Source organism: Centruroides vittatus, unplaced genomic scaffold, assembly GCF_030686945.1.
Source record: "Centruroides vittatus isolate TY-2023 unplaced genomic scaffold, ASM3068694v2 contig_13, whole genome shotgun sequence".
Classification (NCBI taxonomy): domain Eukaryota; kingdom Metazoa; phylum Arthropoda; class Arachnida; order Scorpiones; family Buthidae; genus Centruroides; species Centruroides vittatus.
The window spans coordinates 729,060-779,574 of record NW_027120828.1 but is presented as its reverse complement, the minus strand read 5'-3'; the positions used below and the strand labels follow the sequence as shown (position 1 = coordinate 779,574).

Here is a 50,515-nt window from a genome sequence, read left to right as displayed (position 1 = left end):
ATATGACGTTATATAGATTTGCAAAGAAGTTGAAATCTGGAGTAGAAAACGCTGCGATTGGCTACAAAAAAGTAAAATTGGTCTTTATTGAAGAACAGGAAAACAAGTTAGCGGAGTATTTGTTAAATGTAAGCTTTACTGACGAAAGACAAATCTTGGATCAGTCAGGGTCATCAGAAGTTGTAAATTTGCCTGCAACTTCTGGTGTTATACAAGAACTTGGAAAGGATGTTCTTTTCTCCCCTTTTCTTTAAGTAAAAGTTATAAATGTTGAAACGTAAAAATGTTTTATTTATAATAAATTTAAGAAAAACAACTAATTATTGATAAGATGTTATTGATTAGTCTTTAAATACATACTTAGTTAAATAAATTATTGTTTTTTTACATATTACACCTTCCATAGATCTTGTAACAACTTGCCCCACCCTGTTAACAACTAGCCCCGAACCGGGATAAGTTGTTACTTTCCGACTTTAGGTATTGTATTATTAATTATAGAAAAAACTTACAAAAATCAACCCCAAAAACTGTATTTATAGCAAAGTTAGATATATTACTAAATTTTAATCTCTTAATACTTATGCTAGAATTATATTTCCTTAACAAAATATAAGGTTGATTAAAAAACGGAACTTGTAGCCCCGCTCTCCCCTACTAAAGGAGTTATGTCGTCACACATTCTTCTTTACGTAGATTAACATGTGATGTTTTGTCTTTCGAAATAACGTATTTAGGTCTAAGTCGAAAAATTTCTGAAAGTGTAAGACGACGAAAATGGACGTTTCGTCACATTGAGAAATATGTAGGCTACTGTATACACCAAACAGAGTGTTATTTATCTTAGTTTTTTCTTGCGGTAGAAAGTTACAGCGAATATAAATTGATGAAAATCTCTTTAAATATATTAAACATTAATTATTCAAGTTACAGTTTGGATGTTATTACCGGATTTAATTAATTGTATGTTTTCTTTATAATGTGTAGATTAGGCTAATAGTCATTTCTCCGTAAAGTAAGGAATATTCTCTAAGAAATGCGCATTTAATTTGTGTTACGCATAATCGTAACATTTAAAATCATTTAAATGAAACTTTCGATATAGGCTATTCTTTTTAAAATTCTTAAGTGGCGAATACGAAATTGTTTCATAAAAATAGTAAAAGATTTTTTTCTTCCGAATATCTGCGAAATAATTAAGTTTTATTAAGTAAGAATTATAAAATGTATCTAGGAGTGACGTTGAAGAGAGGCAGTAAAGAGGCGGCTCATCAATCCCTGTTCGGAAATAACATCAAAGTGCGTCAATTGGGCAGGGACGGTTTGATAAACGTAGAAGCTTCTCTTCACCTAATGAAAAAGTAAGGAAAAGAAAACATTTTCTAGAATAATCTTTTTGTAAATTTTCATTAGAATTTTAATTGAAGATATTATTATTTTAATGGTAATTATTATACAAATTTAAATCTCTTCACTTCTCGTCTAATTGGCGAACTTTGACGAACGAAAAACGTATTACAGTCGATATTAGATATTCTAAACAGCATATAAACATATGCAATTTCGAATATTAACGAAAATTATTTTATTTTATCAAATTTTTAACGATGTCACAAAAAGACGTATGCACGTAACGTTATGCAAGTCATTTTTTCCTAAGGGCATAAATTAAAGGAAAAAATAAATTACAAACGAACGAACGGACTATGCTAGACGATTAAAACAAATGCATAGGCATTAGAAATAGTTCTTTCATATATTTCAGGTAATAAATGCAGATTAAATACTTCGCACCATAAGGAAACAGATAGGTCAATTAATAGTTTGATATTTGTATATTAAAATTTAATGTGTAACGGGTACGCAGGTCTCGTTAATCTTCGTTTCATCATATTGAATTGTAACCGAACATATGGAAATTAATTCTGCCATATTAAAGTATAAATTAGGGTACATAAATCTGTGGAATTATCAGGATTTTCAGAGAAATCACTTAATAATCATTAATTATTTTGGTCTTTCTGACGATTCCGAATGTCCAAAATAGTTAATCATTTCTCAAAAACGGATTTTCTCTAAAACTTATGAACGAATGTATAGCTTATTCTTAAATTCCACTTATTCTATGTCTTCGTTCACTAATGTTCGTTTATAATCGTTTACAATTCCCACTATTATAAACTGACGTTTGAAATTTTTACTCTGTACGTTATGTATTTAAATTAATTTCACAATACTTATTATTTATGTTAGGTTTCATCTGAACGAAATTCAAGCCAGAGATGGATTATCTCAATTTAGCGTTAAAGATACGATTATTAACGACAGTTGTCCCGACGCAAATATCTTTTGTAGAAATACTCATTACAGAAGCATGGACGGTTCTTGCAACAATCTGAAAAACCGACTTTGGGGGAAGTCCTTTACTGCCTTCGAAAGGTTATTGCCTCCGGATTATGCCGACGGTAGTTGACGGTGTCTTTATTTTTCTTTTAATTAACATTTCGCGTGTTAATTGTTTTATTTATTTATTTTCTAGGCATAAATAAACCACGCGTAGCGAAAGACGGAAGCGAATTGCCGAGTGCTCGTCTCGTGTCTTCTCGACTTTCTTCCGATCATAATGCCGCACACGGTTACTTGACCACCCTTTTCGTATACTGGGGCCAATTTCTAGACCACGATTTGACGTTGACGGCTCTCAGCAGAGGTAATTTTTTTAAATCCAATCGTTGCTTCGAATTCAACTCTGCGTTATTAAAATAATCTTTAAACGATGTATGACTAAAGGAAACAACGGAAGACGTATCGAATGTTGTGGAAGACAAAGCCGAATACATCCTTCCTGTTTTCCTATTTATCTTCCGAAGAATGACACGTTTTATTCTAAATTCGACGAAACGTGCATGGAATTCGTTAGATCGTTTGCATCGCCCAGACCTAAATGCAATTTCGGTAAGTGTAGATGATTGTTTTCATTTTATTAAATAATCATCACAATAAACATTTTTATTGAAAATGCGTCAAACTAGTTATAATTTATTCGGAATCAATCATAAACAATTGCCTTTTTTATACTGGTAGCTTTAGTAATGATTTTAGTAAGCTTTTTCTATAGGCTATAGGTCTATACAGTGAAGTCTCGAAACACTTTTCAATGGTAACTTCGTCGTTTTTGATCTAAAATTTATTCAGAATTGGTGATATTTTAATTTTGAAATTATAATCAGTGTTAATTTTTGTTTAAATATAGTAATTCTGAAAAATTATACGTATTTTGAATTTTTCTAAGAGTATTTCTTTATTCCTTGTGAAATACTGGCTTCAACTTAGAACGTCTAAACTTGATTTACAGTGTATTTGGAGTTTATAGTTCTTAAAATGCTAATTTACAAGAAAATATTTGAAAATCCGAATGGGGTCCGACCCCAATTAGTCCAGATTTTTCATGCTTCACTGTAAATATATATAATTAACACTATAAAAAGTTTATTTTAATTTGTAATTTGAGAATATTCTGTGCTAAGGCGAATTGAATATGCTGTAGACAAAAGATTTTAGAATTATAACAATTGCTACCCTTATGCTAGAATTTCATTCTAAAGCCATTAATAAAGGGACTTGTAAGCTCTATTCCCCTCTGAATCCTTTTCAGTTATCTTATACATTACGTAACACTCTAATTCGTACTCCTTTCAATTTACAAATCTCGAAAGACATTATTCAATCGATAAAAAATATTATTTAAGATAAAAATTTATTCTACATTACAATAGGAATAGTGAAAATTCTTATATTACGTCAGTGGTTTTTTAAATTTTTTCTGGTGTTCGCACCTCCTTGAATTTTTCAAAATACATTCTTCCCTTAAGAACAATTTGTTATTTATTTAAAGAACGTATGTAGGATTATCATAATCCTAATCTAATGTATTCTTGTAAACAATTCGAATAAGATGCTCTTTCCATTATTTTTCGTGGAAAACTTTCTGTGTAAACAGAACAACAACGAAATAAACAAACGAGATAGTGAATCTGCAATAATGAATTATTAGGATTAGTTTCCATTTTTATTACATCGTTTTTCACAAATGCGTTTCGAAAAAATTCGTAATATCGGGGTAAAATTTGTTGTAGGAGTAAATCTATATAGAGAATTCAGATTTAAGCTGGTTCGAAACTCAATAATTACATTTATTTCCAATCAAATTATTTCATCGTTATTTGCGAGACGTGGGGAGAAATTATTAAACTTAATTAATTTAATAATAAATTAATATCATTCATATTAGGTTTACAGAGAATTAATTATTGTAAATCGCTGATAAATTTTTCTTTTATTCTTTTCAGAAGCAGAGACGTTTTACAATAGGTAACGTCTTAAGATTATCTGCTTAGGAATAAAATTCTCTCATTTTTACACAATTAAAATATATCTTTAAATAAGTTTTACGATAGTTTATAAGATATACACAATTAATAATTTGTGTTTTTCAGACATACATTTAATATAGCTAACGTCATCTTTGATCTAAAACAGCGATTCCCAACCGGGGGTACGTGCTTTGTGGTTTACAGGTGCTGCACACGAAAAAATTAATAATGGCTGATGTACTATAAGAATAATCGGATTCTGCGCCGAAACCTTTGGCGACGTCACAGCACTCGATACTTAATTTTAAATTCCGTGTCCTTCCTCCAACGCTTTTCGATTTAAAATTTAAAAAAAAAACAACTTTTTTTACGTGTAATTATACAGCGCTGTATAATTAATTGACTAAGGCGCCATTGTTTGAATAAAACGCGAAATAAAACTTAGTAGAGATTGGAAATAAACTTAGAAAAATGGGTTGACAAAGGGGAGGCAAGTTAAAAAAGGTTGGGAACCGCTGCTCTAAACAACCTGAATTAACATTGTTCTCGTAATAAGTTTACATTTATATCAAGAATTAATTTCTATTTAATTTTCTAGGAGCGAGAGAACAACTGAATCAGTTAACAGCTTACATCGATGGGTCGAATATATACGGTTCGACTAAAGAAGTGGCGGACGAGTTGCGAAGTTTCAGCGGTGGTACGTTGCATTTATGTTAGTAATAATAGAAACACATGTAAAAAAGACATCTTTATAATCTTTTTCTCTGTAATGTTTTAGATCTAAATTTCGACTAAAGCTAATCAAACATAATATTTTACTGACGTAACATACTTATCTTTCAGTGTGAGGCTTGTAAATTGCCAGACTTCACAAATAATTTATCAACAATAAAGACTATACTTTATTGCAGATAAATTTGTATTTCTGTAATCATAAGATATTTGTTGTTATTAATATATTTAATTAATTAATTATAAAGCCATGCTACCTAATATCGCATTTAAGTACAATATATAAAATTTTATAACGACAGGTAAATTGAAAATCAATTATCAAAATGGAGCGGTGATGTTACCGAGAGTGAATAAAAGAAACGAACAATGCGAAAGAAAACAAACAGAACGCTTTTGTTTCATGTCCGGTAAGAGTTGGATTTAATCGATTATATTATTTAAATGTTAAGGAAAATTAAAGAAACATTCTTATAGTTATAAGTTCGATAAACTTTATATTGTTAGGTGATATAAGAGTAAATGAAAACATCAATTTGGCCATTATGCATACAATCTGGTTAAGAGAACACAACAGAATCGCAGGAAAACTCCAGGAGATTAATCCTTCGTGGGACGATGAGAAATTGTATCAGGAATCGCGTCGAGTCGTTGCTGCTCAAATCCAGCACATCACTTACAAAGAATTCCTTCCGTTGTTACTAGGTAACATTTACTCTAACTTCAATTAACATAATTAACCAACGTACGTAAGTTTTTGTTAAGCGTATGGGCTCGTTTTCATTCGTTTCAGGACACACGGTGTTTAATATTTTCAAACTGAATTTAAAATCGGGGGGATATAGTTACGAATACAATCCGTCTATTAAACCGTCGATATTGAACAGTTTCGCTACGGCAGCTTATAGATTTGGACACACTTTAGTACAAGTAAGCACTTTGTTATTTAATTATTTTCTGTTTTTAATCCATTCTTACAATACTTCGACCAACGATGAACGAGTGAATTAATTTTTCCATGCAGGGCCTAGTCGATTTGAAGAACGAAAAAGTCGTCACTCGTCAGTTTTCTCTTTCCGATAACTTATTTAATCCGGCTTTGTTATACAGAAAGAATCACATAGAAATGTTACTGAGAGGAATGATCGATCAGCCGTCTCAAACGTTTGACAGATTTGTTACTTCTCAGGTCAGTAATTTTTTTCAGAAAATATTAATTATATTCGGAACAAGCGTTTTGTTCGTAACAAAACAAATTCTTTGAAATTTCCATATTTTCTAGCTGACCAACCACCTTTTCGAGAGACCGGGAGAAAAATTTGGACTAGATTTGATATCGATGAACATCCAACGAGGAAGGGATCACGGTCTTCCCGGCTACAATCAATGGAGGAAAATCTGCAAATTAACTCCCATTACAACTTTTTCGAAGTTGGAAGAAGTCGTTGGAAAACAAACGGCTGATATATTCCGTCGGTTGTACAAGTCAGTTTTCCATCGATATTTTTATTTCTATTACATTATATTTTATTATATTTTTAGTATTTTTTTTCTACAAATAGGCTTAGAATATTAATTCATTTGTTATACACCTAATACCTATGTATGATTAGTCTAGTATTTAAATTTATTTTTGTATTATTTCTGAAATGTTTTATCTACATAAATTAATTTCAATTATTATTGTGAATAGTATAATTTTACTTGTCATTGCATATGAAAGGCGAAGGTTTTCCTCGCCGGCGGTGTGTGCTTGTGATAGAATGTTCCATGACAAGAGCACTCTGCCTGCTACCCATAAATATGATCATGCTTAATCTACAGTAAATACTACGTATTGAACAAGCCTAAATAACGATTTCTTAACATTTTATGAAGAACCAAGAAAAAAAAGAATGTTTAATGCTCGAATGATTAGCAACGTTTATATCTTTTAACATTTGTATCATATATCTTTTACTCTTTTTAATTTAATGCATATATAAATTTCGTTTCAGATCAGTCGACGATATAGATTTATTTGCGGCAGGAATTGCGGAATATCCTATGTCGGACGGCATCGTGGGACCGACGTTTGCTTGTATAATTGCCGAACAGTTTCGGAGACTTAAATACGGAGACAGATTTTGGTACGAGAATGGCAAACAAGAAACGTCTTTTACTCCGGGTAATTAATTTTAAATACAACTACTTTAGCCAAAAGACAGTCATTTCTTTTCAATTACTTGTTACAAATTTAACAACGAGAAAACAAAAACATATCTAATATAAAGCTAAAAGTAGCAATATTTGCCGGATACAGTAAGCGTCAAAATCCTCCCAAAGTTCGTACAGTACAGTACATACTATAGAAAAATAGCAAAAACTATTCGATATGCGAAAGTAAAACGAAATAAATCAGATGTAAGATTATTACAATATTCACACAATAGCAAAGAATTAAAGTAAATTTCTTATTTTTAAAATATCTATGGTATATAAATTCTATTTGTTGCATTGGGGGGATTTTGACGCATAAATTAATTTGTTATAACATCAACGTTAAACATATACAGTCAAACCTGTTTTTATGCTGGGGATAGGGACCGCATTAAAGAAAATGCATTAAAAGAATCGCGCGAAACTTCACGAGTGGCTATAAAAAATAGTTTTCGCAACACAATTAAAAAAATATTTTTTATGCGGTGAATAGGGACAGCATAAAAAAAGTCTCACGTAGAAAATAACTCGAAACCGTACGAAATAACTAGGAATTGCTTTTTTAACTCCTTGGGCCTTTTTCTGCAACACCTAATGTGGAAAAAAATCCTCTAAGAATTTTAATTTTTACATTAATTAATTATTTTCACTTAAATACGAATCTAACATTAAAAAGTTAAAAATAATCGTTAAATAATAATTTTATTTGATAAATATAGCCGCAGGAAGTGTTATTTCATTTAACAAGGAAATTTCACACCTGCAGTCTAAAGCTGGAGGGGAGCTAACTTACCGCATCTGTTCAAATATAACATAATATTTATGGTTTTAATGCTATTAAAATAAGAGGGGACCGAAATAAACGTGAGAAAAAAATTTTACTGAATAAAAAATGAAAAAACCTGCTGATGTCATAGAAAACAACCAATAGAGTTTTTAAAAATTTTACAGGAGTCAATTATGTTCCAATTTGATTGAAATTTTCATATACCCGCACAAAACAAATCGCACAAATAAAAATCGCACAAATAAAAATCGCACAGAAAAAGACCGCACAAAAACAGGTTTGACTGTAATTTCGTGCATATTAACGAGATATTAGCATATAAATATGCAAATAAGCTGCTGCTTGATATGCATCATCGCGAAGAAGCTTTCCAGTGAGAAGAAACTCCGTATTGTGGATCTGCTGAAGAAAAGGTTTTCTGTTGAGAACAGCATTAGAAGTTGGTGTTGGGCATTCGAGTATATCCGGAATAAACGATAGTGAGCTACCATATCACGAAAATTTAAGAACTGGCAGGAAGAAACGTTGAGCGCCAAAACAGAAACTTTCGAGTGGACATTGTAACAATTTGAAAGCCCAATCCGACTGAACACATCCGGTCCTTCTTAAACGTCGCTTGTCTGACTATGCAGCTTCGCCTGAAAGCATCCACCAATTGTCCTAATCCGAAATTCACCAGAGGTCAAGATCCATTCAGAAGACAATTTTAATTCACAGATCTTTTATTTATATTCAAAAAATATTGTATGTTTATAAATAATGCATATTATTATGAATGAAAAAAAACATAGTTTAAATTTATAATGGAAAGCATTCAAAATGTGTAAGAACGGTTAATCAAAACAAAGCGACCGAAATCGAACTGCAGTATTGTTTGCGTTTACTTAACACCAGTGGCCGAGTGGATAAAACCGCTAAACACTAGTAGTTGGTCGTATGTTCGTGCCTCACCAACGGGATGTCCACGTAAAATTTTGCGGGTTTTCTTCATGTTTATAACATTTAAAAAGGGGCCAGTTTCTTTTTGATAAGTCCTCCTGGGGAGCATTCTTTCGGCAGACTGCCCACTTGTCACATTGCCGTATACAAACATTGTTCCTCAAGAAAAACGTCTTTAGGAAGAGGATAGAGGATTTTCATGCTTCGACTACAGAAAATTAATTTATTTATTTTTTCATTATAACTACGACGCACTACAAATAATTTTTGATTAAATTTTAGAGCAACTAAAACAGATAAGAAAAGCCAGCTTAGCCAGAATCCTCTGCGACAACGTTGATAACTTGCATCAAGTTCAGAAAGATGTGTTGATTAGGCACGCCGATTGGTAAGGTTCAAATTTCATATTTAAAATATTAATATATTCAACGGTATTTTTATCTTGAAAAGACAAAAGATTGATTAAACTTAATTTTAATAGGAATCCCAAGACATCGTGTTCAGATGAAAATATCCCACGTCTTCATTTGGATCCTTGGTATGAAGAAACTCGAGATCCAACAACGAAATAAAGAGAGAACACCCGTTAGAAGACTGTTTAAAGTTGTCAAATATTTGACCGCGCAGTATTTAATTTTTTTTTTTTTTTTTTAATTTTACGCTGGCCTATCTATTATTACTATTTAATTACTATTTAAATTAAATTATTGTCGAAATTGAAATTAGAAGCTTTCGTTTATTGTTACCATGAAATGAGTTTTGTGGAAACGGTTTTCAGAATTCAAAAATAGCCGGTTTTCTGGTAATTCCGGATTTCTGGAAGCCTGATATTTGGTCTGGTACTCTATAGACACCGGACAGAATAAGCTAACGAAACCGCTCTCTGTGCTGCACGCCATTATGAAAATCTGCCGAAAACGAAGGACACTCAGGGTCACGTGTTCATATGATAGTATTGTGTTAGTACAGTGGTTCCCAAACTATCAGTCCGCGGCGCATTTACATGTTTAGTATTTTGTCCCGGCGCCCTTGTGAAAATATGTGTACAATGACATAAATCAGGCACAGAAATGAAAACAACTCTCAAGATAAGCCTCACAATGTGAACCTCACATTTATTAAAATTGAATCACAAGAACCATCAAACTAAAATATGAAAATACAAAAAAAATATGAAATAGATGGTGGAAACCATCAATGACAAGTAAGTTAATGTGACGGGTCAGCTTGCTAATCGCCAAACATTTTTTTCAAAACGCGGAGTAAGGTTTCACACTGCCACTCTCATTTCTCGCTCCACATCGATTTTTGAGCTATATTAGCTTTTTATAACAGCTAGAGCTGAAAATACGGCTTCGCATAAATACATTGTTGCAAAGGGAATGAGCGTACTTACAGATTTTGAACTCAGAGTTGGATATTCATTTTTGATTAATACCCAAAACTCCACTAATCGGAAAAAACAAATTTTGTTTTCAGGCTGTTGTCGCAAGAGAGTTCAATTAGACTCTCTCTTCTTCCTGTGAAGCGAGTTCTGCTGGAGCTTGAGCACGGAAAGGATCTTGGATCTACGCAAATTTCTCGACATTGGTTGGCAAAATACTCTAAGACAGTCACTGAGCTTTGAGAGGTGTTTCTTGAAAAGGGACAGCAAGTCTTGTGAAACAACGACTTTATTACAGGCCACGTATATGTGCGATTCAGGGAAACAATGTTGACCGCCATCCTCATTGATTTTCCTTATCCACAACGGCAGCTCTTCCCTAAACTCCGCAACCTTCTCCAAAAGTTTCAAAATGTGCATGCTATTGCCTTGCAGAGACAGATTGAAGGCATTCAGCTTGTCAAATATGTCGCACAAATACTCTAGTTCAGCAAAAAGTCCGATTAGGCAAAGTACCTGGAGTTTTCGTGACCTTCCTCTTGTTAAAAAAGTGTGAATTTCTTGACGTAGCTCGAATCTGCAGGATAAGACGTTGCCACTTGAAAGCCATCGTGAACTGCAGTAGTATAGCAGTGACGTGTGTTCCCATGCATAACTCCCATGTCCATGCATAGCTTTTTGAAAAATCTGGCTTTCGGTAGCCTAGTTTTTATGTATTCTCTACGTCTACGAGACGTTCTAATACCAAATTCAATTGAGAGTTCATCGACTTTGATGCAAGTGCTTCTCTATGAAAGATGCAATGGGTGCACATAGCATACAGTGCTTTGCTGAGAATAAGCGCCTGCATGCTCTACTGTAATTGGTCATTGAGATCCAGAACTATATGATGGATTCTTCGACTAATAGTGTTGTTTGACAAAGGTACCTTTGAAATTAATTTTCCCGCCGATTCTCCTAGTATGATATTAACCATGTCAAGAGCAGCCGGTATAATAAGCTCTTCTGCGATGGTGTGAGGTTTTTGCACTTCGTCACTCTGTATGCGACCTTAAAAGATGATAGCAGTACGTTGCTTGGTGCTGAGGCTTGTTTAGTAAACACACTTCTCCTTTTATAAACCTTGCAACTTCCTATTAAAGAATTCGCAAGATTTTTCAACCATGTTAGAATGATTGACCTCGAGATGTCGCTTTAGCTTACTTGGGAGCATATACTCGGGCGCTAGAACTTTTAAACAGAGCGCACACTGCGGTCTCTCATTGTTTACTTCTACTAAAGTAAAGCCAAAATTCAAATAGTTATAATCGTATTTACGATTTTTCCGTTTCTTTGATACCCTACTACTTGTCGATGCTTAATCACTCTCACTTGAACTGTCGACTTGCTTATTTAATAAAAATCTTTCCATTTTCCTGCGACTATACGAAAATACGAAGAGACACACTGAAACAAAGGTCGCTCCTCTGATAGAGGGCGTCTTAAAACCGTTTACTTTTCTTCTCGGATGTTCGCTCTTCGATTGTTATTTAGGAACTGAACTGGTTCGCCCAAGTGGTGTCGTATTTATACTAGCCGTGCCACCTACTTAGAACTTTCGCGAAACTTCGACCATGTCCGATAGTATGCTATATAAGTCTTCTAGAAAGTTCACAAGCAACGGGAACGATCTAGTGTAGATAGAATGTTCCATTAGCTTCGAAGCCCTCGCGGTGCCCCGGGCTTACCCTGTGTGTGCGCGCGATGACCCTGCGGCGCACACTTAGGGAATCCCTGTGTTAGTATATCGTAGAGAAGAGTACGGTACTTTTGCACACTCTTCAAGACAGTGCGCATCCACGAGCTGGTCGCCGAGTTTAGGAACTTCGGAGCTAATCGATTAATTTATGGAAAATTTCCTCGATTCTAAATTCTTGTACTGTGTTTATCATCTTGACCTACAGTCACTTATCGATCTGAAAGCGAATGTTAAATGGAAAGTAGCCAAAATCTACATACTACACTAGACTGTAACCTTCGTTTTCGGCTTGTCATCTCCAACGATGTACATCAGCTCCTGTGAAAATACGTTCGTGAAATCAGTAAATATGAAATCCTTATCCGTGTCTTCCTATCTTGTGTTTATAGTGACATTTTTTCTTAGTGGGCGGAAACTTTAAATAATTTTCCTCGTTAAATCTCTACGTATTCTAGATAAGCTCATTTGTAGGTACAATATATGTATATTGGATATTTTACATGTATATATGTCAAACATATAGGCCTACATATCGATATATATTAAAACGTTAGCATTGTACCTTTGCTGAGACATGTACAGTACTTATTCACTATTTAATAAATCGTCTCTATATTTCAAAATAAAGCAAAGCAATATACTAGAATATCTAAATCAAAAATTTATAGCGTAATTCTAAGGGAGATTGCACTATAAATTATAATGCCAGTAAATAAAAATATATTTATTGTCTTAATTATAATTTTAAAATCGAATTATTAAACGAATTTGTAAATAAAAAAATAAACAAAGATATTTGAAATCGAAATTTTAATCGAGTTTGATTAATTAAAAAGAGGAAACGTTTATTGATATTATTATATAATAAGTGGCCTTCAAAAGGAAAGTAAGTTCGCAAGATTTTTTACCGTTCGGTTACTTTTGGCGCCATCTGTTGTATATATTACAAAATAAAAACAGAACGAATTTCATCTTCGCGTACTTAAAACGATTTATCGAAGTCGTCACCAATAAAGAGTTTATAGGAGAAGACGCAGTCGGTAAGCGTTTTAGCTGGCAAAAGGGCCAAGAAATGAGAAATACATTTATAAAAATGATCGGTACTAAAAAAGCGGAAGAAGAAATGCGGAAAGTCGGAATAATTTTGTGACTTTCTGCTGCTAAAATTCGATTACCCCAACCTATTTACGTAAAATGGTAGGAATTAATACTAAATTCTATCCGTTAAACTTTGATAGATAATTCTGCATTGTTATTTAGAATTACGATTTTAAAAAATTCAAAATAGGCGGAGAACGTTCTTTGGACGCTTGTGTAACTTACGATTGCGTGATAACGAGATGCGTTAAGACAGAACAAATGTAATTTTTTTTCTTGTGACGTCAGATATCTTGTTTTGTTGCCAGAAGCGTAATGTGTAGGAAACAAGTTTAATTTTACGAAAGATCGTACGTAATTTGAGAGCAGAAACTGGCAACAAAAAGCGTTGCTAAATAAAAGCAATCTTCGATATCGTATTATAATCTAACGTTTATCAAAATAGATCTTTTTATATCTTCGAGACTTATTTGAACTTATTTCGGAAAATACACATTATTATAATTATGTACGTAAAGTAAATTTTAAACGTTTCTCTTTCTGTTTTTCATTATGCTAAATCGGAAATTTTTAACCTATTCTAGAAAATAATATTATAAAGTTCTGGTGATAAACATTTTCTAAGGGAAATCCTTTGTTGTGAATCCGGAAAAAGTGTATGTGCAATCGATTTATTGCTTTCAGAATTGTCTATTCACGCGTTGAATTACGTCGTAGATACTAATAGCAAATAAATAATTATATAACTGTGTTCGCCCAGTAACAGTATTAAAGGAAAATTATTTTATTTTTACAATAAAATAAAATGTAGTAGTAATTAACATTGAAAAAATTTAAATTTTTAAAAATTCTTATTTTTGTTAAACTTTAATTTCGAAATAAGCCGGTGTTCACGGATTTCTCAAGTTCATCCACAGATTTCCGAGTGATGATGGATGGATCCCGAGCTGGAGACTTCATACATTTTGATTCTATATGCAATTCGTAATGTAATTAAGTAGAAAATGCCTATGACAAACCGATTTATTTAAGACTGATCGACTAATTTATTTAGAAATATTTCTGAAACTTTCCCCCGAAATTATTCTATAACAGAGATTTTAAATGTAATTAAATATAAAAATATAAATGTAATGGCGATGGAATAATGTAACGTGTAAATGACACACGAACGTCTATAATTATAATTAGAAATGAGTACGATTACACACCAACTATTATAATAAAACTATAAATATAGGGAAGTTGCCAAACAATTCTTAATTAATTAGTCATTATAGAGCTTTGTATATTTTTAACATAATGATACGCGTAACAAAATGGCAATTTTAATTTCCTTCTCCCCTCAAATGTGACGTAAAATGGAAATAATAAAAATGTTTTTTTGAATTTTTTCTTTTCTTGGAAAGTTTGTTTTTGAATGTTTATGGTTGCATTTACATAAATCAATAAGAATCATCATCACGAAGGTAGCCTACTAGTGGCATAACAGCCTTCGTATACGCTTTTATATCTTTCGTTTGGCGTTAAAATTTATTTATTTCATTTTCTCTTCCATAGCTCTTTTATTAATTGATAAAAATTGATACATGTTATGTAGAGTGGCAACAAAACAGATGACTACCGTCTTGATCGATGACGACATTCCGGTTTTAACAATTGTAGGATTTTCGTAGTGCCTTTCAAAGAATATCAAATAAGCTCTTCACGACAAAACAGGTTTCCTGTTTTTTCCCGAGAATTTACTGGTGGCGCAGGTCAAGTACGTTTATGACGTTTGAAAGGACAGACATCGCTTAAGAGCAAACCCAAGTAATTTTGCAACGAATGACTGATAAATATAATTAGGTAAATTCTTCATTGTTTGAAAGACAGCTCGCTTTATCCGAATTTCCGAAATGTCAAGGCGATAATGAATGTTAATTCGTTTCAGAATATCCGAAAAATGTACGGCCTGACAGTATTTTTCTTGCTTATATTTGCATCTTGTTTATTTCGTGAAACTCTGGTGAAAGCGAAGAAACAAGGTGGGTTGTTAAGAGTTTTATTTTATTATCTACATTTTTTACTTTATAATGATATCTAGAAAATTTCGAGTTAAATATTATTATTTTTTTTAAATATTCGAGTATTACGGAAATTTTCTGTAGAGGAAGCGTCCGAATATAGGAACATTTTCTTTATTGATGACCTTGAACACAATAAACTTAACGTAATCGTACTACTCGCGAGTATTGTTAAAAACAATGCATTGTTACTCTACTTGTGTGATTTCTGTCCATCTTTGATAAATAGTTACCCGTCTTAAAGAAGCAAAATAAATAAATAAATAAATAAATTAGATTAGCGAAAAAGGATGTGGATAGGACATTTCTATAAAATGTCTTGCACGAATAAACAGAAAAAAATTTGTTATAAAAATGTGTAAACAGAGAAATAATGCAGATTAATTAAAAAAACTAATCTATTTACTCCATTATTGCTAAAGCTAATTCTTTAATTTAACATATTTAAAAATAAATTTTAAAATTAATTAAATAGTTATTAAGGACGAGAGAATAAAATACAAATCTAAAAAAATTGGTAGCATTTGAACCGAGAATCTGGATACGATAATAGTCAACTATGTTATGTTACTGGTGGCCGAGTGGATAATACCACTAAACTCTAATTGGTTCTGAATTTGGGTCTGACGAAAGAGCCGACACACGGAGTTTTCCGGGTTTTCTTCACTTAACACCTAAGTTGGGCGTTTCTCATAGAAAGCCCAACCGGGAGGATCCCTCTTGTCAGGATGATTTCGTGTTACATTACCTTATCAAAGAAACATTACGAAGTATTTTCCTCAAAGAAAGGAAGAAAGACTTCTCAGAAAGCTATCAATATCTCAGTTAATTAGCATAAAATTCGGCATAAGTGAAGTCTGTCAAATATATTGACTTTAACCTTAGGGAACTCAGTGGAAGACCACATCCGCATTCAATGTCTACACTCAGAAGGTATTACATAAACTGTCTATTTTTATAATAATTTTTGGCACAAGTTCAATACGTTTTTATCCAATATTTCTATTTGTTTCGTGGGACGGCACCGAATTCGGAATAGACACTTACAAATTTCATTTTCAAATTTGGTAACATTTTCAAATTAGTAAATATTAGTAATTTAATAGTAACCTGAATTTTTTTATTTCTCGCAGATTTTGAATCTTTTAAAAATGTATTTCAGTCGGTAAGCGCTAATATTTGAAAATCTTACGAACTTGATAGATTTAACGCTTGTCTTCAAGCGTTCAAAGATTCAAAGATAACAGAACGAAAAATTCAAAGAGTCATTTTATGTAGGCCTATCATACAATATAACCTATTTCGTAAATTATGTAAATCAGAGTAGTCAGAATACAAGTTTTTGCAGAACGTTGGCATATAACTGCAGAAAGAATTTATTTTAAAACGGTCTTTTAACCCATTCCGCCCCTAACTCTTGCATTCTCTGCACTTCGTCGCAACCTTCTTTAGAAGTGAGAAACCTGATGCATTACGATGAAATTTCCGGCAGTAAACTCATCAACACAGGAGGATTAAATTTAACGTATTAGAGAAAGTCCGAACCGCGGTTTTCCAGACTGACGGGAAGAGATGTCAGAAAGAGGATCTGGGCTCCTATCCAAACTGTCTGCTAAAAATCAGAAGTTCAAGATCGGATTAGAACCCGGATCCTTCTGATAGGGAATAACTTCTCGCTCGGCCGACTAATAAAAAAGTGATGGCACTATTCCGGTATTTCTGACAAAATAACTGTTTTCAGCCGCGAAACAATTGTTTTGAAGAGTAGCCAGAGGAAAATAAGCCAGGGATACTACGTTTGTAGTAGAGCTTTGGTGTTTTTTCTCTACTTTAGTCCAATTTTATTAAAGGATCACATGCATATCTGATTATTTTAGACGCCACTTGATTAATAGAACTGCCTACAACAGATTGAATATTGTCACTATGTAAAGTTTGTTTTAATACGAATAAAAAAAAGTATCCGTTAGAACAGTGGTGCCCAAATCCGGTCCGCAGCACACGTTAATTCAGCTTGAGAAAATATTTGAAGCATCACTTATAAATAATAGGAATAGTCTACTTTCAGTATAGCCTACAATGTATGGAATAAAATAAACAAAATATGTTTGGAACGCCTGCCGGCGACTTATGAGCAATTTGGTCCCCCGATCGAACAGTTTGGCACTATTGCATTGGAATGATGTCTGCTCTCTTAGTAGCTATATCTTTATATACAGGGTGGGCCAACGAAAACGAAACGGCAGAGTGTTCATGTTCGTCCAAGCAAATCGCTCGGACAGGTCAATTTTATTCTCGAGGGGACATCTTTTGCAATAAAGTTTTTGCGATTCTGAATACAACAGACAACAAAAAATTTTAAAAACTCATCTATTTTGTATTAACTAAACAAACATTTATTTCGAAAAAAATGTTTGTTTAGTTAATATTCAGAATCGCAAAAACTTTATTGCATAAGATGGTCCCTCGAGAATAAAATCGACCTGTCCGAGCGATTTGCTTGGACGAACACGAACACTACCGTTTCGTTTTCGTTGGCCCACCCTGTATACAATCGGCGAGCTTCGATTAAATTAAAAATCACTTCTTCTGATAATAAACAATATACAATAAGTTTAAAAACTGTAATATCATCGATGGATAGATGAAATATCGATATATTCGGTTGAATGCTTATTCTCATTATTTGCCACCAGCTGTTCTTACGCCATCTTGAAATGGTAAATGACGACAGATTTTAACGACAATTTCGTTCTTTAATAATCGAGCTTATTTTGTCGTATGCAATGTTCCGGTTCTTTTTGGAATAACTCCATAAAGAACAGAAGCGTTGGAATGTTAAATCTTTGTTATTTAAGCCTATGAATTATCGTTTACAAGGGAATCAAAATTGGAAGTTAGGAAATCAATTTATCTCTAAATGCTCATATCTAATTCTTTCTGATAATTGTGAAAGAAAACAATTGGAGTTGTTATAGAGTTGAAATGTTAAGAAAAATCTACGGTTTTAATAATACTCTGCAATAAAACTCTTTCGTTAAAAAAAATCTTTAACGAAAAATAATTGCTTGAGCAATAATTAGATGAATATGATATGTGTTCTTTTCTTTCCCGACAGCATTTCGTTTCACTGGGACACAACCTTATTTTACATACAACAACAACAATAATAATAATACATGATTCGTTGCATATAATAGGCCTACATGATGAAAAGTTTAATAAATTTTGGGGCTTAGAAACTTTTTTAAAAGTCTCATTTTTGGAAAAACGGATTTAAAATTGACCGAAAAAGTAAGCTAAAAGTAACAAATGTATTGTTACGGTGATGTCTCGGGTTTTAGATTTTCGTCATAGAATTATTTTGTTTTCTTTATTTATTAAATATTGAAATAACGAATTTATAAACCCAGAAAAGTAACTTGTGCAAATAAATGAATTCATTTTATTCTCGTATTACGTTATACAATTATCGTCAGATACTTTTTCTTTTACGATAACTTTCCTAATATTTTATTAATATAACATGTTTATTAAAAATTTCGTGGAAGAAATGTTTCAAACAAGTTAGGAATTTATATATAGTAGATCTATATAACTATGACGACTTTCCTTATGCAACCTAAATCTCGCTTACTGCATAAATATGACCTACTTATTTGTAATTTTTCGATTTAACTACGTTTCCGTTGAATAACAATAATAATAATATATATATTAGTTTTTAATGGAGCCATATGTAATGTAATGTATATGTATTTCTTCTACTTCGTTTTTGGCAGCTATTTAGGTTTGTGATCACAGATTATGTACAGTACCATAATGTGTGGTGTGGATCGCCTTGATCATCTGTAGAGGTGAAAGCCTCGATTGCTTCACTCGAAATGAGACTTTTCTAAGAAATCTAACTTTTTCAACGTTATTACGAAAAAGATTGCATAAATCATAAATTTTATTCTATTTACAGTCTGAAAATACCCTAATGTTCGTTAAAAATTAGCATCTTCTAGGAATATTATTATAGGCCTAATTATTATTATTCTGTGCTTTCATTCTCCTCTGTCATTAAATGTTAGTTTTTTTACAGTCGGCATAATGTTTATCTATAACAATTTCAATTAGCATTCTGTAATCTGGCAAGATCGAAAATTATCTATTTAAGATTTATCTACGCATCACGTAAGAAACCGTCCATTAATTACGTGTAGAGTTTTTGAGCCATTTTTGACTTTTTCTCTCCCTATCGTGCACAATGATATACTTTTGGCAAACCTCCTCCCGCTTAATTACGTGTACATTAGTTCATAAACCTTCCTAAGAATCAAGAAATGACTTTAAAAAATGTTTTCGATAGTTTATTTATATGACAAGTAATTAGGCTTGTAAGAACAAATCTGCATGATTCTAATACCATTAAAAAGGTTTAGGTAGACAATGACCGTCTCCCTCCCCATCGCGAACATCTATGTACTCTTCCTGACCCCCTCCTCTCTTAATCTGTGAGCATAGTTAATGATTATGCGCTAACTCAATCAGGAAAACGTTGGATCGGGTTTGAATGAAATACAAAACAAATTGAATTTATAAGAGTTGTTTCAAAACTTCGCATTTTTAAATTGTTGTGTAGCGATACTTAAATTATCTCAACAAATACGATCGAAATTTTTATTACTCGATTATAAACAATATTCAAAACAAGTACTTTTGACGTTGACGGTAAAGATGTGTAAGTTCCGTCTGACGCCCAAAATGTTCTTAACCTGACAAACCTGCTATCACAAGAAAACTGCATCAAATTTTCCTCCACCAGTTCTCCGGGTAATGCCAACTTGTTATCTGTACATTAAGAGTTTCGGAATTCTTTTTAAATAATTTGAAAGAACTGAGACATTGCTGTTAATTATGTACCGTCGTTTATATTGAATTTTTAGAGAGAAACTGTTTAAGGCATCGGTAAAACAAGTAGAAATTTTGGCACTTTTTCGAGCTCGAAAGATGTTTGTCTTTTAAAAATATTGTATCTGGAATATTTCTCAGTCGTATTGCGTTATATTGTAATATAATGCAATTCATAGACCAGCTCGCAAGGTCGCAAGGTGGCCAGACGTCTTATTTTGAATAAGACAGTTCTATTTTATAGCATTACACAGTGTACGTCCGGATGTCACAGTGAATGCTTTCGTGATAGGTCCCGGTGCCGTTTTTGAATATAGCAAATTTCTATGAAATTTATTTTTTTTAAATACAAAAATATTTATTAAACAATTTTTTAGGTGTAATAACAGTCGCGCGTTATAGCTTCGTGGAGACCAGGCAAGTTGAAGATGAAATCTTAAGTAAATGATACAGATCGTTGAATATAAGTTATGTCAGTTAAGAGTTGTTTTGCTCATTACGAGAATATGAGTTCCAGAGAAAACAGTTATCAATAGCAATTTTAAGGTCATTGGTACTCCAATCGGGTCATTGGTACTTAAAATTGTGTATTAATTTTTAGTACATCCATCAAAATAAATTATTCAGAATTTTATAATTTTCTTAAAACTCAACTATTAAAAAAATTAACAAACGAAAAATATATGTGAATTGTGTCATTAAGTGATTATTCTCGAAGAGAGATTTTTAGTTCTTTCTATGTTAATTATTTTATTAACAACCAATAAGTTTCTTGATTTTTGGCCTAAAAATAACTTTGTTAATGTAATTTGCTGTTTACTTACTTGATACAATAATATATATTTTAATAATAACATAGTAAAATGTAATAGTAAAGTGAAGTTGCTTTGGAACATAGGAAACATTTACCGATAACAGAAAAAATACCACCTTTGCAATGAAAAAACTATGAATTTAAGTTTTTTTTATTTTTATTTTTGCACATGGATTTTGTTCTCTTGATAGTGTCTCGTTTTGTATACAAATGTATTTTATTTTTTTAAATGGTCACCTTATATTACATAGAATTTAGAAAAGTGTTATATGTAAAAAATTTTCAACGCTTTGTATTTGTGTCTGAAAGATTTACAAATACAAAGCAGAATGCTGAGAAAAACGTAAGGTTATTGCCAAATATTAGGAATTCTCTTAAAATATTAGCTTTGTGGCAGAGGCGATGCGAAGGGTCGAATCGATATCTTTAAAGAAGAAAGGATTTCGCAGCCATTGCGTATTAGTCAAATCTTTCCGTTTTTATAACAGGTTCTTTTAGTTTATCCCAAAATTACCAGGGTATTTCTTTATTGAAGATTCCTTCATTATAATAATGTAGTCTTTGCTATTATCATAACACTGCAGTAAGTTACCATGAATGGCTTCTTGAATTTTCTCGTGAATCAATGCCAAATTCGTCGTAGAAATTTATGAATAATAAAAATAATTTCTAAAATTAAATTACTGAATTTTTTGCTAGAATTTACTGAAACATTAAATTATTTAGTTTAAAAAAATCGGATATAAACACATTGTAAATTCGTTTTAAAAGAATAAAGTTGGAACGTAGTTTCAAGTAAAGTACTGTACTTGCAAAATAAATTAAACGAAACGTGATTGTGATTTATGTTAGTTGCGTACCCCGAGAGCGAATCCGCAAATCAAAGCCTATTAACTATAGAACTATATCAAAAGGGCGATGATTAAAATCCAGGAAATTTTTGACGGGTAAATCGTACATCTCTAAGTGCTATTCACAATTTATACATTTTATTATTTTGTCACAAAACAGAATAGGTACTCATAAGGATTATAATGGAAATATATGTTTCTTTTAGGAGGAAATGGTAAAGGAGGCCAGGGTCTGCCTCCCGGTCTGAGAAAGCAGATCGAAAGGGGAGGAGCTCTACCACCGGGTTTGCAAAAACAGGCAGAGAGAGGGCGTCTACCTCCCGGACAGAGGAAGAAATTGCCACCCGACGAACAACCACCTGAAGAATCACCCGAATGGGATCCCTACGAACCCGCTAGACCGGTCAACCAACCGGTAAACCTGTTCGGAGAACGCGGAGGACCGCCTATCAACGATTCCAAGGCCCTTAAAGAACTGTCCGATCTCATTTCTGAGTCGGAAGGGCGATTCGGATTACCCGCCATAAAATTATACGTTTACGTACCAGATGCTCAACCGTACCACAAGTTCGAAAGTTGTAAGACTTCGAATGACGAAGAAGGACACTGTCGATTTCTACAGTTTTGTGTTTTGCCCGATTTTTTTTACGACACCAGCTACTTCTTTAACCAAGTATGTATAATTCGCAGAAGATTAGTGGGAGTTTGTTGTCCCGATAAATACTTTGATCTATGGAAAGACTACAATTACGTCTACCCTCAAGTACCTCCGAGACCAACGACGGAACTTCAGCCACCAGTAACCGTACCTTCGGTACCTAAACCCACCCCACCGCAGGTCTACAAAGGTAATCTTTCTGTCTTTTTAAATAAAAAGTTCTTGTAGACGGTACAATAATAATGAGAATTTTCTATTTTTAGATTGCGGATATAATTATAGAACGAAAATTGTCGGTGGAATCATTTCGGACCCCAAAGATTGGCGATGGATGGTGCGTTTCTATGAATGGAGATGATTTCATGTGGAAGCGAATTCGCTTATTTTTCACGATTTATTTTTGTATATATAATCTTACTACGCGAAATATTGATAGTGAGTTTTTTAGGCAGCGTTGATGAAGAACAAGAAACATTATTGCGGAGGAGCTTTAGTTTCCGAAAGTTTTGTTTTGACGGCCGCACATTGTTTGGAAGGGTAAGTTTATTTTGATATCATTCAAAGTTATATTCTAGTTTTTATATAAATCGTCCTACAGCAAACTTACGATACTGGATGAAGATTTTTTTGTAAATATTGCAGTAAAATGCTGTGTTATGTAGTTACAGCTATAAGTTACAGCATCACAGACGAAACTGTCGCTCTCTGCAAATATGAAGTACGTTTTCTTGAAGCTGAGGAATTTTTGATCAAAATAGATTTAAAAAATGTGTCCACTGTCGCGAGTGCTTATGCGTGCATCATTTATGGATTGAAAACCACTATTATTTCTGCACAGTTTCTCCTTTTCTTGAGTAAAGGTTATTAATATTAATGCTTTTGGTGACGTTTGAATTCCAAATATTTTGTATTTCTAGTTACAAAGAGTCGGATGTGGAAGTTCGTTTGGGAGAATTCGATTTTAGGAGCGACGACGATGGTCTACCCGAAGATTATGCGGTGGTGTCCTTCATTCGTCACACCCAGTTTGATCCTTTCACGTATAGAAACGACATCGCATTGTTGAAGTTAGATCGATCGGCTACCACAAACGAATACACTCATCCTATCTGCCTGCCTAATCCAATCTTGATTATACCGGTCTGGTTGGAATCGTAGCCGGTTGGGGTACCATGTCATATGGTAAGGATTTTCGCTTGATTCAAAATTTATTACCAATAACTTAAGAGTAAAACAATTAATTTGTCAATTTACATTTAGCATAATGGTTTCAGCTTCCAAACTGGCTTCTGAAAACTTGTAGGGCAAGATAGTGAGTTCTTGTTTGAATATTGATCTAACAATACTCCAATGAAGTCTAATTGTTAATGAGACGATAATCTTGAAATTTTGGTAGACAGGTGTATTCCGAATTAGCTGTACGTAAGCAATATACATTTTAAGGGACATTTAAACGGCATCGGTTTTGTCCGTTAGTGTGTACCTAACGCAGTGATGTCGTCAGCAGAAAACTAGAAAGGATGAGAATTGAATACTTTCTTACACATAAAGATCGGAAAACAGATGTAAATTTAAAATGCGAGGATCGAAAGCACAACCTTTCCTGGAGAAACTTCGTTTGATTGTTAAAATGGATATACGAGGTCTGTTCAAAAAATACGCGGACTGTTTGAATTGCGCGGTTCCAGTTGGTTCCAGGGGAATCCGATTGGTGTTGCTAGGTTTGTACAGATCTCCTGGTGATAAAGCCGTTTCCCGATTACAAATAACTTTATTTGTTGATTAGCTACGCGGTTTTTAGTGAAGTGCGATTTTTTCGTTTGTCGAATTTCAGAATGAAGGAGGAACGACTTGCTGTGAAATTTGTTTTAAACTTGGAAACGAAGGTCTAATCGTCCCAGTGACATTGAAACGAAGGTCCAATCGTCCCAGTGGGTGGGTGAAACGTCCCCCAGACTCAAAAAAGCTCGCCAAGTTTGATCCAATGTCAAGGTGATGCTGACAGTTTTCTTTGATGTTAAGGGTGTTGTTCATCACGAGTACCTCCCCAAGGCTCCACAGTGAACCAGACTTACTACATTAATGTTCTGAACCCTGACGTCTGAGAGACGCCATCCGTCGCAAAAGGCCAGAAATGTGAAGGAGTGGCAACTGGTTTCTGCATCACAACAATGCTCCAGCCCATTCAGCCCTCAGAACTCGTGAGTTTTTGGCCAAACACTCGATCACTGTTCTTCCCCCCATCCCCACTCACTTGATCTTGCTCCTTGTGACTTTTTCTTGTTCCCAAACTCAAAAGGCCCTTGAAAGGAAGAAGATTTGAGAGGATTCCCGAGATTAAGGCAAATGCGACGAAGGCGTTGAAGGAAGCGTACAGGAAGCATACAAAAGAAGCGTACCAGGACTGTTTTAACAAGTGGAAACACCGCTGGGATAAGTGTGTGCGTTGGGAAGGAGAGTACTTTGAAGGGAACCCAGACATGTAACTTTTACATAAAGTATGTACTGTACATTTAGTTTTATGACGTAAGTCCGCGTATTTTTTAAACAGACCTCGTACGCTAAATAACTGAAATTTCGACGTTTAAAATTTCCGTTTGACGTAGCGTTAAACGCGATAACAAGAATCATAGTGAGCTCATTATTCACGTTCATCTCGAAATAGCGTAAACCTTTAATATGAGTAAATTTTAATGAAATTTTTGTATCGAATTTATTAAATCTAGCAGGTATTAAAATCTATTTTAAATAGAAAAACATAACGGATAATACGCAATATATTGTGTTATTTTAGGAGGTAACTCGAGTGACGTACTTCGTCAAGTTTCTCTCCCTATATGGAATAACAGCGAATGCGACGGTAAATATTCTCAAGCCATTACTCGCCATTATCTTTGCGCAGGGGTAAGACAAGGAAAAGAAGATTCGTGTCAAGTTAGTATATTAATTAAATACCTTAATTTCAATTTTATCAAAATAATAAGATGCACATTACTAAAGAAGAATTATTACGGAGAGAACTTCATTTAATTCGTTATTCAAACAAATGAATTTATCTTTAGGGAGATTCCGGAGGTCCTCTGATGGTCGAAGCACGCAATAATAGATGGATGATAGTAGGAATTGTGTCGTGGGGAGTCAGATGCGCCGATCCCGGATTTCCAGGCGTCTATACAAGAGTTACCGAATATTTAGAATGGATTAGATTCCATATGGTATAAGAATCTTTCGCCAAACAAACCCGAAATTCATTGACAATCGCATCGCAAATAATAATGTTTACATACAATTGTATATTTAAAAAAAAAAAAAGGAATTAATTGATGCAAATCTTGTTTGTACGTTCAGCAAAACATATTTAATAAAAAAAAAACCACGTTGGACTTGTTAATAATTTATAATAGTACTATTTCAAATGAAAAAATGATCGTCATCATTTTATTTTATATAAATACCCAAACATGTTATTTCATCATCTCTTTTTACAAATAAAATACTTTTATAAAAAAACATTAAAATTCTTTACAAATGTCTTTTAGAAATTATATTCTTCTCGTTATTCGTTGTAACATATATTTATAGAGAAACAATTTTTAAACAATAAACTTTTGTAGTAATTTTCAGAATTTTTCTTTATTTTCAAATACGGACTTACAGACTAGACGTGTGTTTCATCACAGCTTTCATTTCTTCTATGCAGAGCACTGTTCATATCGTATAGTATGTGTGTTTTGGGCGTTCATGATTATTTGTTAATTACGTCTTGTAAAAAATCAAAATAAACAGATACAACTTACGAATATTTATTTATCAGAAAGAGAAAAATAAGGCAGTTTTATTGTTAGTGAAACACTTATTGATGTAAAACATTCAATTTTTATGGCTTCGTTATCATACGTGAAGATGAATAAATAAGAATGGAAAGTTTGTTCACATTTAAAGACAGTAGTCAATTGCAAAGAAAATATAACTTATTAATCTAGAAGCAATATGAACTGTAAAATTAGCAAATGCAAACATATATTAACAGCACTTATTGTTTTAAAATAAAAGAATTACTACACCTTCGATTCATTTTTATATTTTATTCAGAATTTGTATTATTTTAAATGTTTTGAATTTGCTAAAAATAGATCGTTCAAATTAATTATATAAAGTAATATATGTAAGTGGATATTTGCAACATTCAAAATTATGGAAATATAATCTAATACTATGCATGAAAATAATATAATTGTATGTTGCTCTTTATCGGAAGACAACAAACAAAAACTATACTCTATCAAGTTAATTGTGACGTAGAAATAACGTCACAAAAATTACTGTGCTAAGTGAACTGCCGAAATACACTAATATACTTACATACAATATATATAGTTCCATCAAAAATTCATTTACAACACGATAATTCTTTGTTTACTTTAAGGCTATTAACTTATGAAAACTAAAAACTAGAACAATAGATGCTACCATTCAAGTGTACTGCGTATTGTCCGTGAATACTAATTGTATCTAAGCTATTTACAGCGAGTGTAAGCACTTGTGTCACGCTATTTTTCTCTAAGAGTTCAATTTTGTCAATGATGTATGCGAAGGCCTGTCAATCCTGGTTTTCTATGTTTTTCACAGATGAAGCGATATTCACTCAATGTTGTGAAAATTCAATTGTGAATTTTCACAACTATTACTGCTATACGATATTAGCTGTTCGGATAGTTCAAAGCACAAAAAATAAACATCATCAGGAAAATCCTTATGCTATCTTCAAGTCTCAATATCAGCAACAGTTTAGATGAAACTAGTTTAGATTAATATTTGATTGGCTCATTTTTTCTCCTTTAACATTCACAGACCAAACTTACAGATATTTCTTGAATGAAGAACTGGTAATCTGTGGGAGGATATTTCTTTGGATTTAACTAAAAAACGAGTTTACTAAAGAAATATGATTACTAATATATTACATAGTTAGACTTAAAAACGGAAATGACGTCACTACACTTCGATGTTTCATAACTGGTAATTAAGATTCAGATCAAAACACCACCGTCAACATTTTTAATTCAGGTTTCCTCACTTTATAAGCCTGTAAAGTTTGGCCAAAATTTTCTACAACACATGTATAAAAAATTATACTTTGATGTTCAATTATTAATTTTATTAAGTCTTAGTTAGGTTTATCCTATTTATAAAAAGTCCTAATTACATTTGTTAAAGGAATCTGGAATTCTGTAATAATAAATGCAGCAGTATTACATTAGTTAAACTTCTGTATACAGCTAGTCACAATAAATTACTGTAATGTAGTCTATATAAATCATTTCCTTTTCCTCGGAGAAGACACCCGCTGGCTGGATTTAAATTCTTGCGTTAGGCGTCTAGCATGCAGCAAAACGACGTTTATTTAATGTCATATCAACGCTATGCAAAGCTTTCGGTAGCATGGATATAATATCGAGTCATTTTGCTGCACGCAAGATGCTACAGGGAAGCACTTAAAGCCAGCTTAACTCGGACTTTCGTAAACTCAGACAACCGTCATATTTATTTGACACTAAGCATTCATACTGTATAAATTTTTATATTCGTTAACTGCAATCGTTTCGATTGCAGTTACTGGTAGTTCTCTCTTTTTGCTGCAAGAAAAGAGGGCGTTAAAAAACCTTTGATCGAATTTTGCTGCTTACAGAAAATTTTTTATTTGCTAAAGGTTACTGTTACATTGCATCATCAAGCTTGTACTAAACTTATTTTACTAAACTTATTTTTAAACAGCAAAACCCCGTTAAATTGAAATTTAAGAAAGTACAAAAAAAAAAAAAAAAAAAAAAAATCCCGACTTCGAATTAGAGTTTCAAGTTAACGAGTTTAATACCCGATTTTCTCAAATTTTTCTGTGCCCATAAATCTCCCATTTTTCAAGAATCTGTTCATAGAATTATTACAAAATTTTACACAGTTCATGGCGCATTTGAAGGTGGCTCTTTTGTTACAATGAGAACATCAGCAACAAACTATATCAGTGAAAGGATGTCGACTCGAGGTTGTAATGGCGTGGTGTTGTGCTAGCTTGATTCAGACGAACGGAATATCTGCGGAACATTGGCCGCACCAATTGTCACGGCATACTAATTTAAATGTAATAATTCATATTCGAAGAAAAGTCTGTGGCCGCGGAACGTAGCCAGCAGCATCCCTCATGGTGGAATGGATGTCGCGTGGAAGCCGCAGATCGCCTATCTGCTATTGCATCTTTCCAAATAATTCACACGAGCGGAAGCGACAGTTATGCGGAGAGTGCTTAGTCAAAGTATCGCACGCCTACTGCGGCTATTTTTATGACTTTATTACAGATTAGTGGTCCTATATAGTAAGAGGTCAGCATTCTCTCTAACCGATTTCTATTGGCTAATGAACTCAAGTGATACAAGGGTGCCATATTTCGTCTGCAATCTCCTATTACTGCTACACGATATTAGCTGTTCAGATAGTTCAAAGCACAAAAAGTAAACAATAATACAACATCGCGTAGCTTTACGATGGATTTGCATAGAAAAAAATTGGCTGCCAATCTGTTTTTCTTTTTGGTTAACGGAAAAGATTCTCAGTTAACACTGACAACTGGCAACTCACTAGTAATTCATATTTGTATGAGGAAAAATAAGTGTAGTATACTTTTTAAGATTTGAATGTACAAAACAAACATTTTAGACTGACTTTACACGTAAATTGTGATTACTGTGGGAAAACAGCTAATATAAGATTTTTCCGCTTACTAATACCTGGAAAGAATGACAGCTTTGTCAAAAATGGCGTCCCACATTGACAAATGCAACGTCTTACTACATAGGGCCACTATTCCTATGTGAGCTACTTCTTATGTCTTAACGAGAAAGCTTGCCGAAACGGTTGCAATTAACAGAATATGCATAAATTTCATTGTAAAGTTTGAACGTAACGGTATATTAACATTTTCATGGCTAATAATGGCCAGTTAATCAATGCATTGATCATTTTCATTTCGAAGTAGAAATGACAAACAAGAGCAAATAAAAGATTTTTTCGCTAGCATCAGTCTTAAAGATCGAGGAGGAAAGCAAATGATAAAATTCAGAAATTACGAAAGAATTTGCTATTCCATTGAGTAATCAATATTTTATAATTTTCGAAGTTGATCTCTGTCTCTAGTTATCTGAGAAAGGATTTTAGAAAGCTTCAATAAACAACAGTATCGGGCAGAATAGAAAAAAAAAGACGATTTCTCGGAAATTAATACAGCAGTATTGCTATTGTTAACTGTCCCCCAAAAAATATTTTGCAGGGACTTCAAAATTATGGAATTACTCCATTGAGGAATCGCTAAATGTTCTTCCAACGTTTTTAATGCTGTGTTTAGAGTTCGCCTATAGTAACAGTTTTGGAATTTGTTTTTATTGATAACATTAAGCGAGTTCAATAAATCAGACAATTAGCGGAAATTCTGATATTATTAACTCTGATGCTGAAGGGAGACACTAAATCCACATAAAAAGTGCATAACTCGAATGTTTAATAATTATTATTATTATTAGTTAATAGTAATTCATTCAGCGTTGATTGCCTGCTAGTTTTGCAGTACAATCTTAAATAAGTTAGCGTGAAGTAAGAAATGCCATCTATTTAAACTAATGTACAGTACTGCTATCAAATAACCATTAAAAATGCTAACGATTGACATTTTAAGTCCTAGTTAAAACAGATTATGATAATTGGTAACAAGGACCGCAAATAAGACATCTTAAAAATACCCAATTTAACTGCAGAAAAGTATAACAGTAACCGAAATGCCAATTACAACAAGCGAAGTTTTATAAGTGTATTTTAAAAAACACGTTTTGAGCTATATTAATACTGATACATTAACATTAAACGACTGATGACAAAAGCCTCAATTACGAGGTTCAGTACAATAACGGATTCTTTGTGCGTATAATTTTCTTCCGTTTTTACGGGAGCTACAACAGAAATCATTCATTAAGTTGACATTAATATAAAATTATATGCGAAATAGTAAATTATAGAATGAAATAAACTTATAGAACTTCATATTCTATCTAACGAAAACGTACTGTAATAGCTCAAAAATTAGATCTAGGTAAAATATCTAATTTGTTCACTAAAGGTTTCTATCCTTTAGTGAGGTTATATAAGTTATATAATGATTATATAATGATCTATACCTAAGGTACAAACCTTGGGTATAGATCATTACATCAGTTATACTCTTATAAAGTCTTTAAAGCAAGCTTATAAAGTCAAACTGTACTGTAATTTAAATGTAAGATAAGATTAGTTTATCTTGGATAGAAATAAAAATTTAAATACAATTGCTGATTTTATTCCGTATTTACGTATAATACAGAACAATATACATAATATTAAAAAGACTATTGAAAAAAATACGATTTTCATATTAGATTGGTGGACGCGCGAGAAGTGTTAGATCCGTGTTCACTTAGAAGAACAATATTTACTTTAAAAAATAAATTCCGGTCGTTTAAGACAGAAACGTAAATGTTTAGTCTAGTTAATCCGTCAGTTTACACTCTATTTACCGTAAATTTCACGATAAAGAGGGGGAAATTCGATTGTATTGGCTACACGAAACGAAGCGCATCGAACAAATATAGTATATATAAATTTATATTGGAAGAGGTTAACGTCACTTAGTTTTAAAATTTATGGATCGCCGACTACAAAAGTATATTTTTATCGCTATTTAATTTGTTCGGATGACCGTTTTTATAAAGAGGTGGTTTTCTAGTCTAAATTAAAGTATACTTTCAATGCAAACGGAAGCAGTAGTTTCATTTCTTTTTAAGATACGTTCTATTTGCCACCATCGGACATTATAAGTTTAATGCCTTCTTCGCGGGTAAAATGCACGCCATCGTTTTTAACGAAATTATACAAATGGATGTAAAGGAACACGTGGAAATGTCGATCGTAGCGTGAGTCGACGTCATACAACGAAGTTTTATGGCTCGCCTGTCAGAAACATCGCTCGACGCTCGAGGGACGTCGAGAGGTCACGCCACTGGCGGTCGATCCCACCGAAAAGCGTGAACTCGGCTCGCGCGCCCTACATTCGTCGCGCCGTGACCGATGCTCCGACGTCGATTAACGATAAGTAACGAGAAGACGTTACGTCTGTTGGGAAGTCCATCCTATAATTCGAGCGTGCTATCGCTTCTGTTTGATGTATAATACTAAAAACGAACACTTTTCCCATTGGTACAAAATGATTTTCTTCGCTGCATTTCCTGCCGTTTTCGTTTCTATTTCTCATTAAATTATTAATAAAACGAAGTTTATTTTTAGAAGATTTATCCGTGAGCGGTAACAATTTGAGAAAATCGCTTTCCCGGTGACCGTGCCTCTAGTTATCTTCGATTCATTTGTCCATTTTCTCTTGTAAGCACGCAGTGGCGCGTTATAGCTTTGTGGGACCCAGACAAATTTGAATTAGAGGGCTCTATGTACTGTGTTGACTTCAGACATTTCTCTTGGGGGAAATATTTTCTTATAAATGAATAGTTTGGGGCCGCCTGTTGGTGGGGCCCCAAACAATTGGCTTTTTCACCTATAGGATAACGCGTCACTGTAAAAAGCACGTTCAGTTTTCTTCAAAATTTTCATATTTTTTATTTTTTCACTTTTAATTAAAGGAATAAAAGAATGTACGACTTGTTAAAATATTTCCTCGAATTATTTTCCGAATTCCAATTAATATTGTTATCGTTCTCGATTTTCGATGATGAGAACCATTCAATACGATTATTAAATTATTTGCAAATTATTTAACTAGCATTTAATTTATTTAAACATTGAGAAGTTGAAAATGAGTTTTATGCGTTTAAAAATCTATGGGAAAATGGTTTTAATTTAACTAATATTTTATAAAAGAAACGAAAGGTCGGATATCAATCCGTAACCTACAACAAAAATGCGTGTCATATGGTGATAGGCTTTTGTTATGGACTATAGTGATGGGAACGACAGCGGAAGTGCGAACATTATGCGATTTTCAATAAAGGTTTATAGAAATTCGGCTTTTTTTTCATTCCGTGTTGCATCGAACGGGTAAATTCTGTCCGGTTCCGAAAGTTAGAAATTTTGAAGCCATTTTATAAATATATAAAATCTACTTCTGGCGGAGAAATTATCAATTTTACTAATTTTCGAATGGTTATTAAATCGATTTGCTGTTGACTACTTTGGGCTAATGAAGGGGGGCGATATCGCCAAGAAAAATAAAACAAAAACCTGAAACGAGACTTTCGCGCCCGTTTAAAAGTGAAAATCATCTCGGATGGGTCGACGACCAATAACGGAAAGCGGCTCGTTTTGGCCAAGGACGAATTTAGAGGATGACGTCGAAGCCAATTTTCGGGCATCTTTTATAAAAGTGAGGAATGACGGGGAACCGCCATATCCGGCAAAAACGGATTATATATCGAACAATTATTATAAAAAACGAATATTTGAATGTTATTAAGCCGTCGTCGTTTCGTTCGTTTTATTTATTCCTCGTCAAGCTTTCTCTTTCTTTCCTTGTCAGAGACCTTATTGTCTCGAATGCACTTCTCTATCTTTTTTAATTGCGTTTATGCATCCCGACCGCTTTTCCTCGCTATGTTCCTTGCGAAATGGCTTTTTTGTTATTGGTTGACGACCCGTCAGTCACGTCCTCGGGATGTGACGGCAAAAATCTTCACTGCTCTTTCTATATACCGGAGTAAAAATTAATTAAGTAAAATGAAACCCGAAAAATTGACTTTCATCTGGCTTTCTGGTCTGATATTTACACTCTTTGGGTCGTATTGAATCTTGTAATTAATTTAATATGTAGTAACACAACGTCTCTTTGAAATGGTGTGCTCAGTAATTAAATTTGATGGGCCCGGTTTCGCATTGTTCGTGACAATTTTGCTTGCTCAAGCAGTATATTTTGACACTTAAAAATATGTTTAAGAGAATTCCGAAATATATTTTTAATATTTACACCCTTGTTTAATAAATATTTAAGATAACAGCGTCATAATAAACGTTCGTATTAATATATTAATTAAAATAATTTGTTCTTCATCGATATAAAGACTCTTTACATTCAAAAACTAATATTACTTTGCATGATACGGACGAGAATAAACAATACATTATACTATAAACATGATTTATTAATGCTATCGTTGCGTGTAGAAATATTAAATTTTATTATTTATAAGGAATCTCGAAAACATTGAAAAATGAAAAACTTCGATTTTATTTATTATTTTTTATATTTTTAATTAGAATTAATTCGGAACGTTACGTCAAATATAGTTTCGAGACCCTCAGGAAAGTACTCTCTTTCCATCCTATTTTTGGTAAGATAAAAATATTTGTAATTTCTTTCCTTTTTATAATTTGTAAATCGAATTTTTCCTCCGTTGTTCGCTCGACTATTTCCACTTTTTTCGAAGCACGTACGAAATCTTTGTACGAAAGCGTAAAGCAATTATCCTTATTTAGTAATCGATTCTTTTCTGCAAATCTACACTATGAACAATATGAGTGACAGGTTTTTCTTTCAAAAGACATCGCGCTGATAAACTAGAATTATTTGGATGACGTATTCTATAATAAATGGCGATTAAATTTTGATTTAAAAATAATCCCCGATAACGAAGGAGAAATTACATCTAATAAAAATTCAAAATATTATTTATTAGTAAGAATATATAAATAAAAATTTATTAACAATTAGGGAATAACGACCCTGTAGAAAGGAGGAATACAAAACATCTCTAAATTCATACAAAGTTAAATATCTTCATGTTTGAACGTAAATCATGTTGCTTAATTAAATAAAAAATAAAGCTGAGAGAAACGTGGAAAACGTGATGACAAATGTCGAAAGTAAAAAATAAACAAGATTGCAATCACATGATGAGATTAAAAAATTAAATTCGATCCGATGGCCGAGACAATAAAAGCTCTGGGACATTCGGGTCAAAACCTCGGAAAATTTCGTGACATGCGTCGGGCCGTCTCCATTGTGGACTCGACCGAACCCGTCGTGGATTTGGAAAAAACGACCTCCAGTAGCTGGAGGCTGAAAAGGTCAAAAATAAAATATAAAGAAGAGGTAAAATTTAGATCGAAATGGATATTTTTTTTACTTGAATATAACAGTGATGAAACTGAACTCGTCACGAATGTTTAATCATTCTTTAATTTGAATACGGAAATTGATAATATTGCAAATATTGGCAAATGTTAGACTGTCAAATAGGATGAAATTTATCTCTAGAATAAATGAATACAGATACAAAGTTGAATTCTATGGGAAGAAAAAAATGTTTACAGTACAACATTCCATAGATGAGCAACACCAAATTGTCCTTCTATACAATAGGAACATGATTGATGGTCTTTCCTAATAAGTGTATTTATTTGATATTTAAAACATTGAAACCATTTAAACAAATTCCAATAATTCTTCTATAATTAAATTTTGATGTTTCCAGTCCTCTGCATAATCCGAAAACGTAGAAAGACATAATACTATCTAAAAAATTATCAGTTGTTGTGAAAACAGCAATTAGATTTTTCTTGTCACGTTTTGTAAATTAATATTCGTTGAACAATTAATAGCTAATTAGCTATTGATTATTTATCTAATTATTGATGACACGTATTGTCTAGCCTACAATGCATGTCATCAATATAAAGAATAAATAAATGTCTACTTAAACACCTCTCTTGACAATATAAGAGTTGCAACATTAGTTTTCTAGGAGAATTTCAACGAAAGTTTAGAAAAGATATTGATACTGGAGAATTTTGAGCTACTCGAATTATTTTGAAATCTAAAAACAATTTAGAAAGGGTTGCTGAGTCAAAGGCATAATTTAATTACTAAAACAGAGAAAAAATTTTTGATTATTGAATATTTAATTTTGAATCGACATAACGAATGAGCTGTGCTTCATTCTAGAAGATAAGCAAATTTATAATAATAAAAAAATGAAATAAGAATTTAGTAACTTCTTTCTTTATTTTGTTGCAACAAATTCAAAAATTATTAGAATATAGTACATTAGCATTTAAAATATTATAAATAAAAAGCATACATTTTAAGAAATTTGTTTTCTTCGATTACTAGCAGATAAATCGATAATAAACCAGATGTTACAGCGAAAGATAAGATGACCTCTTCTGTGAATTTGTTAATTAACATATAAAATTACTGTATGTATAACAGAAAACACTTTATAAAAATAAAGCGATAGAAATTCACAATCTTCTGCTAATTTGAAGACAACATTTATTCGTTTTCGTCCACAAAAGAGTTATAGCTTTTTCATGTTAACCGGCAAGTATAAGAGTATAACGAGGCAATTTGAAAAACGCAAAAACAAAAATAGGAAAGAGACAATTATTTCACACGAATAAATTCTTAGTAATGAATACGAAGATGTATTATACTTTAAAAGTTTCTCCGAAATAGTGAATCTGAGCGAACGACACGTAACAAGAAGAATTCGTTTACTGCGTTCGCGACCAAGCATATAGAACAAAAAACAAATTACCATTGACCCTTCGAATCTTGCGCTTTGTTTCTCAACATCAAGAAGCAGTAGAGATTCAGCCAGAGCCGTTTCTAAGCAGGCCAATTTTTAAGATTACCAAAGAAAAATCTTTTAAAGACCATTGTTGTATTTAAAAACATCTTTCGGGTGCTGGATTTAACATTGTAAAAGATGCACGAAAATTTGAAATAAAATATTCGAAGTTGAACCAGTTTATCTTGGATCAGTTTTGAATACTCTATTATAAATTTCAGTATTTTAAACGTATGAATCCATTAACAAAATGCTGAGAATGACCATTGAAGAAATTTCTTGTAAGCGCTTTTGGGTGGAGTGCAGGCATCTTTAAAAGAAAGCTTCTGGCTAATAGAATAAAAACCTCCTGTCTAAAAGCTTTCTCACTAATTCACAAAACAGGAAGCAAATAGATAAAGAACGGTGTTAAAAATATGCTGTTAATTGAAAGACAAAGTGGCAAATGAAGACCCAAATTTATCGAGATATTGATGAGTGCCATCTCACTAAACGGAAGTTTAGTGAGATGGCACTCATCAATATCTGCATCATCAAGAAAAATTGATGGCAAAAAAGATACTATACAGATTAAGAAAATTTCATGCATGCAAACGAATTTTCTGACGTTTATCTCAACTTATTTATTTATGACATTAACAATTTTTACATATCTCTCCAGTTTCCGTCGCGCTTTCAGAAAATATTTTCTCCAACTAAATTTTGTAAAAAAATTTTTATGATCTACTACGTCAAGTACAAAAGTTTCTGGCCTTTTAATATACATCAATAAAACAGAAAATAGTTGAGATTATAATTTGTAAAACAGTTTTTAAGTATTAAAAATTATCAGCAAAATTTAATAGGTTTTAGCTCCTCAGACAATAATTCTTCTGAATTATTGCATCTGAGAAGCTGAAAACTATTGAGTAACTGAATGTCTAAATCTGATTTAGATCTAGCTCAAATTTCGACCAAACAACGAGATTTCGGATATTCAAAACAATCTGACAATTCGTCCAAATCAATCTCTGGAAGACAGGCCACGAGCATATGCAACCGATGTTTTCATAAGGTCAGAATTTGTAAAATCAATTTTTATTCTAAAGGTTTGTTCCATTTGTAAGCTTCCAGCGGAAAGATATAATACTATATTCCATTGAGAGTAGTGGCTATGCTAAAGAGCAAATTAGAATTGCTAATGCATCATCCAATTACCATTACACTCGAGCGTATGTTAGATTCTGTTACGTCTGGTAATGACAGCATTCGTTTTACACCAATCACATCGAATGAAAACAAATAAACTACTAAACAATTCGCGAAATGCTGAAATTTGCCGTAGTATAACATACTATTGTCTTTGTTTTCGCTAGCGATTCTGTATCAGTATGTAATAACTTATAACGAAAGATTTTTTTGTCATTCAATAACTGACTTAAGGCTTGGTTCCACTCGCAAGTTTCTTGCGGCAGCGGCAACCGATTGCGATATAATATTATATATATATATATATATTATATCAATGGTGCCAAAATTAGCGGATCAAACTGTGCTTAACTCGTAGATAGGCGGGGTACAAATATTTTATATATTCCAAAAGTAAGCCTACTTCTATCCTTTATAAGTTGATGTGTTAAATATGTTCACGGGACAAATTAATACGTGAATCGGTGCGAATTTAGCCCGGGAGCTATAGTTTGGGCAATACTCGTCTACATATTTGATCAATTAATCTAGTTTACATATTTTATCGAAAGCGATTTTAGCGAAACGGTACATTATTTTTGAGGCCCTAAAAGAGCGATTGAAGTAGAAGGTAAATTTATTTAGGTATACAATAATATATACATTTTTAAGTCAGTAAAAACACAATAAAGTAAAAATGTGTACAATAGTTTTACAATGAATTGGAAAAATTCAACAGGTTTACAGAAATTATCTATAAAACTGCTCTCCTGCTAAGTGCTGGATTAATCAATTACCGAAAATGTCCAATTCTGCAGCAATATCTCTTTCAATGGACAAAATTAAAAGTGAAGAAAGTCTCTCTTGACGCATTCTTGATAAATTCTTAAACTTTAAAAATAATCGTTCTGCAAATCTGATACGATTGTATTTTCAATAACTACTAATTTAATTATTTAAATAATATTATATACTACGAAATTTATGAAGGCCCTAAAAGCATGAACGTCGTCTTTTGCCCTAGACGTCGTCTTTTGCTCTAGTAATATTAATTTGATATAGATATTAAATTAATATTACTATACTAATATAGTATTGACATACGATTTTTATATAGCATAAGTTAATACAATTAACCAAGTTTTAAGAACAAGACAAAACTTATCCAAGTTAATTATTACCCTATAGAGAGTATTGCATTTGAATTTCGAGAAGATATAAATATTTGATCAATTATTGAATTGATTTCTATTTTTTAATTTAGTGATAGAAAAACAAAGTAACTTCCATATTAAAAATTGAAAATAAGATATTATGATAGTAATAGATTAAACTCAACTAGCAATTATTTATTGTGACATCGTCACAAAGTTGGTCTGCAATTTTTAATCATACTTTTTAAAATTTATTTAATTTAAAATTCATGCCCTCCATCTCAAATTAACACCATAATGTCTTGCTCCTGTACATGATACTTTTCTGTTAGCTTACAGAGTCGTGCCAGTCATCTATTAACAACTTTCAGAGGGAAGATTTGAATTGATTTAACATGACTTCCGCTTTGTATCGGAAGTTCTTATATAATTTATCGGGATCTCCTGCCCTAAGCTTTCCATATTTAGTCTCGGCTTTTAACTATCTAACTCTGTTCTTGAGATTAAGGAAAGACAGACAGACAAACAGACTGACGACCGTGAGAATTTGTATGTCTACAATTTTTTTAACTGCAGCCTAAAATTACTGTTTAAAACGGCTATATAAATAAGACATTTTGTCACAAAAATGTATTATGGAAACAGAAGTGTATAAATAATTTTCATTAATTTTCACTGTTGAATTAAATCAAATTGGAATGTTTTTCTTGTTTCACTTTTTACTCCACCCGAACGGCACTAAGAGGATCTTTCATCAGGCTTATCGTGGATTTAGGTTGACAAAATGAGGCAGCTGATAGTGAGGGACAAGACTCGACCTATCCAAGACAGACCACTCCGATAAATTCCTAGGGATTCTGACTCAGATTTATTTTGGTCAGAACGCTAGTCAGACATCTTAATCGCCTTGGCCAACTGGTCATTTAAAATATTTATGAAAAACAGATTTAATACTTTTATTTTTTTCGATATATAAAATTTACGTATTATCTTACATACAAAACATACAGTACAAACTTAATTGCTGTATAAAAAACTTGCTTATTGCATTTTTCATTTTTAATGTGAATAATTGTGTATTAAACGTTATTTTTTTCTAAAGATGAAGACAAAACAAATTGAAAGAACTTATTAGCCACATATAAGAAATAGAAAAAGCTCTAGATACGATGCGAATTCTCGGAGAACGACGAACATGAAGTGATTTTGGAGTTCCTCCTTATCTAGGATATTTTTTTTTATCAGAAATAAGTCACTCATTCATTGAAACAATGTATCGGCATATTCTTCGTCTCCTGAGAGAGAGACTCCATCTCAAACAGCTGCAAAGTTTTAGAGATCAAATCATTGGCTTTGCACAATACACCTGCACAATAGTCTCTAACTTTGACTCTATCTGACCAAATATGGTATAATTCTGCTCCAATATTCACGATTTGATCCTTCCATACTTTCCAAAGGTAAAGGGTCTCTAAACGGACCGCGAACTGACTGTCGTAGTAGTGCAAACAACTATGTACCTGTTGCAGGAAATGTGTAGCAGCCGAATGGATGTATTGTACAGTGCAGTACAATACTTCAAATGTTCATCAACGAAAGCATGGTATTTATAATATATAGTCTACTGAAGTATCGGAACTCATTGACTATATATATTTGTATCTTGTATATTTGCAATTAGAAATGTTTTTTCACAAATGGATGCATTAATACATGCTGATAATGGAGAACGGTTTTTACAGTATGTAAAATAATTATTCCATTTAATATTGGAATACAGATTAAAATAATAATTAAACAAAAATATTTTTTATTTCATTTATTTGGTTAAAATAAGTAATTTAATAATAAATGATTCTAGTGAAGATTCAGCAAGAATTGAACTGTCATCACATTCAGGAACTTCAAAACTTGAAGTCATTTTCATGTAATGAAACACTTTTGTTAATTTTATTATGTATCATTTATCATTTTATACTGCACAGTAGTATTGTCGAGTGCTAATATATGTATTAAATATTATTTTACTTAGTATATTTATCCGTATCCGTATACCTGTGTTCCTGCTATTGATTTCAGGTCGTAACGTTTAGGCTACCATAACAAATATTTGAGATTTCTAATCTTACATTTTAAAGACATGTTATTCAAAATACACTTTGTACACCAGCTATATGTATTGGTAAAACATCTTTCTTATGAAAACGTCCTAAGAAATATCATCAGAAGTCACAAGAAATTGATAATCATCATCCGGTAGGACTCATACAAGATGTAATTAAAAGCAACAAATCGATAACTGTAGTTGACCGATTAAGAAATTTATCTCCACAAATATGAGTAAAGATTCGCTTTAAGCTTGAAAAAATAACGTGTAATATATTAAACTACCATTTTTAAATCGATTAAAAATTTTGCAAGTAACATTTTAAAATGGTTTTATTTTAAAACACTACATTCAATTATTTACTTGTCATTTTATACGCTTCACATAGCTGTTTGCCGAGACTATTGGAAAAGTATTCTTTTCAATGAAGATATTTGCGAGTAGTTTCTTAAATTTCCTGCATACTATAAATAATTAAAATAACGATTTTTAGAAAGAAAACGTACTATTGCCCTCTTTTTTTCCACTGGCTTTGTAAAACGACACTATCAGCAGCACTTTCTATCAGTAAAATATGAAAGCAATGCTATATCTCATCCGTGCATTAAGTTCATCGCGTTAAAGTTATGTAGACACATACATTATAATGTTGCCATATTTCCTAGTAGCTTCAACAAACTTGCATAAAATTCTCCAGTTGATAGATTTTCAAATGCATTTTCTACCACATGTCTGACTCAGTGAAACTTGTAATTAAAAATTATTTCTAAATTAAAATGCTTATCAAGGAGTTCAGAGGAGGGGTATTGGAGCATATCCTCTGTCATACTTTAGATAGTATACTCATAAACGCTTCTATATTACCGAATTTTATATAACTTTTATTTTAAAAAATTAGTGTTTAAAGTTGATAATTAGTCCATACAGAAATATAAACATTTTAATGGTGTAATGTAGCAATATAATTAACTTCATTATGATGTTCCTTCTAATATTTTTTTAATCTGCCATTGCCATCACAAAATTTTAGTCTTCGCATCTTACACGTTTCTTAACAATTCATTACAAAAAGATTTTCCAACTTGTTTGTTTATTGTTCTATTTCTGTGCAGAAAAATTCTAATATGAAATGTACAGTACAACATCGTTATATTTTCGTTACTGTCTATTTCATATTAAAGAAAACACAGTTGACATACGGTTCTTAATAAGGATTTTAATCAAACTTCGTCGCGTTACTCCTTACAAATATATCCTTTAATGATGTCATTAAGTGTTGGTTAATACGGAAGCTGAAATATAATGTTTAAAATCATGTTGAAAACATGGATTAATAGGTAAATAGATGCTTTGCAGTGTTTTAGTGGCATATAGGTAAATTGGCTAAGATGATTCGGATGGGTCGGAAACAATTTAAAATTTTTCCATGAGAAATAATAGAAAAATCTTTGAGTCGTTTTCTAGAAAACATTCGATTCGGATAACGAGGTATGAATGTATATCTGTCTCTTGGTTCTCTTGGCTGAAAGCCAAGTTGAGCTAGCCTTTGTAATTACAGCTAGCCTTTGTAATTACAATATGCTCTCTAAATACAAGTTATTTAAATTATTTGCATGAGCTATTCGTTGATAAGGTTAACACAAGGAAGAATATTTCATACATTTCGAATGTATTTCGAAATGTTTGAAACGTTCTTTCTTTGCTGATTGAAAACACCAGGAATTTCATTGACAATACCTACCGAAAAGCTTCATTTGTCACCTCGACGACGGTCGAAAATGTCAAAGTCTTCACTCGATATGCGTAGAATAACAAAAATTCTATAATGTTATAAAAGCTAATATTTATAACTCAAAAATGCATCAAAAGAATTTTATTAATTAGCTGGTATTTGAATTTCCTATATTTATAATAGAATAATAAGTCAAATGGAGATAACGAGTCATCGTATCGATATCGACAAATGATGCATCAATGTCAATACTTACTTTAAAAAGGCGTCACTATCGGTCGGTGTCGTCTATCACTAAATTATTGTCATTAGCCAGTAATTTCTGGCATTTTGACGTATTTTCTTTTCCTTGGTAACAAAATTTAATACAATAATATAGGAAGTAGCCATTTTGTTTTATAGACCCTCCGGTCCGACAAGGCTGGCTTCGTTCCGCATTTCGAAGTCGAAACCTATAAGTCAATAAAAATGGCTTTTGGAGCTTCTCGTCGGCTCGAATCGAGCTTTAAACGAAAGGGCTTAACTTCTGACGATGGTGAAAATCCTCCCGACTACACTCGAGCCGATCGACGACCGAAGAATCTAACGGCCATCTTATTCTCTTCTCGGATTGCCGAAAGATAGGAATTTCCACCTTTCATCCACTAATCCAAAACGTTAGTTTTCCGATCTCGAAGAAATATGACGAAGACTACGAAAAAATATCATCTTCCGATCCTTTTTTTCCCTCTGTCATTATAGAAACATTTATTTGCGCAACGGAAAGGTTGGAGCAGTTTCTTCTCGCATCAATCGTGTTCTCCCCTCTAACAAAAAGCGAAGTTTCCAGTTTGGGCAGAAACTACCTGCCACTACCCGGTTCTTTCTTTCGTCTTTTTATATTTCTAACGAAATCAGAGTTAAGACGAGTCAGACTTCATCGACTGCCGGCGGTGGCTAATCTCTTTAAAAGACAGTGGCTTTTTCTCGGCCGAATGAAGCATGTTGCCAATTGTCTAGTATAAGTAGGCTAAGTAGCTACCAAGTTTCCGTAGTTTGCACTTTCGCTGTCATGTCACTTTCTCCAAATCATTTTTTTCAAATAATTTCCGATAGAACATAAGTGGAATTTGCTGAAAAGGCGAAGTTCTCTGCAGCGTTCAACGACTATCCGAATAAATTCAGACAATATTCGGCTTGTCCATTCAGACTAAGGCCGTAGTCTTAAATGAACGTACTGATTATATTCCTTGAAGGTTGTCGTCCTTCGTTCATTCCAAACAACTTCATCCTGTAAATTTTCGCGCGAATTAGAGGCGTCTGACAAAACAATTCGCTATGGAGATAAAGAACCCAATTTGGTTCGATTCCCTTCCTCCGGAGAGTTAGCATGGCGGAGAAGTAATCAGAACGAAAGGTGTACTTACTTACCTCACCCTTCACCCCCTTCATCCGACGTAACGAAGAAACTGACGAATAAACGTCGTCTTTCATCGATTGGGAAATTTCGAGGGCTGTTCCGGGCGTATACAAGTTAGATGGGATGATTCTTCCCCAGCCGAAGTCAAACTCGAATGAAGGAAAACTACTGGTTTTGCGTTTGGCTGCGGTCTTTAATTCTTTTATTTTAACCCTTCAAATTTTATCCACGTTTAAAATCTAGTTATAATTATTCGATTACAAATAACTGATGTTACGACTACGGAACGGTCAACAGGAAGATCTAAATTTTTTCCTCCGTCTTTAGTAATAAGAGAAAAATCAACACGAACTGCTAAATCGAATTTTATAAATATATATTAAATTAAATTAAATATTTACAAAGATAATCATGATAAACTGAATTAATTAAACAAAGTTAATGTATATAGTTTGAAACCTGATAACAGAGCCGTAACAACACGCATGTATATAATACCTGATATTCACATTTATTCTTTGACTTATTCATAATATCTACAATATTAATAGAAGTTAGTTTTAATATTAGCTGTATATAACGTGGGAAACCAATACGGCTCTATCGTTTGTACTTTTTTGCTCTGAGGAAAGTGCACGCAGTGCAGTACATTATCTTTCGTAATTGTACTGTCTTCGTTCGTCAATAAACATTGTTTAAAAATTAATCTACAAAATCTGTCTATAATAGTCTACAATCTTTCTATAATATAAATAAACCTTCATTCATAATAGTTATGGATGAAGGTTTGTTTAACAAGATGTCAGCGAAACTGTTTTGTATTATTTACAAAAAATGTTTTCTAGTGATTGTTAATTTTCTGGAATTTCAAACCCTTAGTCAATTTAGATTTACAAATAGCTACACGTGTACTTAATAATAACTTCCCTTAGTTTCGTCGCGATTGTTTTGTAGTTCCGACGAATCTGACAGTTATAAATATCGCAGTAGAAAGCTTTACGAGTTTAAATCTCGCTCTTTCTGGTCTCGAGTAATTCGTCGTTTCAGTCGGAGGCAGATATTCCCGGCTGGGAGAAAAGTTCGACGTGTCGGAATGTCGGCGTCGTCGGCCAAACAGAAAAGTTTGCCGGAAACGACGTCACCGTCGACGCCACGTCGGTCGCGTTTTCCGCTCTCGGCCGATCCCGCTGGAGCCGAATTGGGTGGTGACGACTAATAGAGGCCCCGTCCTCCGATGGTTTAGTTCTCGGCACCGACCGGTCCCGTCCGGAAGGCGGGAGAGAGCCGGAGGGATCGACCGGAACCGGAAACAGCCGCCCGACAGCCTAAAAGCGCGGGCGAGCGGCCGGGCGGAGAAGGATCGGCGTCGTACTGTACTGTACGTCCGAGTCGGCGCGCTTTCGCCCGACCGTGACCGACCGGTGGCGGGTTAACGGTCGATCGAGTCGACGTTCGAATCGCGGTCCGTTATTAATAGAGCGAAGGCCAGCGCATCGGCCGTGGCCGCGCAGAATCGCGGTCGGAGAACGGAATTCTCCACAGGTGAGTCTCACCTGCAATCAAAAAGTCACGGGACAGGCTAGATGGACGGCCGTCCCTTCCCTAACGATGGAAGCGACCATCGCCCTTCCGTACGGTTCTCCTTTTCCGTAAAATTAAATTCACTTCTGCCGTCCTCCGGATGGTCCGGGGAGGCCTCGGCGCCACTCGGTCCCCGCGCGAAGACGGGACCGGCTTCCAGAAACGGAGAGAGGTGGAGAAAGGGAGGGCGACGACCGCTTTTCCGGTAAGGAGCCGAAGGGGAGGTCGACGGAAGAGGGAAAAGTCGGGCGACGGCGGCAAAAGGAGGACCCGGACGCCGTCCTCTGATCGGTAACGCCTCTCTTTTCAGGAATAAGTCGACGGATGCCGAATCCCAGTCGCAGCGCCGTCCCCAGGGAAGTCCGACGACATGAACATCACTTTGGTCTTCGCCCTCGTTACCTTTAAGCAAGGTAAGTCTCCCTTTAACTGTTCTCTCTCTCCGGCCCCCCGCGCCCGACTCCTTTCCAGTCGATCGCCATCGACAACTCAGGGGTTAAACTGGGGGAAGACAGAGTTTTTTTTTATCAAAAACGAAAGCCGATCAACCTTTAACTTTTCGCTTCAATCGGAAATTGTCGCGTGGACTTAAACGTCGCCCTCGGAGTCCGAATTAGAACCCTGGGAAATTTTGTCTCTGTCCCGAAAATAAAATCAATGGACGAACGCGACGCCGTCCTGTTAATGACGACGTTCCGGCCGATCACCACCGAAAATAATCGAATTAGCCGAGTTTTAGGCGTGGTGCTGTCTAATTGCCCACAGACCATTAGATCGCACGAGCGGTCCCACCTGGGGAATCGTTGAGTAACGCCGTCTTAGTCGGGAACTTTACCGGAGAGAAGGGAAAAAAGTGGACCCGCCGCCTTTCAATACTTTCGGGGTTTTCGACCTGTCGTCTACGGACGCGCGGCCGTCGACTGGGAACGCGGTCCGACCGGCCGGTGACGTCTCGGTAACCCGATTAAAGGTCGGCCGACCGCCGACCTTCCCCCTGGACTTTTTTCCTCCGTTAACCACCCGGTTTGGCCGTACCGGTTCCCGCCAAAGTGGAGTGACGAACGAGTGGATCTCCAAAGATGGCAGAAAATAGGACTTTTCCACTCGCCGCTTATTAACAATTCTCTGCTTACGCCAGTCCTTTGCGATTTCGTAGTCACGCCACCCGATGACTCACTCTCGGTGAGGATATCGAGACTATATTGAATGAAAAATTATAACAATGACAAATGAGGTGTAAACGGAAGTGTATCTTCGGTTCTGTGCTAAATATATGACCACGGTTATTAAAGTCGGGTCGGCATGGTTTAAGCAGGTGACTCGGTCTACGAAGAAGAAATTTGAGTGAATCTTTATCTCGAAGTATTGTTACAATTGAAAGATGGTGACGTAAAAGCATTATTGATATCCATCAGTACTAGACTTTTTTCAAGCGCTAACACATATAAACAGATAAAGAAACTTTCCATTATTTCGAATCCTGCCTTAGGATCTTCGAACAAGAATGTCCAGATACAAAGAAACTTCGCTGTTAGGAGAATGCCGAATTTGTCACTTTGTCACGTGTATTTGCTGGGAAAACGCCATCTTTTTTTACGTGAGTCTTTCGCATACGTCACTTAAAAAAAAGAACTCGCCGTACTTATACCCGAAAGAATTTTTATCCGAGCAAAAAATATCGCTTGGGGGCAGTGGGCCACAGAATTTCCGTCTTCGGAAACAATTCGAACAGAAAATCAGACGATCGTAGACCGGAAGTTGCTAAATTACTTAGGTTTTTTTCAGCCTGGTCGGTCTCCATCAAACCCAAACCCTGTTTCAACGGCAAGCGTCAACGAGGCACCTGCATGTTCGTTTGGGAATGCATCCGAGCCGAAGGAAAACATCTCGGAACCTGCACCGACTCCTTTCTGGTCGGAAGCTGCTGTTGGCGCCGAGGAAACGTTGAAGAACAACCTACCGCCCAGTGGACGGCTTCCCATTTCCACAATTCCTCCTCCGAAAACGGCGTCCGTCCGACGGAGACTGACCGCCGAAAGAAACCTCGCCCAGGTGAGTATCTCTTCTTTCTCTTTTTTTCCACACTCGCTAGAAAGTATCTGCCAGACTGCTGTCCATCCTTACGACCACGGGTTTATTTTGGTATAGCAGCACGCCTGCAGACCCCATCACAAGCGAAAATTTCCCGATTTCCGAATCGGATCTTACGTCAGGGGATCGTCTAGGAGTCCACGGGGTTACGAGAATATGTTGTCTTTCACGCTTTTCCCAGATTTTTAAAATTAATATATTGTATTCGAGCGCCTTCTTACATTGAAAAGGGAGAACTTTATTTCTGTCTGACGTATTTACACCGGATTAAAATCGAAGGAATTTTTTCCAAAGTTTAGTCCTTCCGTAGACTGTACTCGCTCCCGAGTGTGATGACCGACGATCCTTAACGAAATGCCGCCTTTTCGGAATACGGAAATCTTCTCTTCCTTAACCTATTTCAGGGATTAATTGACGAAGAATTTCCAATCGGAACGTTCTTTTCTTTTTATTAATAAAATCGGAGTATAGTACCGTGGGCCGAGGAACGATCCGACCCCGTCCTCCTCGGGGGCATTGGCCCGCGTAACGACACGGTCCCGGTGTCTTCGCCCGGGAAAACAATTAGTGGGTCTCCGTGTAATCGGGCCGTTCACCGCCACGCCCTACCGATTTCTCGTTAGATTTTTCCCGGAACGAGTCGGGTCGGAACCCTCTCGGCGGGTCGAAGTTGGCGTTGACACCAGTCACCGGAACCATAAAAATTTATTTCGGTCTTTTAACTTATACGTGCCGCTTTCCTTTCTGTCGGAGGACCAATCGGCGATCTGTCTTGCAACTTCTTTATAAGAGTATTGTTCTAATTATTAAAGTAACTCGCGTCGTAATCCATTTTTGTTTCGTTCAGAATGCGGGATTCCTTTCGACACCCATCGATCCAAAGTAGTGGGAGGAAGCGACGCCGCTTTTGGATCTTGGCCTTGGCAGGTGAGCTCTTAGTGTTCTTAATTGTGGGCTGACAAAAGTTACAAATGACCTCTTCTTAGGTGTCCATCAGAAAAGTTCGAGGAAGCTACGGATTCGCCAGCACTCATCGATGCGGAGGAGTCATCCTCAACCGATTGTGGATTGCCACCGCCGCCCACTGCGTTGAAGAGTAAGATTTCTCCCTCCCTTCTATCCATCCATTGATCTTGCGTTTCTCCGCGTCATCATTTCGTCAAATTACGTTTTTTCAGTGTAAACTTTCTCGATTTCAGTTTGTACCCGTCCAGGATGAGAATCAGAGTGGGCGAACACGACTTCGGCAGCACGAACGAACCCTTTCCAGAAATGGAGAAAAACGTGGGAGGAAAGGTTCTGCATCCGGGTTACAATGTTTTCACTTACGAACACGACTTGGCCCTGGTTAGACTGGCCGATCCCTTTGGTCTTTCGACCCCACGTTTTTCCCATCTGTCTGCCGTCTACCGACGATGCTTTTGCAGGAAGAGAGGCCGTCATTACCGGATGGGGGCGACTCAGAGAAGGTATTGTATTGTATTGTGCTATTTCTTTCTCTTCAACGTGTTTGTCTTCGACTAATATAACGGTTCTTCGGCAGGAGGAATCCTCCCCTCGGTTCTGCAAGAAGTGCGAGTACCCATTATCAGCAACCAGCGATGCAGAGAGATGTTTCGCCGAGCCGGAAAACTGGAAGTGGTTCCGGAAACGTTTCTATGCGCCGGATTCGCCGAGGGAGGTCGCGATTCCTGTCAGGTGAGTATCGGGACGTCGATGACGATAAATTGTAAAAAAAAAAAAAAAAAAAAAAAAAAATTAAACGTCTCGGTGCAATGGTAAAGCAAATTTTTCGTCGCAGGGAGATTCGGGAGGACCTTTACAGATAAAAGATGACGATGGAAAGTGGATTTTAGCGGGAATCATATCATGGGGCGTCGGATGCGCTCAACCCAACATGCCCGGAGTCTGCGTTCGCATCACCAAATACAGAGACTGGATAACCGGAATCATCGCCTAGAGTGGAAGAGCGCCGAGTAACACTGGGTAATCTCTTATCCAGGAAGTAAATAAGCAAAGCTCTCTTCGTCCTGATCCGGGGACGTTTCGTAACTCGGAAGGAGTGGTCAAGATTTCTTTCGTCATCTACGAACAACTCGGAGAGCGTAAACGTTTACCGAAATCAGCGGAAATTTAGGTTGCCTTCTTATCCCGAGTTCGATGGAACTGTCTCGACATCAAACGCCGTCTCAGAGAGATGATATTATCCATGATTCGGGACAAAATTATGCGCCGAAAAGATGGCCAGACCCCAAAATACTTCGCATGGCGTCGAAACCCACAGGTAACTTGTTCAAAGTGTAAGAGAAACGCTTTTCCGTTTTTCCAATCCGGTGGAAGAAACTCCCCGGATCATCTATTTGCTTCCACTACCGACATCGTTAGCTCGGACGCCCAGACCACACCTCAGTTATATTATGAACACGAAAAGTGTCTGTAGTAATAATAAAAAAATAATTCGAGTTGGAATCTTCGAATGGCTCGTTTACGGTCACATCAATCGCTCATCTTCGTCTTACGGGAAGATTAGGAAGAGACGACCGACCACATAACACTCATTCAAACACTTCTGTATTTATCTGCCGAAGCTGTTTTTTCCCCATTCTTTGCCGAGAACGATCGCAAAACAATCGCTTATTTTACTTTTCGGTCCGATCGGTTTCTATTTTGTCGCATTGCATTATGGTAACATTCGTATAGGTAATCGATATGATAATCGGATATTGTTGTTTGTTAGAAAGAATATTGAGGGGAGACGATGGATATAGAACAATTTCACGAGACGAGAGTCTTGCGGAATTGTTGAAAAAATATCTCTGTCCAGTGAGAGAATATTCTGTAATTTATGAATATTCGCCCAGATGTTGGCAAGAGATCTTTTTGTTATTAAGGAAACCCCTAAAATAAATAATGGATCTTAAGTTCAGGGACCGATCTAAATTGAAACTAACGAAGCTTAAGTTTCAAGTCCCGAATCCAGGGACCCCACATAGATGAACTTTTCAAAATTTATTATCAATTTGTATTGATACTAGTAGTAAGTTATGTAGCAATAGTATTTTCATGTTGCTTAAATAAAATATATGTATATTTTCTA

General features: G+C 34.5%; 2 protein-coding genes across 2 annotated transcripts; both read left to right on the top strand.

Annotated features, from left to right (window-relative positions):
* Positions 1 to 1,123: 1,123 nt before the first annotated feature.
* Positions 1,124 to 9,653, top strand: LOC136989566 (chorion peroxidase-like). The gene is made up of 13 exons (XM_067287786.1): positions 1,124 to 1,361; positions 2,254 to 2,465; positions 2,540 to 2,710; positions 2,791 to 2,955; positions 4,972 to 5,073; positions 5,411 to 5,518; positions 5,616 to 5,813; positions 5,902 to 6,038; positions 6,133 to 6,297; positions 6,391 to 6,593; positions 7,106 to 7,275; positions 9,316 to 9,421; positions 9,515 to 9,653. The coding sequence occupies exons 1-13, from the start codon at positions 1,225 to 1,227 to the stop codon at positions 9,603 to 9,605; spliced, it is 1,965 nt and encodes a 654-aa protein (XP_067143887.1). The 5' UTR covers positions 1,124 to 1,224; the 3' UTR covers positions 9,606 to 9,653.
* A 5,454-nt stretch (positions 9,654 to 15,107) lies between these two features.
* LOC136989765 (transmembrane protease serine 9-like) lies at positions 15,108 to 49,378 on the top strand. Its single transcript, XM_067288027.1, is given in 16 exon segments — positions 15,108 to 15,280; positions 22,087 to 22,728; positions 22,802 to 22,872; positions 22,987 to 23,075; positions 23,456 to 23,658; positions 23,661 to 23,720; positions 25,333 to 25,472; positions 25,601 to 25,756; positions 45,644 to 45,740; positions 47,113 to 47,379; positions 48,266 to 48,345; positions 48,405 to 48,514; positions 48,618 to 48,780; positions 48,782 to 48,887; positions 48,962 to 49,116; positions 49,220 to 49,378. Coding segments are annotated over 16 exon segments (2,613 nt in total). The 5' UTR covers positions 15,108 to 15,165.
* Positions 49,379 to 50,515: the final 1,137 nt, after the last annotated feature.

What these genes read in the sequence shown, in the direction of transcription:
- LOC136989566 (XM_067287786.1), top strand. Translation starts at nt 1,225, where the DNA reads ATGTATCTAGGAGTGACGTTGAAGAGAGGCAGTAAAGAGGCGGCTCAT. An exon ending in ACAGATTTGTTACTTCTCAG is followed by an intron (nt 6,298 to 6,390) that starts GTCAGTAATTTT and finishes CATATTTTCTAG; the next exon opens with CTGACCAACCACCTTTTCGA. An exon ending in ATATTCCGTCGGTTGTACAA is followed by an intron (nt 6,594 to 7,105) that starts GTCAGTTTTCCA and finishes ATTTCGTTTCAG; the next exon opens with ATCAGTCGACGATATAGATT.